Source organism: Apteryx mantelli, chromosome 3 (assembly GCF_036417845.1).
Source record: "Apteryx mantelli isolate bAptMan1 chromosome 3, bAptMan1.hap1, whole genome shotgun sequence".
Classification (NCBI taxonomy): Eukaryota; Metazoa; Chordata; class Aves; order Apterygiformes; family Apterygidae; genus Apteryx; species Apteryx mantelli.
In genome coordinates, this window is record NC_089980.1 from 68,493,518 (window position 1) to 68,565,606 (window position 72,089).

Consider the following 72,089-nt stretch of genomic DNA (forward strand, 5'->3'; position numbering starts at 1 on the left):
TACACAAATACCATTTACCCTAAGTATCTCTAAGTGAAGCACACAGTTGTCAAAGTTTCTCCAGCTGATGTGGTTCACCGCTGCATCCACTAGCTGTAGCTGTCTGCTTACACAAGGTCCATTCTCTGATTGTGCCTTCAACTGCTTTCATTGCTGTGTAGCCCCTTGCGATGAATCCAGCATCAGGTGAAAGCTGTCATATTAATTAGCAATGTTGGGGGGGGGGGAAATTCCTGTTTTAATGCCATTTCCAGTTCACATTACCCAGGTTTTCCATTTGTTTTGAGTCTAAAAAGTAGCTGAAGAAAAAGGAGATAGACTGCCAGTACTACACTCACAGAAAAAGAATACATTTGTTTTCTCAAACACGCATGAATTTGCTGAGATAACTGCCTTCAAGCAACCCTGTTCAAGAATTCTCTGTTCTTTCCTGAGAGGGGTGATATGACCCATCCTCAGCAGGTTTACCAAGAGTCAGTATTTCAACAGTAATAGCCCATTGAGCTGAAAGAGAGCAATTCAAAAACTATTTCAGGCTACACAATGTCGACAAAAGCAATAGTAGAGTTTGGACAACCCAAGGACATTTCTCTCTCTCTGGCAAAACTGTTCCCACAGTTGTATATGCTAATATAAGCACGGTGTGTAAAAGAGCCTATACAGTGTGTACAGGCCACACAAGTGCGCTCCTTTGTAAAACGCACATTTACTTCAGCAAAGGGAGTTGACAAGGATTTGCTCAGAACTGCAAGGCACTGTCTAGTCTGGCCCTATTCAACAGATCATTTAAGCATGTGCTTGTTTTTTAAGATCTAAGCAGAGAAGATGCTTTTTAAAAATAATTGTTTATATGCTTTGTTTCATGAGAAACAGAATGGTCTGTGCTTGTAAGAGAAAAAACAGAGTGTGCATACAATTAGACCTCCATTATTTATCAGTTATTTAGCACCACCTACTTAAAATTGAGATGGACAAAGCAGATTCATCCCGACAGTCATATCTTTTAATGTGTGCTGAGCAGTAATCAACATGCCAAATTCACAGGCGATTCCTCTCCACCCCCCGCAGCTGCTTTGAAGAATTTGATGCAGAAGATGGACACTTGCAGACACCTGTGTCCAGTGGGGCTTCTGGGAATGGTGGAAGATAAAACACCTTCAGACAGGTTCAATTTTTTAACAAGGCATTACTGAAAACCAAATTCCACCAGCTCTTGAGCCTTCTTAATTTCCATCAACTTCTAATTAGAATTAATGAAATTATGAATTCACCACACATATGACGATTTCCTGGAAACATTAGCTTTTTAACCAACTTGAGTTTTTTGTCTGCTTCTCCATTTAGTCATTGTCCCCCACTTTCAAGTCTCAGCCAGCTTTTGTTCCCCACCAGCAGACTAACCCCATAACCCAGTATTAGTCCTGGCCCTGACACTCCTAATCCCTCTTATACCTGAGGCAGTGATGATATTGCTAGCACAGCCATGCTTCTGCATTCAACCAACCCCCATCCCCTGTGTCCCTTCCCCCTTCCAAATTAAAGCTTGTATCAAAGAAGCCTACGTTCTTCCTTCTATGTCCCCTTCCTTATAGCTTACCACCTACATCCCAGTTCCTACACTCAACCCAGCCCTAGCTGGCATTTTTGGATGTATCAGGACATAATTCCATGTCTCTGTTTGAAAGGGCAAGTTGCTGAGTGTTAAAAATGCAATATCCAAATCAGACTTATTGCGAAGCAGGAGGAAAAGATTCATCTGTTCCTAAAAAAACTATTAACATTTGCTTTCTTAATCAAAATTATAATAAAACATACAGTGCTTAAAGGCAAGTGAATATGGTTGTGTGTATATTGTGTATTTTGCTTTAAAAGGTAAGATGTATTATAAAGTAATGACAAAGCATATCTTTAGGAAATAGCCAACAGAAGTGCAACTTCCCACAGTTACGGTAATGGCATTAATTTGAGAATGGTGGGCTAATTCTTGTTTTTTCAAAATTCAGAACTCCGCAAAGTTCCTTGTACTTGAACACATGCTCAAGATGTGAAGGCAAAAACAAACCTTGTGCTGAGGACAGTGAGGTCAAAAAATTATAAGCCTGTAGCAAAATTTCTTAACATACTTATTTTTGTTTGTCCACTGTGGGACTATGACATTTTCTAGAAAACATATTTTCCTACCAGAAATTATACAGATATTCTTCAAATCTCAAGCTAGACTGAAAGAAACAAGAAAAAGTTACAGTAAAAGTCCCAGTGCAGTCTCAGTTATAGAGCCATTACTGTGATTCATACTTAAAAGAATAATAGTACAAAGAACAAGGAGGCATTTCACTTCAAGTCAACATGTAAGCACTCTCATCTGGGTGAGTGTGGTCCATGTGTTCCTATCTACATTAGGAAATTCAGCATATATAAATATATAAATAGAACATATATACAGTACATGGTCACATTCATATAAGCCATAAAATGACATATATGTACAAAAATATTTGCAACTATATTTTACACTTTCAGTTCTGCAGCAGGAATCTAAGGATTTAGCTTTTGCTTAGGGGACTTTATCACTTTGCTCATTAGGAATTTGGGATGAACTTGTACCTTATATATTCAGTATTGTCAAAAATATGTAAGAAGCAAATAGTCCTCAGGGAAGTTCTGCCACGTCCGTGAGAAAAGTTGAAACTTGTTGAAACATCATTTGCCTCATTAAAGAGTAATTTGTATGTCACCAAATATACTGAGAGACATTCTCCTCTTGATGTAGAAAGACAGTACTTTGGTCCGGTCCATAAATAAATGTGAAACTTTTAAGATGTCAGGCAGGGCACAGACTGGGTGCCTGACAGTTGTCTGTAATACAGACTCATGCATAATTGCTATTCTATTTGTCTCCATTTAAACCGGTAAATCAGTCAAAGTGAATGAATGTGGGGATGAAAATACTTATTTCAGGTTACCTTGCAGGCAGGGTCAAAAAGTAGAGTAGATTATATCCTTTTGGCATTATTGTAACTTCCTTCGTGGTTACCATGTTTAACCATGTAAGTTACATGGTTAAAATGATCCCAAGGATCTGACATCTATGCTGTTCATAGACACCTCTGTGAATTCCAGGAGCTGCACACATTCAATTTACTTCTCCCAAGATGGAAAAACATTTCTTCTCTGCCTCAGATAACATTCTTCTTAGATATATGGCTCAGATACAGACATGCTTTTTTTAATTTGGGGAATTCACTCTTCTGATATGAAGTAAGTTGTGCAAGAGGAATTAAAGCTTGGAGAAGGGGTTGTTTTTCTTATGAAGAACACTTGGAAAAACAAACTTCAGAATGCAGCAGTTTAAAGTGCCTGTATGTGAAGATCAGTGGAGGAAAATCTCACTGTGTCCCACAGATCCACAGTCTCAGATAGCACTTTCATCAACAGACAGTGCAGTCATCTCTTGCTCCTCACTGTTCTCCGTGGACACATCCTGGGTGTCCTGCTGGTGATAGATATCTTGAACCAGCATGATGTTTGTGTTCTTCCACTCTCTATATTTCATTGCCGTCAACTTTGGGTCCTCCAGCAACTGGTTAATTGTGGCCAGGTCATGTTCTTTACACTAGGAAGAGAACGAGTGGTTACTTCTCACAGAAAACTGCCAGGTCCCTTGTCTGTAATGAAAACACTTTGTGAACATTACAGAACCATGACACATGGAGATGGCATGGTTCTCCATGGTTATCCATCCTGGCAACTCGTTCCCATTTTTATAACAGGCATTATGAAAAATAAGTCCATGGCAGAAATTTCTCCCAACTGAAGGCAAGATTATGATTTCACATAGATTTTAAGATTCTTTGCAAAACTTTGTGAAAGAAAAGTCATGTGAAAATTAGATATTGTTATGCTATCTCACAAAAAGTTAGCACTCACATGAAACTGGACATAAAAGCATCTATTATTGTACTTCAGCCCACTCCTGACTTTCTCAAAAAGTACCTATTCCCTGGGCAAATTATAAATGTCTCTTCTCCAGGAGTTGGACAGAAAATAATTTTGGACATAATCCATGCCCTGGCAGTATAGCTCACTGGTCATTAGAGCTCATGTGGATGTTAATAAGTCTACCACCAGCTTCTATTAATAAATCTAGTTTCAACTCTCAGAGAGGAGCAGCTCAGATCATGGACAGTCACTGACAGAGACTGAGAACTTTGATATCCTTGCATTTTCTGTCACAATGCACCATTTTGCTTTTCCAGGCATTATTGCCTATCCACACAGTAGATCACAGGATAGAGAAGCCCCACTTAGCTGATAAAATTTGTTAACTGCATGTTAACTGCATAAATCTCTACTGATTCTGCCTGGCTCCATCTCCCCACTTTCTGCAGAAAAGCAATGGAATAGTTCTTGCCATCTTCTCCTACTGCCACCAGATTCGCTGAGCCTAAGGACACTCTGTGCTAGTAGCTGCCTTGAAAACACTCCCACAAATCCAAGACACTTCCTGCTAGTAGCAATAGGCTGCTCTCACATCCATATCCCAACCCACATCAGGGAAATTTAACAAAAGGGAGTGAGAAAAAGTAGTAAATAAGATTAGTAGACAGTAGAACTTGCAAAGTCAGCTGTTCCCTTTAACCAATATTTCAACTACCCTAATCCCTGTGATGCCTGAGCCACTTCTGAAACAGGAAAAGTTGGTTTACATATACCCTACCCCAAGACTTAGTGCCAGCCTTTGTAAGAGGGCTTCTGGCATAGGTGCAGAGATATCTGCTGTTAGCTTAAGAGTGGAAGACAAGATGGGGAAGGAAGGGAAGGGAAGAGTATTTGAAATGGGCAAACTTGGTGGCAAAAAGCCAGGCTATGAATTTTTCTGTAGCACTAAAGCTATTTCCCACATTCACTAAATCTCTGTTGCATTTGCGCACAGCCTCCCTCTCTTCCAAACCATTCAAAGTATGTTTTGTTAATGATATATTGTGGCAGCAACATTAATCTGTTACTAAAGCTGTGGAGTCAGAAGTCCAAAATAAGAATTGCACCGAATCTTGAATAAATTACATCTCTTAGACTAAGAGAGTTTTAATCAAAGCAAAGTAAATATGGATCAGGCGAAAAACTTTTGATTTCAAAATTTCCAAAAGATGATTTTCAGTTATCTCCTGTCTCATGTTGTATGTTAAAAGCATATAATCCCACTGATGCAAAGAATATGCAACTTCCCCACTCCAAGCATCTGCCTTTCAGACAGGCTAACTAAACACCGCTGTGCACAGAATTCCTTTTGTGTCTGTGAGAAAATGTCTGTGCTATATTTGTCTTGTCAATACTCCAATTTCTTAGTTTGAAAAGAGCAAAAAACCAACACATTTTCTGTTTTATGAATACTCCAAAAATGATTTTTCCATATTAAATACAAGCATTAGACAAGCCTAAGCTTATAAACACTGCTAATCACAATTCATACAATACTCCTGTGTTAAATCAATGCAAAGCTCTCCTTCTTGCTCATATGCAGCAGTAAGGCTTTTAGGCTTCCATTCAGCATTATACTAATGAAATTGATTATCCCGCAAGATCCTACTCTGTTTTGTACTAACTGGCTCTTAGATTTATTAGGGAGGCTCCTATTGGGGAAAACCTTGCAGTATGCTTCTACATTTAGCTTCCTATCCCATAAAATAGGAATACTACTTAACTAACCTCCCGCTATATGATGGGCTTACTTTATTGCTGATATATAAGAGTAATGCTATAGTTGGTAATGTTTCACTTCAGACTCATCAACACTGAGGAAATTTATGGAGACATTTCACCCACTTCTCATACCAAGCCAGGAAGCCCTACAATAGGCAGAATTCTTATGGTCCAACTTGGTTTTTCAGGTGTATCTTCAGTAAGTTTAACACAGGCCTGAGTGCCAAAGCCAAGCCTTCCATTGCAACTAATAACCAAATCAATGACTGGGCTGATAGAAAAAGGTTTTACATGTATTTCTCCAGAGTAGGATGCCTGAAGCCAGATGCACTCTTTTGAAATAAGTTAATCAAGTTCTGCTTCTAGTGAACAAGAAAAGAAATAAGTGAAGTCCCAACTTTGCACTTATTCTTTCTTCTATTTACAATTTAAATGCTATGGTTAAGTTTTCTGTTTCCCTCAGTACTATTCAGAAGCAGGATTTGTAATCCCATGACAGCCAAAACAATGCTGGCAAGTAAACAGCCTCATTAATCCCCACATTCCAGCTAGATTTATTGGCCCTTTCATGAAACCTTCCATGAACCCCTCCCTCCTCCCCTCCAGTTCATGATACATTTCCAACATTAAAAGCAGGATGCTTTTGTTATTAAAAATATTTTAGTTACAGGAGATCTTTACAATAGCTTTGGCACATCCTGTGCATTCTCCAATAATCACATAAGGAAAACTTTTTTGGCTCAGGGTCATTTTCTTGTCCTTTATCATTAACGTACTTTTTCTGCTCTTCCTTTTTTAAGGCTCCCCTATTTAGTGCATTCAGCTGAGCTTGCAGATTTTCCAGCTAAATAAAAGGAGCTTTCTTTATTAAAATTTCCAAATGGGCTGCAACTTCTGCAAAGAGTCACTTCTGAACTATTGCCTCTGCTTCCAGTTCAAATTTAACAGCAAAATACAGATTGCTGTTCAGAATAAAGTAGAAAACAATTTCAAAAACTGAATCAAATTCTCTGGAGCTTTAAACAAATATGTAATTAGAGTTTGGCTGAAGTCTAGGCTTGCCTCTTTTCTCAGCCAAAGTGTTTGTTTCTCTCAGGAAGGAAACCTTGGCCCCACTCTGTGACCTCACCTTTAATGTGCTATTCAGCATTCGAATTTTGTGGAGTTTCTCGTTAATGGAAGGATTTTTGCTACGTTTGATAAATGACTTCCTAAGCTCTTTCTTGGTTGAAGGCCGACGATCACCAATGGGAGACAAGCTTGCTTGTTCTAATGACTTATAAAGTCGCTCCATCTCATCATCAGGGCATTTTCCCTGATCTGCAAAGAAAAGAATAAATTTAGCATGTAAATGTGAATATGGCAGCATATAGTAGAATCATTAAGTTCAGCCATCAGAAAGGATCTTAGCCAAGTTAAAAAGTAACAGTATTAGAGTCAAAAACAAGGGCAATTTTTAATGAAATTTTTAGGGTCATAATGCATATAAGAAAAATATACTACCAAACTCAAATAATTTTAAGAATCAGCTTACCATCCAAACAGATACAAGCATAAACATCTGCTGGTCAAGTACTGTTTTAATGCTCTGAATCTATCATAGACTTTGAACAACTGTTAATAATGCTACATCTGATGAAAACAACTTTGACAGCATCTGCACCTATTTACCTTTTTCCTTCACTCTGCACACAGTTGATTGCCCCGAACACATTTCTACCTGGCAATTTACAGATCAAATTCTACTTGATGTACCTACTCATCATGAGGTTTTGACAATTATTAAAAATAGAATCAAAAAAAAAAAAAAAAAAAAAGAGCAAGGAGATGAAGCACTGGGACATTTCAGGGACCCCAAAAAAAGGTCCCTAGAAAACAGATTAATATAGAAACCTTTGGGGTACCTATTGATAACTAACTCCTGAGATTTGCAGATTGCAACACAATTTCTCTGTGGTCCCCCACAATGAAGCCTTCATTATCTTGATTTTAATTATTCCTTTCAATCTGATGGCTCCCAAGCTGTGGCACCATCTTCCATGACAGAAAGAACATGAGAGGAAAGGCTAGCAAGCAGCTGAGAATTAAGTAGGATAAAATAAGATACAAACTGAAGCAAAGTCATTAAAAAAAAAAAAAGCTTAAAAATGAATAGTCCAGAGCTAAAAAAGTACCAGGCATAGATGGGCACATATGAACAGAAGGCCATTTTCAGTGACAGACTGTGCAACTCATTTAGATGATAGGACCAGATACTGTTATCCCTCAGTCCACACTGCAAGTTTTTCTATTTCAATATTTACTAAAGGAAAATCTTAAAATTACTGGTGTTCTCAGTGTGCTAATGAGTCCCTTAATTCCCCACTGGGATAACATTCACTTTTATTTCACTGAGGATAGTGGTGATGGTTCTTCTTTAATGCGGTCCTCCATGTGCCAACAGAACTGTCTGTGCTTTTTTTTTTTTTTTTAATAAAAGTTAAATATCAGCTCTTCTAAATTATCTTCATTCAGCAAACATTTTCTGAACAAAAGGAAGAAATTCCTTTGCTCTCTCATGCTGCAGCAAGAAGTCCTTCTGGAGAAGGATTCCAAGAGCATCCCCCAGAGCCATCCAGGGTCAGTAAATGCCTTCAGGACTGAAAACCACTGTTATGCTACCGTCACTTTGCTCATGCCAAGCTACGTCCAAGGATGGCTGCAATTGAAAAGTGATGTACTGGGGGGGGGGGGGGGGGGGCAGGGGCGGGGGGGGAAGTATTAAGGAGTAGGCCAAGAGCAAAAATTTGGTCCTTTCTACATTACCCTTGCCAGAGCATTTAAGATCTTGACCCTGCACCAGCTGAAGCAAATAAGAAAGCTTTGATTTGCCTATGTGAGCTGGGATCAGGCCTGAAATGCTGTAGCTGAATAGCTGACCAGCATGTCAGCACACTCAGGAGTCTGCTTCTTATCTTTTCCATGTTTTAAGAAGTACAGCATCCTCCTACACCCCCAATCTTTTAAATATTTAGGTTACAGGAAAGGTTTATATGTTACAAATATTTGTCTTCAGTCTGTTGCTGGCCTTCTTTCACTACTCTGCGATTATAAAGAGGCTGCTGTAACATGACAAGAACTAAATATAGCTTCCATCACTGGTACAGTGCTGGGGGAGTAGAAGGAGAACTGTTGTATATTTAACAGGCTGAGGGAAATAGAAAAAAATGCACATGTAAGGCATAATACATGGCAGTAGTATTTCCTGAAAACTGTCAGCTCATGCCATGAGGCTCGTAATTATAACCAGTTTCCTGTCTACTTACTTGGGATGAAGCAGCTGTTTGTTTCATTAACCAGCTCCTGCATAGGACTGGCTCAGATGTGCTGCAGACATCACCCATCGGGACTGTACACAGAGGTAAATTGAGCTATATCAGATCCACTTGACAGATATCCAAGAAAAAGTGTGTGTATATATATATATATATATTAAAAAAAATGCATTGACTCTGTTCAGCAAGTTAAAAAATAGGGGTGGTAGGGGGGCAAGAGGACTGTAAGTGCCTGCTCTGGACATTTTTTGAAGCCAGCTCATGATGCTCTTCAAGGTCCTAAAAGTGTAAGAAAATAGCAAGCATGATAAAACACCCTCTCTGAACATGCTTCTTCCATTCTACATACTCTGATATCTCTTAAGCATTTGTGGATGGAGGTAGGCAGGACAGAAGTACTTGGCATATAAAGAGAAGTAGTAGTTCAGGCCAGAAAACCCCAGCAGAAGGCTCCCTCCACATGATCGGCACTCTGAACTCAGCTTCTGAATTCTTTCAAGCTTGTAACCGTGAAAATCCCCCCCCCCCCAATGTCTTATTCTTTCCCCACTCCAACTACTGAAAGGATGGAGCAGGTCAGTTAACTTCACAGGGACAGGAACGTGCTAGATTCTGGAGATCAGATGCATAAAGAACGTGACAGAGAAGAGGCTGAACAGGATTTCAGGAAACAAAGGGCGAGTGAAACCTACAGGCTATGTAGAGCCAAACGCAAGTACTTTTGTCTACCTTTTTGCTTATGCTGATAAGCAATGAGCTTCTCTCACAACAGTTTAAAAAACTAGTATCTTAATATTTTGTTTATGTATATAAGCAAATACTGTTATTGTTTTGTATGTAAGCAAATACCATTATTGACAGAGAGTAAATCTGCCAATAAACCTCCCTAAATTGAGACCAGAATATTTGATACTCATCTGGACTTTTACCCTAAATATCCTGAGTTCCTCTGAGCCAAGCTCAAAAAGCAAAACCCAGTGCTTTGCAGGCTTGAAACTGTCACTAAACATACTAGATTCAGCGCTATGAATCTGTAAATGGGAGAGGTCATGGAAACAGGGAAGAGGCATTATGTCAGTAAATCAATTAACAAGCTCAGTAAAATGATCTGTGATAAGAAAACATTTCTCATCACTCACACATTCTTTAATGGTCTATTACAGTATTTCACAAGCCTCCTAATGCTAGGAAAGTAAATGAAGAAAGTACTACCTGTAGTGTGTTTTGTGCTTTTTTCCCCACAAAAACATCCAAAGAAAATTAAGGTTGAATGATGGGGATAAACTAACATGATTCAAGTCTTAATCACAGACTAGACGTTTTCTCCAGATTCAAACATTTATAGCACTTTTGCCCAGAACTTTGTACTCCTTAGTCTGCTTTGTGCCTGGAAACAAAGCACTGACCTAGCACACGAGCAATTTTCAGTATAACAGAAGCACGAATAGTGAACAATTCTGTTTGTTTAGGCTTCAGTGACTTGGATTCCTGCTATGAAACCTGCCCCATGTAGGCCATATAATTGAATCATCACAAAATATTTGTTTTGCATCAGAAAGTAAAAAAAAAAAAAAAAAAAAAAAAAAAAAGTATGCAGAAAACACATAATACTCAAGATCAGCGTAAAAATGAAGACGTTGTCTGTGTTGGACTCCCAAACATAAATGAATCACCCTTTCTCTGCGCTTTGTTAACCTCAGAAGATTTATATGAGGAATATATTCTGCTGGCAAAAATTTTAAAGAGCAGAGACAGGTCAGGCCACCCTAGCACTTCTCTGACGTGAGTCTTCCCAGCCTGGTCACACAGCTAACAGCAGGCATATTCAGAATCATTTCAAAATATAATATTGCAAGTTACCTCTTCCAGATGGACTTATCAAGCTAAACACTTTCTGTCTTAGACATGCAATTTAAGAAACTTAACAGCACTTCTTTATCTCATCCTATTTTAAAGACAAAATAAGTACATTTTCCTTTCAGGACCTGCAGAAAGTTTAGGGGTAGGAAACAAACAGCAACAGTGGAAGGATATGACATATTGCATGTATTTATGAATGTGTACCTGCACACAAGCGAACACATGCACGGCCACTTATTGTATGCTTTTCCACACCCTTGGCAATATTAACTATTAGCAATTCTGTTGAGTAATGCCACTGGAAGGATCAGCCTTACTGGGCTCTTGCCCAGTGCCCTTCATCTACGAGTCTCCCAGCCTGCTAAGCCTCTAAGTACTCCTTGAAAAATTATACAGCATGGCTCTTTTAACTTTGTCAGACTCCACGGTGGGGAAAGTGGAACAGAACCAGAGCTGTGCCGACAAAAGGAAAGTCTTTCCCTAACATATTTCAACATTCCAGAGAAGGAGATATTCCAGTGTGGCGTGAGGAAAATAAAGTTATTTTAGGCTGGTGAGAACTTCTGACTAGTTCTGTTTCAGGAGAAGTGAAACAGAATTTTGAGGTTTGGTGCCACTTATCAGGAATTTCCATCTTACTAAACAGGAGATATCACAGATGAGAGCAAGCTGCCAGAGGCTGAGCACACCAGTTCTTCATCTCCTCAGTTTTCAGCCTCCACCTTCCCTTCAGTCAACTTGCCACAAGCGGGAGAGAGCAAGGTATTCAGACTCCCCACTTTTCAGCAGCAACACAGGAGTCTGCCTGAAAATTCATAACTTTTAAATGCTTTCCAAGAAGCAGCTGTGAAAAATCAAGCTTATTGCTTCCCAGCAGTAAAGAAATAGAAATTGGCAGTGTTTTGCAGAAAAAAACATTTTGCATTGAAAATTACCTCCAACAGAACATATCTTACTAACTCTAAACTGAACCCAAGAAATTTAAATACTTGTTCTCCCACCCTCTAACACTGAGATCTCACAGTTCTCCAACTGGGGATTAATTCTAGGAAAAAATTTGCTTCTTCTCCCTGTCTTTGCTACTTGTATGAGCCTCTTGTGGCTGTGGTAACACCCCTATTTCTGATTCTGCCAAACCTTTTGATGCCAATGCAACTAGACCCAGACTGGGGAAAAGAGAGGAGAAAAATGTAACTGCTTTCCTCCCTCACCTCACACATACACACATGCACACAGTGTCTACTCTGCACAGTAGTAGTGGACTTTTCAATGGGAATATGATGAACATCATGGGGAAATCACATTTCCCATAGAACTATAGAACAGAAAAGATAAGAAATACTCAATTTAAGAGAGCAGAGCTTAGGCAAACTCCTCACTGGCAAATGCAGAACTTCTAAACTATGAGGTAGGAGAAAGCAGGAGAAAAGAACAGGAAAAATATGTTACCACCAATAGTAAGATGCTCTTAGCTACCACAGTATACTCTTGTATACTGTATTCTTCCGCAGTGAGGGATACCATTTTTAATAAACTGTGACCCAACTGGAAACAACACAATTAAGTATATTTTTCCAAGTTCTGAAAACTGCAGCATATAATTTTCTCTGTGATTTCTAAAGCCTTTCTGATGAGAAGCAAAATAATCATTCAAATACCATTGTTTGTCCATACAATTATCATCACTATAGGCAAATCTCTTGGTCTACACTGCCACAATCTAGCCCTTTTTTTGAAATTTTTGCAGCAGGAACCAAGAGGCCAGAGCACACCAGAAGATCTGTTCTAGCTATTATTGGCACAAGCAAACTCAAGAGGGGAAGAGGATGTCAATTCTGAAAAAAGGGAGGAATTGATTGCATCCAGCTCCTATTTAACCACTTGCTTCCCACAAAATCAACCGAGATAAATTTCAAATGGTTTGTGAAAATTTTTTGAGGTTTCCCAGAATATCAGCACATGCCAGCTCTTCTACAAGCTACTGTGAGCTAAAATATGGCACCATAAGAATTTCTTGCCAAGATCCATTAACTTCACATGATCACGAACATAAATTCTTAAGGAAATGAAAGGAAGAAGGATGTTATTGCTATAGTAAAAGATCCTTAAATACAAACAAACACATATTCCTGTTCTCTTGTAGTAACCTTTCAGTTTCTGCAGCTTCCTTTTGTTATTGTTTTCTGACGATGATGGTGGTGGGTCATAATCAGATTAATTTTTCTTACAGCAGTTGCCAGAAGAAATACAAAAGATGAAGTTTGGCTGTAGAGAGTGTCTAGCTATCCTGGATGGGGCAAGGCCAGCTTCTGGCCACAGTGCACATAGTCAGATACTTGTTTATATTCTTAACTGTTGCTTGTTTGCCTTTCAGTTTCTTTGTGTCATAGGGAGTTTTGAATCCTTTGTCTCTGTACATGTAGCAGGCCACAATACTGAAATAGTATTTTTCCCATGAAGTAAATCGAAATATAATACTGATTTCCTTTCAAAAGAAAATACTGTTAAATTCTGTCTTTTCTTGTACTTTGTGTTAATCGCTGGTATATAAGCCTTCCTCAAAAATCAGAGCAGTGAATAAGGCTGAAAATAGTCATAGAACCAGGAAGAGTAAGGCTGGAAAGGCCTTCAAAATATCATCTGGTACATCTCCTTCTACATGACACAGTTGCTTAGAAGATTTCATTTAATAGTTTTCATTCAAAAATAATCCACGATCATTTAGTTGAATCTTTCATTTTTCTCACAGAGATTTGGGTCATTTGATATTCTTTCTGAAACTTTTCTGTCATTGTTTAATTTATAGCTAATATTTCTGTACTCTTCTGGTATTTTCATGACAAGCTTTTCCCACAAAGTCACAGCTGCTCTTCCTCCTAGCTAACAACTTTTCTCGTGTTGGTCTCCATTTCTGGCTTTTGCCAATAAAAATGCTTTTCAGTTCTTGAAAACTTTCACCTCAGCTCTCAGCTGCTATCAGCTGCAAATAATTCCACATGGGGCATTTGCTAAGCAGAACGTCACCATCAAGTAGACCATGTGACAGGTTATTTCTTTCCTCATAAGGAGAAGGAGAGAGTGTGCGCTTGAACTTTCTGGGGTGAGAGTGTTCAAAGAATGCATAGCTGTTGTGAAAACAGTACAGACTTTACGCAACACAGGACACGTGCTTTCAGAACACATACCAATGCAAGATGGTCCCATCTCCTTTTGGACACAGTCCAGTTACTCTAAAACAGGAAAAGCTGTGAGAAATGCACTATTGAGAAACATCATAAAGCACATAATACTGATTGCACTAGTAAATGATTGAGGTATGCATTCTTCTTTTTTCACAGCAGATCACTCTACGGTGTTCTTATTGCTTATGGTAAATAATATCCTTTGGCAGCTAGCTTTTACCCCATATTTGAAATACATCTCACAGGATTCATGCATATCCTTATCAACTAGCTGGAGACAGAAATTCTTGGGGGATAAGCCACAGAACCAGAATTACATCCTTTCTGATAACTTTCATTTTGAACTGAATCGCTACTTTACATTAGTCCTTTTTTCCGCCTCATATTCTCAAATTGAGGTAGCTTAGTTAATCTCCTTGCAAATTTTTTCATTTATTTTTCCAGGGGCCATTGCAAGAAAAAGTCGCAAACACTCTCCATCCCCTCCATATACCATGCAGACTTGATAAAGAAAAATGCATGTACAGTGCACCTCTTCCTGGCTCAACAACAGGTTATGATGCAGACAGTAACTAGTGAGGTTATACAGTTTCCATAGTGACTATCTCATCGCAATGATCTATTTCTGGAATTCCATCACAGATCACCAGAGTGGTTAGATTGGAAGTGTTCCGCAATCAGGGAAAGCTGCCTGCTAAGGAGTGAGCAGATGGAAACATTAATTTCCCCAAAAATATTTTTCAGACAATTAAATCACCTTCCAAATGGCAGGAATATACCAAAATGTGCCTGGATTTACATTTTAATCCTGATTTTATGGGTAAGTATTTCTGTATCATTGTATGATTTCAGCCTATAAAACATGCTTTAAATGATTACAAATGTGTCATGCTAAATCTATGACTGTCCATAAAAGTACCTGTCAGTACCCTTACAGTTACTATGGTAAGCATCAACCTGAGCATTATTGCAGGATTTCTGAGAATGCCTCAGTAACATATTCTAAGCAAAAGGTGAAGTTCACACTTCTGAAGAGCAACCATTGAACCTTGCTTAATGAGATCTTTAAGCCACTATGTCATATATAGCCTACACTCCAACAGTCCACCTGAATGTACCTAAATACAGGCTCATATGTAACCTGGGAATCCCTCAGTTCACCCAGAGAATGTTTCCCAAAGACATTACATGTTTAAATTTAATCCAGAAAGTCAAATTACAGAAGACACTGAATTTACTATGTATTTCTTTAGGGACACCATTTCTGCCAGGCCCAGCCATTTCACTACTTGCAATGCCACAAAGCTCAAAAGGCAAGGCACATTGCCTTACCACAACTTTCTTAAAATTTAGATTCAATTCTAACCAATAATAGACAGACATATTAAAATACAGAAAGCCAATAAAAATATGTCTATATTAGGAATTTATACAGAGGTTATGATTTTAACATCTAGGTAAAATTTGAGAAAAAGTCTACAGGTACTTATCATTTAGATACTAGGTTATATATTTGAAGCACAGTAAACCAGATGCTTGTTATAAATGATGTGCCACTGGAAAACTCTTCAGTATAGTATATAATGGAAGGAAGGGGGGGGAAACACCTTTCACATTGTACGGCCCTGCAAACAAAATCTCTTCACTCACCTTTGGCTAGTGATTTCTGTCCTGTTGCATCTAGCACAGCTAGGCAATGCATATCTTGAGTTAACAAAGAATTTTGGGATCCACCACTGGGCTGGACCTCCTGGCTTTCTGCCACTTCTCCACAGTCCACTTCTGGCTGCTCCTCAGAGTGAATCTGGACGCAGAAGGTTAAAGGCTGATCATCCTCTTCTACGGCAGAGCTGTTAACTAGGTCAAGCCAGGACTGCCTCTCGGGATAAACCACTTTGGACATCAAGGAAGAAGATGACTCTTGGGAGTTGAAAGTGCTTTCAGGAGAGGAGAGAGAACAAGATGCTTCACTTGATAGAGTTGAGGTCAAGGAGGACTTCTGCTGATCCTGTTTTCCAGAAACAAAAAAACAAAACAAAACCAAAAAAAAGTTACTCCAAGTCATTCCTGTTCCTAGGCTCTATGCATTGTAGATATGCAGCTGAAATGCTAACTGACCAAAACCAGATATAATCTGATCAAATATGCATCCAAACAAGCCTGAGGTATGAAAGCCAGTCTCTCATATAGTAGTACTTTCAAAAACTGAGTGATGAGGTGAGAGGTAAAACAGATACAAACCTGGCAAAGCCTTGAAACAAAAGAGCAAGAAAAAAAATGTCAAGTTTTGAATGCAACATTCCATGTTAGGTTGCACATTCACTTTCACTCGTTACTGTCTATTCACTCCGTTGATCTAATTAAGAGTGCAGAAGAGAAGCCATGAATTAGTCTTTGACCCTGGAGTTGTCTTGTGTAAATCCATCAATGCCATAACCAGAGACAGCCAGGAATGAGCCTGAGCAGTGAACTACCTTGACTTTCTCAGCACACAGCTACTTCACCTGGTTCATTCAAGGGACTAATCATTCACCAAGCCAAGAAGGCTTGGTAATACAATGGCAAGTCAATGGTAAAAAGGAAAGGCAGGCAACCATGAGGTAAAGGGCACACAAAAGGGGAATGGTACAAGATTTGTGCTGCTCATTCGCCTGCCAAAATTCTCCCTTGAGCACATGAATCTGGGAACAGACCCAAGCTTCACTACAGACACATCAGAAATAGTCAGCACATCCTAGGGCCCTCTATGTCATATTGGTATCAGCAAGAGTTCATACAACCACAAGGGGATCAGAGACATCTACAAACCATCATTAGGAGCTAGGAGATGAATGACAGAGGATTTAATAGGCGCATAATACCATGTAAAGAAAGGTTGAGAAGAAGAAGAAAGTTCTGAAAGATATGTAGCTACCAAGACAGGCAGATAGCTGCTCAGGTCTTTTTCTACAGGAGTCATTTACGCTGGTTGTCTTGTACTACCACCTGGTCACCAAAAGCAACTTTTCTCACACAAGAACTGGCACTAGTCTGCTTCTTAATGACCAACCACGACTGAAAAGACGAGCCAAGAAAGAGAGTCAAATACCCAAATAAAAGGACACTCCACTAAACTGAGAGGCACATATTCAAAACTATTAACAAGAACGACTCTACACAAAATATACTTGTGTGGAGGGGACATTTCTACACAGTTAATTGTGGCATTGCCAAATCAAAGTTGAATTAAGCAAAGCTTAAGAATTAAGCAAAGCTTCAAAGGAGGCCAAAAAGTTACTACATAGGTACACAGAAACGCACAGATACACGCACAAATACACAGAAGCAGATTAATTAACAATAATAAAGCAATGGAAGGGAGACAAAGCCTCATATTACAGCCATTAGCAGAAACTACTAGAAATATGAAAGCCAGATTCCTCATATCTGCTACTGCAAAAATTTTAGTCCTTCTTGCAAATCAGCTGCTACTGACCACTGTCAAAATCAGAATACCAGACTTGATAGACCACAAGTCTGGTAAGTTTATGTACATGTGTAGAATAGATCTCTAAGGATTAAAACAGATGATAACTAAACTAGCAGTACTGAAAATTACTGAAATGGTGTTGCTAGGAAACCTGGACAAGATGAAAACACAATAAAGGGACTAGCCTGGAATATCTATTAATAATCACCTGGTAAACTAGAAACAAGAAGTATTCATATAAATGAAGTGTGACAACATTTTTGGATTATGCTATGTAAACTTCTGCAACTCAGTGTTGCTATAGCATATACTACTTCCTTTTCACATTAAAAAATGCAAATGAGAATGTCTTCCTATAGTTTTGATCTAGCTGTTTCATGTAGCTACTAATCAATACAGAAAATAAGGAGGACCGACATCAGATTGTGGTCACCATTTGTTTGCACCACTTTCTTCATTTTTGTAAATTTTCAAAGCCATTCCTCCAAGACTATCCCAAATGCTATGGGAACATACCTTATTTATGAAAAGTACTAAACTTTGTTTCAGGTAGCTATTTGTTTTTAAAAAGAAAACCTTCGCAAATGCACCATAAAGGAAAGGACAAGGAGGTACTGTCATAAACTACGTCTACCAGGGACAAAAGTGCCCTTGGGAGCATGGGTGACCTGAAGCATTTCATCTGTCTCAGAATAAACTGAGAAGACAAGCTGTTGAAGTGCTTGTACAGCCAAGCAGAACAACTGAAAAGTAAATGCTCATGCACACATGGTGTTGATGGTCTAATTTCAATTGTTCAAAAGCAGAAAAGGAATATGTTAGATCTCACCTACATTTTTCTGGCATTTTTCCATGCAATAGAAAGTGCCATAGAAATGAAAATGGTGTCTCATTGAATGGAATGTATTTTTGTTTTCATTTTCATTTTGTGTTAAAGAAAAGATTTGGGTGAGAGTAAAGAAGACTGCCAGAACATGTTTCTCTTTCTCTACATATGTGAATATATATAACTATATTTTATTTTTCTTGGCATGACCAATGTTTACCTAAGCTACTTAAATGGTTCCTTCGGAAGACTTGCAATCATCCATGTAAAAATAAATCTCCAGTTGAGGACATTTTAAAAAGCAGATGTTCAAGCCAGCAGATTGTAAGGATCCCACTGGAGATAAAGGACTCTCTAGGCATTTTTTTTAGAGAAAAATTATCTCCATGAAACATGTCAACAACTCTTTCAGAATTGCTGCAGTCTATTGGCTCAACATGGCTGCTGGTTTTGAGCATTAAATCCATTCACATGCAGCAAAATTAATGCAAATGGTCAGTAAAACTTTTGTCCTACAGATGCTGAAATGTATTTGGTTTTCACTTGCTTTTCTCTTCAACAGTACCCAGAAGCACTCATAAACATAGAAGGCTCATGCTCACTGCTGTTTGTTTTTCAATGGTCAAAATGCTTTGAATTAGCAGAGAACAGAACAGCAACTAAAACTTCATGCTATAAGTACAGCAAAATGTTTGTTGCTCTAACAGATAACAGAGCCTGCACCTGGATGACTATTAGTTTCAAGATTAATAGTTCCCAGTCTGGAGTCGATCTCAAGAAGTTTGGAGGCCTTTCTAATTGAGACAACAGGTGTTTAATTTTCAAAAGTGTCCATAGCTTCTAAATACTATTTTGCAAAATGCCCTTGGCACTTGGGAGGCAAAAGGACAACACTTAGAAGAAAGACACAAAAAAAAAAAAGTGAAATAAGTCCCAGTCAAGAGCCTATAATATTCTTGATGCTGGTCTGAGTTTCTAGGATAAGTCTCTTCCAGTAGCAACCTGAAAAGATGCGAGTAGACATCCCAAATGATGTGTACCCACATAATATCATCCCAAATCTATCAAATGTTCAGGATCTCGTAGCTTGATACAAAAACACCGCAGTGAATGAACAGGCAGCAAGCAGTGTTTAACCAGCCTTCTGCAAACCAACCAAGAGCTCCATCCCTAGAATTTACTTCCCAGTAAAAGCTGTGCTTTCCCAATCTTTCCAGCGGTTTTCTTGCGCCAGTAGCTGTCAGGAGTAAGGGGGGTGATATCCAAAATTTAAAAGAGGACTCTGATTTGTAGTCAAATGTGGCTCTTTTGGTACCTAAGTGTTCCCTACCCACCACATCAGCAATCTGAGCATAGGGCAGAGCAGTGGCAGCTGAAGCTTATCTCAGTGGCCTCCTCTGGGAGGAGAAGACAACTAATATGCTTAGCAGACGCTAACTTTTGTCCATGGCGGAATTTACATTAAGATGGGGATGAGGAGAAGGAAAAGCAGCTCAGAAAGGAAAAGGCTGGAGGGAAGATAAGCCTTATGAGGAAAGACTGAGGAAGCAGGATCCCTCAGCACCTGCCTCCCCTACTAAAATCTTGAAGCCAGCCTTGTCTCCTACCATACCCTTCCAGAAGAGCATATGGGTAGGAAGCAACCGGAGATTGTATCTGCAGCAACAGACTGACATGCAGCAGGAAGCCAGAAAAACAGAAAACTACAAAATAACACCTGTTTAAACTCATCATCTGGAAAAATGCAGGCATTCACTTAGGGGTGAGCAGAAGGGAAAGACATCTACAGCCACTTAAAGGCAAGCCAGTGAGGTATAAAATTCAAAATGCTTCATTATCAGACTTTGGCCCAAAATAACTCTTGGAGTCACATTGCCAAGGTTCCTATTTTCTCCAATATTTATAGCCACTCGGCCACATTTAACTTTCAGTTAATACAGCCAGTAGAGAATCATATTTTGTACAGCAGTGAACACCACACATCCCCTGAGTGCCAGGTGGATTGTTTTACAGCGATTAACATTAAACAACTGTTCTCAGAGAGGAAGTGAACACTGACTTAGCTGACTGAAACAGAAGGGGTCAAATAGGTGATAGTGTAACATACAGTCCCAGCTTTATGAGAGCTAATTAAAGAATACCAGACAGGCAGCTCTGTGCCATCACATATCCTTTTATTACTGACTATGATCATGCAAGCTTCTATGGCTGATCCATATTTTTCAAATTTGTTCTTGCTTCACTGTCTCTGTGAGCACCTCAGCTACTGTCGTTTCAGTGTGCCAGTAGAGGAACCTGTACTAGACCAATGAGGTAGTGGGCACTTCCCCTTTATGAGATGCAATAATATAATTTTATATCAAGTATATTACTGTGTACCCCTCAATGTTAACTTTCAACAGGGGAAGGAAATGCTTGAACTAAGGATCCTTATTTCAGGTGCACTACCGTCCCTAACCGGATTAATCATTTCTAAACACACAATAAGTAAAGCTCATATTTTAAAAGGTATATAAAGCAAGATGAGAACATTGGGGAAAGCAACAATATAGAAACAAGATTAATAGGTCAGTAACGGGCTAATAACTAGGTAAGTCAATTTGATTAGATGCATGAGGGTGCATACTGCTTATTTTAATTCATGAAACGAAGCTAAGCAGGAAGGAATATTCCGGACAAATGCTCCACAGAAAGAGAGAAAAACAGCACAGATTTTGGGAGGATGCCTGTTTTCTTTGTTTATAATCTCTTTTTCAGAGGTAAAGAACAATTTTATCACTGTGAGCAGAGACCACTTTCCTTTCACTTCCCTTTACTTTCCTGCCACAAGCACAGCTTCAAATTCAGCAGTTTTAAGAGTAGCTCACTCAAATAAATAAATACAAATCTGTTGGATGACACCATCAGAGGTCACCAAAAAACCCCCCACCGATTTGGGATCGGATTAGAAAAGAATAGTATGAAAAATTAGGTTACGGTAGCGTGTTAGAAACCTTGTAAAGGAAAGACACACTGTGTACATGAGGTTGAATGACACCTTCCTTTCTAAAACAGGTATGTCTTCATCTGAAGGAGCTTGTTCTTTCAAGTATGAGGCTCTCAGCGGAGGAGGCTAGAATAACTGCAAGCTCTGTCATAGGGTAGGTGGGAGTTAGCTTATCCACATTTCACAGGCAAAAAGTGAACATTTACAGCCCCTACTTTAGGTTATTAGGTGAACGTACACCTTCTGAGGAGAGATTTGTTCCAATTGGTTAGCAACTAGAAACAAGCTAATTACTGTAAGACTTACCAAATGAGGAGGTGGTGGCTGGGCTGCGTAGGGGGGAGGTGGTGTATCTGTTATTTCTGGATCATCATGTTCACTTTCACTGTAACATTCTGGGGCAGACATGGAAAAATGAACAAAAACAAACTGTTAGACTGACACTCATGTATTCCCCGCAGCACTATGGTAACCAGATATCACTAAATAGCACTTTCTGGTCTGAGGACCACACTGTAACATATCAGTGTCTCCTACGGTGAAAATTAACCCACCCGTGGTAATGCTCCACTACTTCATGGCAACTTTTTTTTTTTTTTTTTTAACGCAAACATAATCGCTATGGCAGGAAACACTAGGTGGCACTGCTATAGATAGCTTTAAAGGGGGGGTGTTTTGCTGGGGGGGAGAGGTTTTTTTTTTTTTTTTTCAGCCTTTAAAAGAAAGGCTGCACGGTTTGTTGTATAATTTAGGGAGACCTGTTGGAAGTAGCAGGTTCTGTCCCTTAATCTCTGTAACCAGTAAACTGTCCTGAACAGGCAACAGGCACTGGTATTTTGGCTGAGATTTTGGAAAACAGATTGCTTGCATGGTACTTAGGAAAGCAATAAAGTACCCTCATCAGAAATTTCTGCCACCACACAGTAACTCACATAGGCACACCATGTGGAACAGTGGTACATTTGTAGAGCTAGTAATAAAAGTAAACACATTAGTATTATAAACCTCTTTTTTTTTTTTTTTTAATGAAAAGCAAGCTGATAGAGCCCCAGTATCGTTTGACATGTGGCAGAGTGGCAGTCATGTTGTTATTTAACACATAAGTGCTTTTTAACACTGGATTAAATAAAGCGATAACCAGACAGTTGATAAAATGAGACACAGACAAAAACGGGAGGCCGTAATTGCTGGTTCCTACTTCCAGAGACTGGCTGTAACCACTGGGCAAAATCACTTCCCCTCCACTAAATCTCCCAGTGCACATCGCCCCTTCAGATCAAACTTTTATAGGAGCAAGTGTTTGTATGCTTTGCTGTACCATATGTCAAGCTCACACCTACCCCAGTGAGCTGGGGACTGAGCTGGGGACTTGTGTGGTAACAAGCAGTTAAGAGTTTAATGAGGACAACATCAGCAAGTGCTAAGTGTTGGACGTGCAAAGACTGCCCCTGCGGTTTCCACTGGAGCCAGCGCTCTTCACTTCCTCTCCCTCAGTGCTAGTTGCATAAAGTCAGTTTGTGCTCTTAAAGAGCAACTGCATCTCTCCGGTGGAAATAATTCTCCAACCCTCTCTCTCCGAGTTAGTAAGGGCTGTTTATATTAAGAGAGCATTTTGTAAGAGTTGGACTTCATGGGTTTGAATCAGTAGAAAGCAATGTTAGCATAGTCTGTGGGTAAACACTTGTGCTTATCACATCTTTTAGCTAAATTAATACCTGCACACTTTCTTTTTGTGCTGGGGTTCTAATAACCACACTGTGAGGGGAAAAAAGGTTTTAAAAGATAACAATTTCATAGAAGAGAGAGAGGTTTCCAAGATGTTAGCAAAGTGAAACTTAAGGAGATTCGTTACTTTTTGAATAATTTATACACGTTTCCTCCCAATACTATTATTTGCAGAACTATAGAGTTTTTAATAGCATAACTGCTGTTTGGTTTAGTGAAAATATGTGCTGGCACATCTTAGAATAAATGACCGAGACTGGCTACAGTAAGGCCTATATCAAATTCTAGGGCTCTATTAACACATTCTTGAATAACTCTGCATAAAGAACTTATTGTTTCTATAGCTCCCCTTTTTTCAGACCAAAGAACTGAAAAAGAATCAACAGCTGTTTCTGACACTCTAAATAGGCTAACAGGAGGGCTGAAGGCAGAGAAAGCAAATGAATATACAAGAACTGCCATAACGAGAGCCAAGACCTTCCTGGAGAGTTATGGTGTTTGATGCAGAGGGGAGAATTGGGTCACTAGAAACAGAAATGACTATGGGTAATGGTAACATTTCTCTGAAGTGTAACAATGCCCCTGTAAGGCATGTCCATGTGAGCATGCTAATAGGGTACTGAACCCGTGCTCAAGAGAGCTGCTGGAGCACCTGTGACAAAACAGGAGTGGAAAGATGAGTAGGTGTTTGGCACCAGAATCAGAGGGCTTTTCCTGAAGGGGGGACAGGCAGCCAGCTTCAGAAGTTGAAGAAATCTTGCTTGTGTTATGTTTATTGCTGGGTAATTAGATAACCGGCTGCAAAGGTTGCTCGAGTGCATTATTTTGTCTTTCTTTGTCTCTGTCTCTCTCATATTTTTCTTTTTCTGAAGCTTAGTTGGCTCTTATTTTTAATCAAATTTTTAAGCTCTTGACTCAGCCAAGCCAACCAACATGCTACATTTTCTGAATTTTTTTTTAAAATAATTTGTTTCTATGTATAGTATTTTGACAATCATTACCTTCAGTCAATCTTCTCCTTTGTGTAAACATGGAAAACATGTTTGGACACTTCTTTGCCAAGTATAATTATCATGCAGTTCTTGCTACACAGCCTAGTATTCTGTAAAGCCCTCCACACTAATTATCTCAGATTGTTCTGATACAATTGGGTTGCAAGAGGACACAGGCATTTTGAAGAAATTTAGGGAAATGGGAATTAACAGGTTTCTTGACAAGAAATGAAGAGGAATGATGAAATGAAGAAAAAAAAAAAAGTGAGACCTGCTGAATCTCCAGAAATCAGTGATATCTGTGTTATTCAGCGAAAGCTGCTTTTAATGGCAGAGTATATATGGAGCCAGATCAGACAAATCAATAATGGCATCACATGTCCAAAGTTGGACATGAACCACATTCTTATTCTGCAAAGTTGCAGAAAAGATATGGAGAAGAGCCTTCCAGTGCTTAGACAAAACAGGCTGCATCACTTAAGTGTTCATATCAGGCTAAACACCAGTTTCTTCTTCATAATGCCTGTTTCTTCAAAATCTGAGCAGTTCTAAAAAAGGCACTGAACCAGTACTCCAGAAATGGAGAGTCAAAAGCCCATAAAAAGATACGTATTCCTCAGGTCAAAGTTCATCCCAGGTTTGCTAAGGGGCAGTTCATAAAACTAACCGTAGTGCTTTTAGCTCTAAACTAGTTCTAAACATGCACATCTTCACTAGCAGCTCTACCAAGCACTGTGACAAATGACTCTGTCCTCAACCGATATTTGTGATTTGGGTGCAGGTATTGACCTCCAAAAAAGTTCTATTATGTCAGTGTGCAAATTAGGAAATCTCTTTTAGGAGACTAGGCTTTTAAAATTAGTCATTCCACAGTTAACTCTTGGGCTTGGCTGGAAAGGAAATTGTACACTTCAGCAGCCCTGCAGGCATTGCTGCTCTTGGAATCCCCAAAATTGGAGGGGACATTTAGGGACACATCTACATTGCACAAGATGTTCCCAGGCTAGCAAGCTCCCAGCTCATAACACAACTCCTGTAATATAACTTACAAACTCAAAACCCAAGTAGCACAGCTGTTTCTCTTTGTACTTTGTGGGTTAGCCAGCCAGCAAACTGCCAGATGGTAGTTACACATCCATCAGAAGGATCGGAGCATCTCTATAAGCTGCTCACCAGTGTTTCTTTAACTATGGTTAGCCTGTACTGAGTCAGTGTGGTGCCTCTGAGCTCAGTAGGTAGACTCAAGTTTACTATTTAAAACAAAGAAAATGGGTGACAAAAATTCAGCGCAGCAAAAACCTTGCCATGCAAAAAACATTACGTAGATACATACTAAAACCATGGTCCGAAACATACCTTCTTCATTCTTCCCATTGGATGCCTGAGGGTCTACAGCCATCCCCAGCTTACTTAGCCACCTGTGTTAGAGGGAATACATTGTTAGAGATATTTACATTCTGTACTGAAACAGTTTTGCTCCTTTCAGATGTGTTCCATATTACCATATCTATTTTGGTTAACCTGAAGTCTAAATGTCAGCGTTTCTTTCTATTTCTTAGAGCACCTTCTAAAGAGACACCAGTTACCTGAATGCTAATATTCCCATTCCTCATACAAACTGTGGATGGCACAGCTGCCCTTAGAAGCAGAAATGCACTAAGCAGCTCACAGGTCCATCTTTTAATAGGTAATAGACAGTTTGTAAGACTACCTAGAATTTTCTTTTTCTAAACTGCTTCTATACATTGATTTCTGAACCAGTGACATAATCAAGTACTACAGCAAACTATTCATACTTCTCAGTTATATAGCCCTTGTGTTCTTCTCAGGCTTCATGTGGTAAGCCACGACTAGCTGACTAGGATGTCATCTTTTCCTAATCCTCAGAAAAGCAGTACTAATAACCAAGGATCCACATTTGTGGAAGCTAAAGGAAAAGTATCTGTGCTATAACAAAATGTCACTGGCTTAGTCGTGCTGTTAAGGTGTCATCTCTCAGATGAGATGAAGCAAAAGCAATAAGAGCCATTAAACATGATGTCAGTTGTCCTGGCCAAAGCTATTATAGGACAATATAAGAAGAGCCATATAAACCCAACTTTCTGACCATTATGCATGGCTTTCTTCAAATCCCTGTGCACTTCTGGTTTTAGTAAGTCTTACTTCCTGTGTTGCTTTTGAGCTATTAACAATTTTTCATTTCTCTTCCTAGGTGGCTACATTTGTCTAATGCTTGAAACAATCCCTGGATATACTTTTTGTATATTGTGTTTGCTTATAGGTCATTCAGATCTATCCAGGTTTTAAGAAACTAACAACTAAAAAAGCTCTAGACCTTCAAATTAAAACTCAAGGCCTAAATAGTGAACACAGGAAGAAGGCCAGGAGTTAAGATTCATAACTCTGAGAAACTGTTGCATCTGATCTTGTTCCTACTGAAGCAATGGGAAATTTGCCAGTTAGATCAGTGGCAATATAACTGGATTTTTAGTCTGCAATATGAACAATAGAAGCACATAATAATTCAAGAAATCAAAGCGTCATTCCTGTAAGAGTGGATTTATTATTGACTTTTTTTAAACAGAATTTGAACAGAAGATATTTTTAATCAAAAATAAAAATAAAAATAAACAAAAGAAAAGGGTTGCTAAGAAACCCAGGACTTCTTTAAGCACAAGGTCAGACAGCTCACTAGTAAAGGCATGCAACTGGCCAGGTAAATGCATGCAGCTAGCCAGCACGCATTTGCTTTTCATATGTGCATGACTATGGCAAATACATGCTAAATTAACGAAACAAATGACTGTATTAATAAGCCCACTGTTGATTTAATAGATATATGCATGAAGAGTTACAAAAGGTCATGACCTATCAAACATTTATGCACACAAGTAACTTGACACACATGAATGCCCCAGTGAGTTCAGTGGAACCACTCACATGCATAAGTATTTGCAGGACTGGAGCCAAAAGAACAGATGTCTTTTAGTCTGTTTTGACATATGCGTGAGTATGTGTGTACTTTATGTATTAAATGTACGTATTTTATATTTTGCCAAGTAAAACATCATCGGTTACAATGCTGAGGAATTAGTACTAGTGCAGTATAGTGCAAGATGCTCTAACGCTAGGCTACCTAGCTTTAAACCCGAATGAAATTTACTTGAAAAGTGGAGTTTAAAGAAAATCGTTCTCAGGGTGTAAGGGCTGGGACACCTGCATAGATTTCAATCACTCACTCACATGAGACTAAACATTTCAAAAGTGTCATTAAGACTCTGAAGATCTCCAGCTGGGCTCCAAACTGGCTGTTAACACTCGCGTGTCCTCCATTAGATCTACTTTTTCCTTTTCCTTGTGCTTATATCCTTCCCTCTCATGTCTCAACAATGGTTGCTTTCTCTACAGAAATATTTCTGCCCAGTGGTCGCTCGGTCTTGGTGTTCCTCAGCCCATCTGCTTTAAGGACTTCCCACTCTACTCAGGAGCCCTGGGAAGAAACACAGCTATACAGAAAAGGATGGTTATTTCCCCATCAACAAGCTCTACACTTCTCCAAGTTGCAAAGGGCAACATATTGCTACATGTATGTATCTACAGAATATAGATTTATAAATATATACCCATATTTGTACAGTATTGTAGATCTATCTATAATATAAGTACTTTTCTACATCCATAGCTATTTCAGAAGGTCACACACATTCTCCTCACCTCTCTCCTTTTCCTTTGTGGTAAATGTGTGTCAAGTCTCGTATTTATAGATGGAAAGAAGACTAAAAGGTCTATGAAGGTTCTCATAGAGGTGACCAACTGAGTCAGTCTCTTCCCTTTTAAATTATGCTGCTTTGTATTTGAGTTTTGGCCATTTAATGCACTGTGAACAGCCTACAATTTGAATCAGTAAAGACAAAGAAGATATCAGATGCATATAAATCAGCCAAAACTAGCAAGTAAAATCTGTTTCTGATAGCTCAGTGGTTTCTAAAATGGCAAAACTCATACCCAGTTTTACTTTCTTTCATTAACAACCACATGAATAAGTTGTTGTTCCTATGGACATTTGTGAAAAGAAGAATGATCCTGGCACAAGGATCATTTAATTGCAATATAGTTTGGCAGAGAAATAAATGCTTATTTACATTAAAGAAGCAGCTCTTTATATCTAACTACCTTGTTAACTGACATAGTCCTAGGTCATTTCTGGAATAAAAGTATATTATACTTTTCCCTCTCTCCTTTCTTCCCTTACTCCTCCCAAGGTGCTGAAATTGCTATCAAGTCTTGACACCTCTTTAATGGAAAGAGATTTATACCTGCAAATTTGGAGAAGACTAATATCAAAATTAGGCTAATAACAAGATTCTGATTTCAACTTTAATTAGTGAACAAATATTCCATTTCTAATATCTTACAGAAAAATCTTCAAGTTACCAGAACATACAGCAATAGAATAAGATGTTCAACTTGAATTAGAAGTAGTTACCTTCTATATAATAACTAGAAAACAAAAAAAGATTTAGTAACTTCTAGAATAACTTTGTCAACAACTGCTTGACAGTGAGAGTATGAACTTTCAAAGAGTGAGTGTTCTAAGATGTGAGACAGGATGAAACATGGTCATTCGCTTTTACTTACGTGTTCATTTCCAGAACATTTTCTGCTGCAAAATAAAATGTCTTGATCTGTGGGTGGCTGATCTTAATAGCACTTTAAGAAAAGAAAAATAAAAGATGTATGAAGAAAACTAGTTTACATAAGAAAAAAATAGCTAAATGAATTATTTAAAATATTTATTCACTCCATCATACTAATCTGGATCAGCTTATCCATCCAAATAGTTCTTTCCTTAAAACTCAAGTCCATTTTAAACTCATTTCATAGACCAAACATTATACAAAGGGTATAAAGTACAGAAACAAAAAAGGAAGGAATAAAGAATAAAACAAAGACCTTCATTATGCCATTATATAAATCCACTGTGTAACCACATCTTGAATACTGTGTGCAGTTTTGCTTCCCTCATCTCAGAAAGGATAAAGTAAATCTGAAAAAGGTTCAGAGAAAACAACAGGGATGGTCCAAGATACGGAACAGCTCCCATGAGTGATTAATCAGATTAAGACCCTACAGCATGAAAAACTGATGGTTGAGGGAAGGGAGAGATAAAATCATGAATGGCATGCAGAAGGTGATTAGGGACTGGCTCTTCCCTGTCTTTTCTGATGTAAGTTTTAGGATGCAAAGAGGCAATTAAGTGGCAGGTTTGAAACAAACAAAACGGAGGTACTCCACACACCAAAAGTTATGTCCCACAGCTCCAACTCAGGACATTCTGGATGCTGTTAAGAGACGCTTAATCTATTGAAATTGGTGGAAAAGAAGTCCACCAGAAGTTAATAAATACACAGGCCTACTTATGGCTCAGGAAGCTTCTGATCAGTAAATTGTTCAAAGCTTAGAGGAGCAGTTTAAGGAAATAACCAAATATGTTTTATCTACTCTTTTACTCTTTGCTAAACATCTGCTTTTGGCCACTTTGGAAGGAAGGATACTAGGCAAGATGGACCTGGTCTGATCCAGTGTGCTTGTTCTTAACACTGCCTTGAGAGTGGAGCACCAACTTTGAAAGAACATTTTCAGCTTAAATATCAACTGACATAAGAAACCACATTTCTTATATGCAGTTCTACCATACTAACATTGTTTTGAAGCTGCTCCTTCCAGTGGCAAAGGGGAAAGAAAAGGGGAAATTTACTTATGCTCTCCGAATGATACCAACTGCTTTCTAGCTTGCCAGCAACTGATCGTGCTTGGAAGTGCACAACATAGAAGACATGTCAGGAAAAAAAAGGCAGGTTGAGCTCCTTTAGGAACCAAACTTCTCACATCCCAGGAATCCACCCTTGGTCCTTGTATCCTTTTGCCACAATACCCAGCCTTCTACCAAAGCACAGCAGAGGCTCTCTTGAGTGAAAGACAATAGGGTCCATAGAGATGGGGGCTGTTGTAAGCAGTTGAAAAGTTAATACCATCAATTCCAACTATTAATTGGAATATGTAAAATTAATTGATCTCTGACTCCCTACTGTTTCCATATTTTAAAAAGTCATCAACAACAATGAATGACAGAAACTGAAACTAGCCAATTGAAATATTCTGGCATTGCATAACAGAAGAAAAGGTTTCAAGTTTTCCTGTACTGACTGGCAGATTTCCCATGATGCCTGATCAGTTCTGATGGTAGGTATGTCACTTCAATAATAAGACATCATACACTGCTTTTGAATTAAATATTTTCCCTGCATTGATATGAGTTTTCTTTATATTGAAAATAAAGCCAAAAAAGATCCTCAATCTATAATGATTATAACCAGAAAAATACCCTTTCCAGTTTATCAACATCTATCTTGAACTGCAGACCCTAAAACCAAATATTTTATTATGATAATAATCACATTTCTGGTGATTTATAGCCATACATTAACCTGTTAGTCTCAGCATCACACTATGCTTTAGTTGAATATCTATCAGTAAGACTTTTCAGAGTCTTTAAAATGTAGTCTCCAGTCCTGAGATTGTGTGGCTTCTCTTTTTTATTCCTTGTTGTATGAATTTACATTTGTCCTGTGGAAGCATACAGTATTTGACTGGGACCCAGCTAATCAAGAAGCCCAGATCGGTCCTTGCAAGTCTCCTGATTTACTCAACCCCAAGTAAGTGATGATCATGTGTTTTCTTCCCGGTCACTGGCAGCCAACAGCTACAGAAGTCAATGGCAACATTTGCTTCTGGTTTTGTGTTGTGACTCAACAGCATTTCCTCTGAGAAAACCAAATGGACCTCCCCATATTCAAAGCATCTGGGCCCTTTTCTTTGAGAACTCAAGCCCACAGTTAATCTCAAGAATGCCTACAGCTAACCTCAGCATGAGGACAGAGCAGAAGAAAGAAGGCTTTCTCTTAGGGCCAGAATAAAAATGATGTCGAGCTTTGTAACTTGGAACACCAGCAATACCCCTCCAAACCCTTGAAGTGTACTCAGAAGCAGCTGGAAGCCGATGATACATATGGAGTTTGGAGAGAATATTTTGAAATGTTTACGCTGCTAAACAAAGTTGTCATTCCCTGCACAACTGGAGGTTTCAAGTACAGCCCAAAGTCAGTTGCACCACAGCAGTCTAAAGAATAATCCCAGCTCAGAGGGAAGCAGCATCATTTGCCTCACTTGACCTCCCTACTAAGAGAAGGCATCTAAGATAGACTATTTCCTATTTGTCAACGGTGAACAAAGAAAAAGCTTTTGGCTTAATAATTTTTTTTTTGAATTGTCATTTTAGCAGACTATAAGAACATATCTGGTACAGAATTTTCAAAAATATTTTTGCAATAGGTTTTTCCTTCAGTAGCTCAATTAATATCTCATTATTCATACATGAGAAAAGCTCCCCACAGCCTCATTGTCAGGCACTACTAAGAATCAAGTCTTTGCAACCTTGCAGAAATCTGTTCATTCAAAACTGGGGCCAAAAGACAAACTTACTGCTTTTTCTTGCATTCAGTTGCTCGGTCCACACTGAAGTCTGGAAGTCTGATAAATCCTTCTGCTTTTTCAGCCTGCAATTAAAAAAAAATCCCCACATTAACCAATTGTTAAGCACTACAGTTTTCTAGTTTACTAGTGTTTAACATGTGAGTATTTGTTTTTGACAGCTTTTTATACTGTGTAAATATATTCTCAGCACCATGGAGGCAGATTAACACACAATTTTTTGGCTGATATTGGGGAACAAGAAATATTCCTACACCAGCTACTATTTATGCAGGTACTGGACACTAGAAAGCCACCACTTCTGTCTGTGCAAATGGTGGGATGTAAGCACAGGATTTGCTGTACACCTCCAAATATCAAAAAGCTTAGAAGAGGAAGGATCCTCACCTCATAAAGAGCATTGAGGTAGATTCCCCCTCCTGCCCACCCCAAAGCATGTGCATCAGAGTACCCTTATCTAGGATTCATGATTAGTCAAAAGTCTAGTCCAGAGTCTGAAATTGTCAAGGGCAAAATTTAAATTTGGGTCAAACCAGGACTAAAAGCAGCAAGGAGGTGGAGGAACCCAGTTCCTGTGTTGCAATCACTGATCACACAACATACTTCAACCTGCCTGGATGCGATCCTGTGCAGCGTGCTCTAGGTGACCCTGCTTGAGCAGGGGGGTTGGACAAGATGATCTCCAGAGGTCCCTTCTAACCTCAACCATTCTGTGATTCTGTGAAAGAGATCAGCCAGGCTTTCTGTGCATACCATGGAAAATGACACTATTAAACTCTCTAAAAACAGAAGCCTCCCAAAAGAGATAAACAATATAAGATCAGAAACAATAAGGATTATGTCATCCTTTCAGGTCTGGCTTTCACACACAAGCTCAGAGGAGCAAGTATTTAATCCAAGACATTATATACTATGCGTACGTATTATACAGATGCATAACAACAACACAGAAAATTATGTTCTGTGTATATTTGAAAAATACATGTCTGTTTTCCCAGGCTGCTGGTGCCAGCAACTGTAGGTACCTGATTTGTGGGCAGAATTAGATCAAGGAAAAATGTCTTGTAAGAGCCCTGTATTATCCAAATGGAATTCATAAATTCTTCTCTTGAGAGAGGCTGGACAAGTGAATTGGTAAAGCAATAGCAAGTGGACTTCTGTGCTGGACTAGCAGCTATCCCATGCTATTCCATTTAACAAATACAGCATTTGAGAACTGAAAGACAAAGGAGTTTGCTTTCTGCAGTCAGTACCCAGACACATAGGGAAAAAAAAGAGATTTCATGGCAGGAAGCTCTATCAGTTTGCTTGTGAAGAGTGGTGAGTGATATACACCCTCAGTGCAGCAAAGTGAATTCAAAAGTGCACTAAATCCAAGAGAGAGGTGGAGGAAGGTCTCCCCTGGATAACAACTAACACAGAACACCTCATAGGCTTGCTTATATACGCCTATATGTAAGTGAGGCTGAGGAGACAAAGGCTGCCTCCACCCCACTACTTGAAAAGTTGCCACTGCCAAGGGACAGTCCTGGACAGCTGAGCTCCCTTGTTAAACAGTACCAACCTACCCCAGATGGCTTTGGCCACCCAAATTATCATTCCCCCTCAAAATTTGCAGACATGGTTCAGTAGATAACAAAAGCTAGAAGGCCATTTCAAGTGGACTGTTTAGATGTGAGATTAAATGCAGATTTAGCTCCTTTTTTTGGAGGGGAGAGAGATTCATGCGTATTGACATCGCTGTTCTGTGTTAGCTGGACTCTGATAAAAAGTGGTACCAGAAATACTAAAGTTACTAGTTAGCCTCACATCCCTGCTGTCTGTAGCTGAAATCTTTTCCATACTGTATCTGTTTTCATTCACCTGGACCTCCTGATCAGACACAACAGACTCCTAAGAGGAGCAATAATGTAGCATATAATATGATGAAAAACTGTGCTTTCCAAAATATGGAAATTTTTCATTCCTGAATTGCTTCTTTATTGCTCCCAGACCCTACCCCTAGCTACATTAAAATTCTGAAAATGTACATTCAGTTAAAGCAGGTAAAATATACAAAACAATTACAAAGAGTGAGGCTAAATGAAGATGACTGACAGCATCTCAAGTCACGTTATGCATGAATACGAACATCTATAAAAAGATGCTCATCGAGTCAAGTCTTAGAGATTTATACTTTCACACATTAAAGCTCAGAAAATTGAAATATGGATAGAGGATGGATATTTCAATGGGTGGCTTCCCAGCACCTCTGCATATCTGTTCTTTGGTATACAGTAAATCACAGTGTAACCATCATTCCTCCAGTTTACATGCATTAAATATTCATATGAGTAGTTTATATTTTGCATGTTCACCAGTACCAGTTTTGGTAGCTCCAGGACAAAAAAAGTCGTGGAATTTTTTTGATTTTTTTTCTTTCAATACAGAAGAAACAGTGATGTTCACCAGCATCTGAACTGAAAAAAACTTTGATTTTACAACCTGTCTTCATTTGTACAGAAAGCTACCTATTTGCTATTGTGGATTTTAACGTTCTCTGATTATATTTGTACCTGTCAAACATTTTTTGAGACTGGCTTGAGGGCACTTTTGTTTCCATTCTACAAATCAGAATTTAGTAAGTCTAAACAGAGACAACATACCAATTGTCTAAAGAAAAGAGAAAAGTAACAAGCTAAAATTTCAAAAACTCTTACATATATAAAATATTTCAATCAATTAGATCTTAAGCTAATATTTCCATCCCAGATCCATAGTACAACAAATATATAGGTGTGAATAAATAGGTAGGGGGAAGTAAATGAGAAGTTCTGTTCATGGGCTGCTTATTGTACTAGAGATAGAGAATGTACTATTGTGGATTTCTGTACCAAAAAGGGTGGTCATGTCCTGGGCTGAGTACTGTAAGCAGACTGGAATTATTGTTTGGTTCCCAAGATGAGTCTACAAACACCAGAGACCAACCTTAAAAAAGCAGTTCATGTGGTATCAAAGCCATTATTATACACACTACTGGATGAGAAATATATACAATGCCATTGTTTCTCTACAATATCAATATGTCCAACATAAAAAAAAAAAAAAAAAAGAGAGAGATTCAGAAGACCTCTTGGAAAAGAATATACCTGGGCACCTTCTCGCCCACATACCAGTGAACGCATGCCTTAGATATGTAAGCCATCAGGTGGATAACAATTTTTTTTTATTTTGGGGGGGGGGGGAGAGGAGAGAGGGGAGGACCTTATATGTTACGATTACAATAACAGTTCAGATAGATAGTCAGTTTTATCTATTGGAGCATTAGCCATTGATCTCGACTGCACCCTTTAAACTGTTTAGGATGCTGCACAGACACTTACAAGGAGATAAGTCCATAAAACACCATCTCTCTCTGCTGTCAATGCAGTTTCACTTTATACAACTACCTGAATATTCATTGGGTTCCTGAATCATTAGGACCCAATAACCCAGTGTAGGGACACTCACCTGGGATAGTCCCACCAATGTGGAGGTGGGAACTTGGACCTGAATCACTGACATCGCCAATGTGCATCTAAATTTGAGGACTACTCTTTAATTTGCTCATGGAAATAGATCTATAGGCATTGATTTCAGTAATTTACATTTACCAATTGAAAATGTTTTACTGTAGAGAACTCTCCAGAGTTTTTATGCAGTAACCTGGCACATTCAAGTTGGTAAAAGGTGTTGCTGAATGCATCACTCTCAGGCTTTATATTAATTCTATCAGTGATTACCCCCTCCATGTTAATTTATAAGTAAAGTTTAATGTTTCTTTTTATATACGAAAGAAAGGAGGGATGTTAATGGTGTGAATTTTAGGAACCATGCCTCCTTTAAAAAAAAAAAAAGCATCATTAGTATGCACCCCAAATGTGCTATCTATATAACAGAAAGCAGGATTTTGATGGATATGTAGTTCCCTAAGTATCAGACAAAAGGAAGGAGGAAAAAAAAGGAAAAGAAAAGCATAACAGTAAAACCTTACAAGTGTCATTGCAGTCAAAAAATGGAATTCCAAAATAAACACTATGAACAGAACATGTGGAAGTCATCTTCACAGTCATTCTTGAGGTAAAAATGGCATTTAAGACACTGAAAGTGTATAGAAGTCCTAAATATTTTCTCTTCTCTGAAATATTATCTTTAATGCAATGTTCAATATGCTATTATTTAACTCATGCATTTCAGTCAAGCTTCCTTCAGATTTCGTTGCAATGTCATAAAATAGCCCTAAAAATTAGATTAAAAGAACTTTGAACTGGTTCCTATTTAGTCATAATATTTAAAAGAATAAACTGTTACATCTTGTGGTTTTTATGCAGGTTAGCCTAACATATAAATCTGTACTTTTTGCTTTGCCGACTGTAAGAAAATAATTTCAATAATAACAACTGTCTCTGCAAATACTTGGGGCACAGAAAACTAACCACTTTTTGACAAAAGATTTTTCACATAAAAAAAATCAAAGATATTTATGAAATAAAATGGAGGAAATCAATGAAAAAGGTTAATGACTTTTTTTTTTTAGCTTGCCTCAATACACTGTATAAATTTTGTGGCTTTTGGAGTTTTATTAAATCATTTAATAATTATTTTTCAATGTTTAAAGTGACTGTAATGATACAGAAAGATTTAAAAAAAAATTAGCGCTGTAAAGTGAAAATCTCCAGATACTGTGGAACAGCTCCAATCTGCAATTCAAGGTATTCCTGATAGTTTCATCACACTGTTTCGGCACTGCCCCCAGAAGACCCTGTGAATGTTGGAGGAGCAGTTCAGTGCTCAAACCTATTTAGTCTTTTTTCTCTCTGACAAGTACACCAGTGAGGCAATCCAAAGAACTGTGGATAATCTGTGTAACATGTTGGACCAGAGGTCCCTGAAGCCCTCAGCAAAGTCAGCAGACATCAGTGACTTTTTATCACTCATGCAGCCAGTTACTAAAGTCAAAGGTGAAAGGTTTTTGTTCTAAAAGACTGCAATTATCATACAGCTTCTGGCAAAGACGATGGAGTGAGAAACACAATTTAAATGCAGTGAATGAGAATAAAAAAACAACAAAGATAAATAGTGACAGTAGATCACAGCCTGCATCCCTTTAATTTTATATTTCTTTTTAGCTGAATCCCCATGACAACCATCATTAACATATCCTGCAAAACTATAGGATTCCAACCGTACTGGTAAAACACAGCCAAGTTATCCAACAAAAGAATAAAGATCCACAAGTCAGAGCAGACTAGTGCTTTGCCCCTTTCCAACCAACACTATTCACATTTTTGCAACAAGCATGAAATGAGAGGCTCAAGAGTGGTGCATCCCTATGAGTAGGAAGTCAAGCAAAGGAGGTAGGAGACCTGCATGGATGAGCAAGGAGCTCCTGGCAAAACTCAACCAGAAGAAGGAAGTATACAGAAAGTGGAAAGGGGGACAGGCCACTTGGGAGGAATATAGGAACGTTGTCAGAGTATGCAGGGATGCAACAAGGAAGGCTAAGGCCCGTTTGGAATTAAATCTGGCTAGAGATGTCAAGGACAACAAGAAGGGCTTCTTCAAATACATCAGTAGCAAGAGGAAGGCTAGGGAAAATGTGGGGCCTTTGCTGAATGGGGTGGGTGCCCTGGTGACGAAGGATGCAAAGAAGGCAGAGTTACTGAATGCCGCCTTTGCCTCAGTCTTTACTGCTCAGGCCAGCCCTCAGGAACCCCAGACCCTGGAGGCAAGAGAGAAAGTCTGGAGAAAGGAAGACTTTCCCTTGGTGGAGGAGGATTGGGCTTGAGACCATTTAGGCAAACTTGACACCCACAAATCCATGGGTCCCGATGGGATGCACCCATGAGTGCTGAGGGAGCTGGTGGATGTTATTGCTAAGCCACTCTCCATCATCTTGGAAAGGTCATGGAGAACAGGAGAGGTGCCTGAAGACTGGAAGAAAGCCAGTGTCACCCCAGTCTTCAAAAAGGGCAAGAAGGAGGACTCAGGGAACTACAGGCCAGTCAGCCTCACCTGCATCCCTGGAAAGGTGATGGAGCAGCTCATCCTGGAGGCCATCTCCAAGCATGTGGAGGACAAGAAGGTGATCGGGAGTAGTCAGCATGGCTTCACCAAGGGGAAATCATGCTTAACCAATCTGATAGCCTTCTGTGATGGAATGACTGGCTGGGTAGATGAGGGGAGAGCAGTGGATGTTGTCTACCTCGACTTCAGCAAGCCTGAAGGGGTCAGTACTGGGTCCAGTCTTGTTCAACTTCTTCATCAATGACCTGGATGAAGGCACAGAGTGCACCCTCAGCAAGTTTGCTGATGATACAAAACTGGGAAGATACCCCAGAGGGCTGTGCTGCCATTCAGAGAGACCTGGCCAGGTGGGAGAGGTGGGCAGAGAGGAACCTCATGAAGTTCAACAAAGGCAAGTGCAGGGTCCTGCACCTGGGGAGGAATAACCCCCTGCACCAGTACAGGTTGGGGGTTGACCTGCTGGAAAGCAGCTCTGCGGAGAAGGACCTGGGAGTGCTGGTGGACACCAAGTTAAGCATGAGGCAGCGATGTGCCCTTGTGGCCAAGAAGGCCAATGGTATCCTGGGGTGCATCAGGAAGAGTGTTGCCAGCAGGTCGAGGGAGGTGATTCTCCCCCTCTACTCAGCCCTGGTGAGGCCCCATCTGGAGTACTGCGTCCAGTTCTGGGCTCCCCAGTACAAGAGGGATGTGGCACTACTGGAGCAAGTACAGCGAAGGGCTACAAAGATGATTAGGGGACTGGAGCATCTCTCTTATGAGGAAAGACTGAGAGAGCTGGGCCTGTTTAGCCTGGAGAAGAGAAGGCTGAGAGGAGATCTTATCAATGTGTACAAGTATCTGAAGGGAGGGTGTCAAGAGGATGGAGCCAGACTCTTTTTAGTGATGCCGAGCAACAGGATGCGAGGCAACGGGCACAAACTGAAACACAGACGCTTCCATCTGAACATGAGGAAAAACTTTTTCACTGTGAGGGTGACAGAGCACTGGAACAGGTTGCCCAGAGAGGTGGTGGAGTCTCCTTCTCTGGAGATATTCAAAACATGCCTGGACGCAATCCTGTGCAATGTGCTCTAGGTGACCCTGCTTGAGCAGGGGGGTTGGACTAGATGATCTCCCGAGGTCCCTTCCAACCTCAGCTATTCTGTGATTCTGTGAGAGAGTAGTCCAGTGTTACACATGCTGATCTTCCCCCTCCACCCCTCTTCGCATGCAGAAGTACTGATTCACTCAAGGGTTTCAGTATGAGTGGTCCAGCATCAGTCTCCTCTTTAAACGCTTGTTTTCAAGACAGCTGTCTATATAGAACAGTACTAAAAAGAGGAAAACAGACACTAACAAAGAGCAATTCTCCAAGGAGTCTAGTGTTCCTGAATGCACCCCAAAAAGTCTGACAGTTTGAATTTATTTCCTAAAAGTTTTTGTGTTTCCATTGCAAAACCAACCCTTCTTTGTTTCCATCTAGCCCAAATGGTTTCCCTTCCCCAGACTGGGGGTATGTCTATGTTTCAATAAAACTTTCCCTGTCCCATTTGTAAGCATACCCATGTTTTACAGAAAGAGCAAGTATACATGGAGAAAAGCTTCAGAGTAGTCTATCGAAGCCCACTGACACTGCCCTGGCTTCACTACTCTCAGGACCTCAGCTAGCTAGTTTAAAGCTCTTCTGCATTTACCTGTCTGCCCTGGTTTGCTTTCAGTATATGAGAAGCTTGACTCTCAGGTTGTCTGCTATTAATGATCCTTCTCAGCATTTTATTATTTTTTTCACAATGTATTTTGTGTTAAGTTGAAGGAACTATTGTCTGTAAGTGTCACCAGAAGTATCCTATATTGCTTCCTCCAATCTGCCTGGTGTGAAAGATCCAGAACCGGAGTGATCTGAAGGCAAATTAAATCAGAGCAACAGAAACTTCCAGAGCTTTAGAGGCCTTAAGACAGACTTCATCAAGAACATGATGTCAGTTGAGGTTACCTACCGAAATCTGGAATAATGCATGTTCAGTTACAAATTCCACCCACTTCCTATTTTCCTCCAGCTCCATTAGAAAAAAAAGGTTAGGTCCAGCACCCTGCTGTTGCTATGCTACAGTTGCCAGTGTCTGGCTGACTGCGTTTCTACACCATGGTTAACAAAACATTCTTGTTTCTTACAATAGTGAAACTGGTCAGACAGATCTACAAGTGTAAACTGACTTGATACATTCACCTGACCTCAGCCCAAGTCCACCATTACCAACCTTCACTTCAATATCTAAGAGGGCCTGTCATAGGACTCCTCCTCTGAAGGCAACGGAACAGCAGACAGTATTAAAACCAGGCTTATATAGAAGTAAAAACAAGTATCAAGCAAGCCAGTGAATATATCACTGCTATATCTGCTTCATAAATCTGGAGGCAAAAATATTTGTGAAAATACATGGGTCAAATTCATCTCAAATATAACTCCATGAGCTGTACTAAACATGGTTGTGGGCTAATCAATTTAAGTGAGTGTATCTTAACAAAGAACACCTCCCCTTCTTTCAACACCCCATAGTTACTGTGATTCTGCAAACTGCCTGAATCTAGGTTTATGCAGAGGCTGCACTTTAAGTTGTCCAAAGAAACCTCAGTTTTGTTATATAAAATTGTGCATGAGTCTGCAGAAGTTGAAAGCAAAAAAGTGCTACCAGCTAGTTTGTTTAAAAAGAAGTACTGCAATAGGTGAAAAGTCAGGGGCTGACACAAGCCGAGTGTCTTGAAGTTGGATGAGCTCTTTAGAGCCAAGTGTATGAAATAAATCGGAATGAGGCTGCTGCCCATTCTTCAACCCTGTTTATCATGGGGTACTCAGGGACAACAGGAGAGCGGGTATGGACTAAAAGAATGAGTTCACCTGACTGGCAAATGCTGTCTAGGAGCACTGGGACCTGCCATGACCAGGACTTCTCTGGATCTTGAGAGAGGAATTTAGCCAGACCACAAAAAGCAAGGGAAGGAGAAGACTTTGCATATCCCCCTGGTCCCAGCCTTCTCCTCCTGTAATGCAAATTTGCCTAATCTTGCCTCATTTTTTCCCAGCCTGATTACTCCTCAGAACAATTTCTTTCTGACACTTTTCATCTCTAAAAGGCCTGATTAGCCAGCCAGCTTACCTTTCATAACACTGCTTGGCCAGACTGGCAACTTCAAGCAGAGATTTAAAACAGCCAATGCTAATACAAGTTTGCAAGCTATTAGTGTGACTGACAAGTATCTGTCAGTCCATGTCTTTCAAGCAGAAATATTGCAAGCATTGGAAAAACAAGGCTTTCTCTCTCTCTCTCTCTCTCCTTTTTCTATTTCTTTTCTTTCTCTTCACGTGTGTATTTGACTTGGTCTTGAAAGGAAGCTTCATCAGACTACCACAACACCACAAAAAAACAGCCCAAGACCAGCGGAGTTAATATTTTCACTTTTCCCCCAAAAGAACGGTACTGTCTTTAAATGTCATCTAAGAAAAGTCAGTTAAAGTTTTTATCCTGTTAAAAATAAACTCTACCCACAACTGAAAGGAACACAGTGGATACTGCATACCTGACAAGTTTTATTTCATATTTTATATTTTTTATGATTTTAACTATTTTATTTGGATCTTGAATGAAAAGGCTAGTAAGAAATTTTATGGGCATTATTGGAATAGACATAAACCAGTGGAAAAAATTCAGATTCCATTTAATTTGTTAAAATGTTGGAAGAGTGAATAAAGGTTTCATTAATCTTTCATTCTGAGCTGGGCCTGGGACACTCTGATATCCAAAGCAGCCTATTGCATTTAGAAAACCTGATAACCATTCACAATTCCACACTGAAGCTGCTGGTTGTTAGTATCCCCTAATCCTCTGAAATCCCCAGTTCTGGGCTCTGTCAATCCATCATTAAAATATGATAGGAGCTTTTGTGCTAGATTACTGGGATGTAGCAGTGCAAGCAAGGGAAGTGAATAATTATGTCTGAATCTTCCTAGCATGTGCGAGGCACCGTCTCTGCCCCATCAAGCAGAGCCATAGCAAACAGCCCGGAACACATTCAGCTGTTCCCTAGGACCCACTATTACTTTGCACTCAGCCATAACCTTTCATTAAAAATCCAGGTAGAACGTCTGCAGTGCCCTAGATGACAGTCTGAGTGAGGATTGTCAGCTGTGGAGATAGTCATCTGGAAAGGGGATTAAAGAGTTACCCTGGATTCCATTTCTGCTTTCTCACCACATCGGTTTTTTTTTCCCCTTTTTGGTTCTTAATTCCTAGTTTCTTCAGCTGATTACAGAAATTCAGGGACTGCTGCTCTTTATCTTGGACTATTTGCCACTCACACATTAAGTGGTTATGTATGCCAGCTGTCCTGGGGAAAGCTCATCTTCTGAACAGAAAACTGGACCTTGAATTGAAAACAGTGTCCTTCTGCAAATTTGACTTTTAGCCCCGATTCATCACAGCAGGAAGTTAAAAATCAGCAGAATGCAAGAACCTTTAATTAAAATGCCCTGGAGGAGACATCAGTAAGACCAAGAGTGAAATAATCACAAACTGCCAAAACTGCAATGTTCATACTTGCAACCCTATCAGTTCAAATGGTAACAAACAAACAAACAAACAAATAAATGAAATTAAAATCAAAATTAAAAAAAAAAAGAAAACAGATGAAGCTGAAGGTGGAAGGCTTGGAGGGAGAGAGACTTCTGAAAATTAATTGCATTAGAAGTGAAGAAGTGTTCCTATTTTGAATCTTGATAGCAAGTGTCTGTAGACTGCCCAACCCAGGAAAACCTTTCCCAGATTCAAATGCCAAAAGAGCAGTTGAAACGCTCTGAACTGAATGCTCTGAATGCCTGAGAAGAGCAGCTCTTCAAACAGCAGAACAGACAAGTTAACATTTTACAAGTACTTACTGAACTAGAAAACAGTTTTCTGCATGTTTCACATTCACACAGACAGTTCTCAGATCATAAGATATATCAGGGCTGAGAAATAAATCCAGACATTTGTACTTCTCTAGGGTATATTTAAATTGTGCCCCCAACTCCTTTTTTCTCAGTGCCAGCAGATCCCGTTTAATCAGCCACCCAGAGCCGGATGGACACTGTACTCACCAGCTGACTGCTGTACCAATACAGCGATGACTCCTTCAGCACACACCAGAACTTTTTCCATTTGTTGCCAATGAAAGCTCCTTTTTCCTTCTTTTTGTAGAGCCATCCTTGGCAATCGGCTTGTCCCAGCTCTTTACATGATATCCTCCGTCGGCTCATTATAAAGAACCCTGTGCCATTTAAAATACAGTGTTTTGCTTGTTTAAAAGTACATTACCAGAAAAGATTTTACTGCCAATTAAAGATATCAACCTTAGCTAGCGATCTTAAGAGTCACCCAAGCATATCTTAAAATATACTTAGAAGTCACGCAGTTTTATAATGCTGTAAATTCATTTGAGAAGGCATTCTGATGCATAAAAACAAAAGTAAGCTATAGATAATGCAGATACTGATTAATGCTAAGATAACCACGGATAGAGATGATATGACTTTTTGTAAATTAAAAATATATCCTCTGATCCTTTTAAGAGAAGCATGCATACATTGCCCTTCACACAGCTGCACTGAAAAAACAATACATCTATTTAAGTCACAGCTAGAGAAAACTATTATGCCAAGTACATGAAAACCACTAACGTGTGTGTGTGTATGTGCATGTATCTGTCTGATTCTACTTCACTGATTTCCAGCTTTGAATCAATTAACATACCACAAGGATTTAGTCCAAAGGAACAGCACGTTGTCATTTTTTTTCAGAACTGGTGCAAAAATCAGCGGAGTTTAAAAGCAATCTTCCACCAGCTAAGAAGCATTTTAAAACCCTCACCCTCCCAAGAACAAGACACACTAAGAAAATAACAAAAGAGGAACCCAGAAAAGAAAAGAAAAAAAAAAAAATCACTCATTACCTTGACTTTTCTTTTTTGCCTTCTGACGCAAGGGAACCTGTAAGAAATGCAGGAAGGAAAGAAAAGAGGAAATTTCAGATTGTGTTGCAACATTTGTGTAGAAAGGGGAGGGGGAAGCTAGAGAAGGACGTGGTGGTGATGTTGGTGGTATATGCAGGATGGAAACGCATAACGCACTCACAGCTGAAAGGACGTTTGTAGCTGAAGCATAAAATGTGTTAATTAAAATTGATGTATATGTAGTTGAACAAGAGCAAACGTAACTCTATTATACGTGTGTCTATCCACTAGTGCTTCCTGTTTCACACCCACGAGCAGCTTCTACGCTATGTTTGCCTGAATTGTATTCTGTGTTTAGAAGTTAAAAAAAATAAAAGTTAGGACTCCAATATTTTAATTTTCATTACACTCCATGAGGGGGAATTACAAACGTGGAGAGATTAAAAGCTCACATCAGGCATTTTATTGTCCTTTAGCACATTCTAAGCACTCCTAAAAAAGGAAATAAATTGTATTTTCCACTTGTTTTCAAATTAGTACAGAGAGTGTATTTCCCCCTACATGAGTAAGAGTTTCATAACGTTTGTAAAAGAAAAGTAACCAAAAAAAATGCAAACTTGGCAGATTATCCTAACAGTAATACATAAATATGCCAGAAGATTGCCATGCAATATATATGAATTTTAATTACTGTAAAAATAACATACTTGAATTATATTTACTCATTTGCAGTATACATAGAAAATATTTCATCCCACATAAATGTATAGAAAATGAAACTAAAACAGAAGACCAGGGACCAAAAAAGAGGGCATTAGATATCTAACGTCTGGGTTTTAGGCTAAACTCTCCCTAGACAAGCTGGCTAGTTGCATGATTGTGGACCAAATACTTTACCTCTCCTTGCCTCAGCCTTTCCATCTCTAGCATGGGAACAATATCATTTACCTTTTTTATTTTTAGGAAGATTTTGAGACCTCCGGATGACATATACTGGATACAGAGGACTTATAATTTAATGTGCTTGGCCACAATGTTGCTATGCAAAGCTGGTAGCTACCCGATTCACTGCAGAGCTACGTTATGAACATCCCTAATGTATTTTCTCTACATGACCAGCCAGCTTTTAAGGAAAACATAAACTTATTTCATAATATTTTTTGAAGGATTTGGTGGCTCTTTTCACAGGTGAATTAAAGGTGAATAAAGCTACACCATCTGGAAACAATAATAAAAGAAACCACTATCATCAATATTTACAAAAGCTAGAACATTCTCTATCTAGTTATCTTTGTAGCATGTATCAGAGTGCAGAACTGTGTATCACAAAGACTTGTGCTTATCTGGTGCTTATTTGAGATGACCTGCACAACACACTTGTGGGAGGCTTTACCAGGAATGAATAATCCCAAACTCCTGCTTAATCATCATGTATTCGTTCTTTCATTTGCTCTTTTTTTTTTTTTTTTTAATTCTGTCACGGCCTGTCTCTCTCAGTCTATTCTCCATGACAACAGACAAAGAAAAGCAATGAGAAAACAGATCAGTTATACTGGAGTCTCTGATATTTCCCCATCAAAAAAGCCTCTCTTTTTCTTCATTCAATTAAAGTAATGCCTTATTTAGGACCCATGGAAAGAAAATACAGCTTTCATGAATCAATGGGTCATGCTGTCACTAATCACTTTTGTCTAGAGCTGCCAAGGTGGCATTAAGAAACACAAATATGAATCAACTCTCCTTGCACAGAAACTACATAGTGGGATGGATGTTGCATCTTTGCCATGATACTGCAGTGGGGACACTTCATCATCTTTACCCAACATAACAAAATTGTACAATGATAAGAGCAACACTGGGACAGGATGTGGCTCTCTAAACAACTGAGGAAGAAGCAGTTCTTCCCACTAACTTTATTGATGACCTAGATCAAAGTAGTATAGTCTGTGGCCCATCTCTTAAGGAAGAATTGAAATCCATATTACAGAAATCATCAGTTTGGGCCTGCCTTAAATATAGGCTGAAGAGGAAACTGATTACCTAGTAAGATGTTGGAGCAGCAGAAAAGAAAATTATAAATGTGCATTTATTCTTCAGCAGCAATTACTGTTCTCTGCAGCAGGTTGGCAGGGGTGATGGATCTCCATCTCTTCACATTTCATTGGACAAGTTGGGAAAGCAATGGGGGAAGGGCAGCTCCCCAAGCCAGCAATGCATTTAGTTTGCCTGGATAAAATCAGTGACAAATATGTGATAAAGTCATTGCTGAGTGAGATGTTGTCAATTAAGCTACATTTCTGGTTTTCATTTCCAGGATTCCAGAAAGCTGAAGTAAAAAACACACCTTTGAGCCTCTCTATCAAGGGAAAAACAAAAGGTCTAATGTTAGAGAGCTCTTTAACAAATTAATTCTAAACTAGAAATTCAGCAACTTTAATGATTTTATTGCTGTTCAGAGCCATACCAAAAAAAAAAAAAAGTCACATCCTCATCTTAGAAAAAATATCCAGTTTGTTCTTCATAAGAGCGATCTCTAATCCCAGACTGCAGCAATGGAATATACCAAGAAATCTGGTGCTGTTGACAAAACTGCTTTCCCAAATTTTGGCAATCTTTGAAGAAACACAAGCAATGCCTTTTCCCAAAGCACCAGTGTTTGTAATCAGATAGATATTTTATAAAATAAAGAAACAATTTTCAGTAAAACTCTGTTCATCTTAACCCAATGGAAGACCTATTTTTAAATGCATCTACCACCAAATTCATATAATGCCTCACCAGCAGGATTTGAGGTCTGTTTTCCACAAGAACACACAACTTTAGAAAGTTTCTATTGGCAAATCTTTTCTCAAAAATCAAATTAAAGTTTCCCCTTCTGAAAACTGTCTTATGCGAGTCAGGAATCTTTCATTTCATGAACCTAGGTGATGATTCGTTAAGAGACACTTTTAAATTTCACTCCTAATAGGAGATATTAACAGCAGTGCAGAACAACGAGAAAATACTGACTGTGGAATACAGAGCTCTCACCAGTAAAACCAGTGGTACCGATCAGGGGTGTAACAGAAGTTTCATAAGTTAACATACTGTGACTATTAGACATAGTCACTGGAGTGACCTGAAACAGAACCAAATGTCATGATTTTACCAAGACTCTGACAATGGTGGATGTTTTTCTATATAGCTCTATTTCCTGATGGCGAGTAATTTTTTTCATTATCACAGCTTCAACTGAAAAAGTTAGATCTATTTCTAGCTCTTCTTGTTACCAGGGAAAATCTGAGAACAATAATGCTCAGAAAGCTCTAAAATAAATGCAAAACATTAAAGTTACTTCCAATTTTAGGAGGCTAGGGTCCTAGTTTTTGTGCAGGACTGGCAATACAGGGTAGTTTTTATCTTTTTTTTGGTAGGTTTTGGCTTACACATCAGTATACTAAGGTCTGGGGAGCTGAGCAGGACGGGATGGTTATCCTGCACGTAAATGCAGGCTGCACAGTTGCTGTCCAATGCTCCTCCACTCTGCAAATATATCCACAGACTACTTGCAAAGGGAGCTGTATGACTTAGCACTGTTAGCAGTCACTGGTGTGTCAGGCTGGCTCCAAGGATAAGCAAGAGTGTACTGGAGAGGAGACATCTTCAGTGAGAGGCTTCTGTCAGCACAGAGTTTTCATTCCCGAAATGCAAATACGTAGCATGGATGCTACCTATTTTCAGCCTCCCTTCCAAACAGGTGGCCTGGAGTACTCGTCCTGTAGCTGGAAACCAACAGCAGGCAGGCAGGATCTCTCTGGGAAGCTGTCAGGAAGCAGTCAAGGACTACCCCTAGGGAATGCTTCTGCCAGAAGCAGCAGATGCTCTGCCTAAATACTGAGGGGACTGCAGTCTGCAAACTCCCCAAGAGAAAAAAGTGGGGTAAAAAAGGTGTACGAGGTTGTTTTAGGTGAAAGAAAAATATTTTATACAAGCAAAAACAGGGTCATTGCACTAATACTGAAGGCCAGACTTCATGCCTCATGAAGTTTGACTCCCAACTCATGAGTCTGAGAAGGCACCAAAGGCAACGATGATCATCAGTTCATTTTTTACAGCTTCACAAGAGTAAAACATGTATCTAAGAAAACCCTTTGTTAAGCTTGTGTGTCCTAAGTCATTGCTGTCTCATCCGTTGAAGGGTAGGACTTGGAAATGATGGGACCCCTGGAGTCAGGCCCATACAATAGATTTCATGTCACTCAAAGAGCAGAACTGGGGCAGGCTGTAACAGTCTCACCAGTTGGTCCAACCCATAAGCAAGATCTTGTTAGGATATTGATGTTGTCTTCAGTGATTACAAGGACACAAACCCAAACATACACTCCCTTCAAATTATCCAGTGACTCACTATTTCTGCTATAACTTCAGATGTACTTACGAGAGCACTGCCATCAGCTTCCATGAATGGTTTCAAACTCAGTAGGAAAGCTGTAAAAGAAGAAAGTTTTGTTTCCTAAAGTTCTGTATTATGCTTTCATAACATTAGTCTTGGCAGTAGAGCAAAATCTGTTAAAATGCATTGACTTGTCAACTTTACCCTCCCCTCTCCCAACCCACCCCCTCAAAAAAAGATCGTTTTCAAAGATAATGCTATATTATGTGAACTGATTATACTAGCACAGAAGTCCACCAGTCCACTGGTGATGAGGAGCTCTAATATGAAGCTACCAAGTTTTTCTACGGAATGAACATAAAACTAATGGACATGTTTTGTTTTAGACAATGAAAAGAATGAATAGGTAAAGCTGGTTTGTTTGTTTTTTTTCAGTTTTGAAAGAAATATAGAGAACTTTGATTTCCACTTAGGCTGAGCTATTCCCAGTGATTTCTGGGAGTTCTAATTCACTAATCTGCCTGATTTCCTAAATGAGATGGGATCTCTTACTGAACTACCTATTCTACAGTGAATTGCAGTTTTCCTTTTTGGAGAGCAAAATCTGCACACTCCAGCAGCATACACTAGATTTGTGGTTTTTGTTGTTTTTTTTTCCTCCCAAAGATATGCAAAGTTTGAAGTTATCAGTTTAGGCAAAAGTGTAGGCAATCTCATTTGGTATACACAACCAAGAGCCACCTGCCTAAGTGATTTTCTTTTGTTTGGTAGAGCGCACATGTGAAGAAAAATACATGCAATTTAGAAGATGAAGAAAAATATGCCAACTTTTTAGTGCTAGCAAAGTTGCTATAAAACCAAATCCTGTGTATAAAAGAATCATTCAATGAAATGGGAGAGGGTATAAGACTATTTAAGTGAGCAAGAAAGGACTTCCAGAAATAGAGCCACACTTCAGAAGAATTTTTAACAAGAACATTTTCCTGTTACTAAAAGCAATAGTTTAGGGAATACAACATTCTTAATACATAGTATTTGCTTTAGTTTGAAAATAAGATCTTGAAACAGAAAATGAAAACCACCTACTTGCTTCCAACAGTTTCAAACCAAAAATAGAAAGGCAAACAAATACATATTTTTCTGGCTCCCAACTCTTTCTATTCAAAAATAGAAAGAAGCACTTTCTAAAAGTGGCTCAAACTGAAGTAATAAAAAGATGAGGAGAGATGTTGTAGCAAGTGATTTCAAGGATGTTTAGAAATCAGTGTAAACAAGCAGAGGAAACACCTTTAGTTATACAGGCAAATAACACAGGTGCCTCAAATGCTGAGCCAAAAAGCCATGGAATAACAGACCAAATTATAGTAATTATTGTGACATGTGGCCTTTTCCCTGTCATTTCTTCATTTTCTGTGCACTTTTGGTTTGGGAGGTGGTGGTGGGGAGGGGTAATTATAAGAATTGTACAGATTTGAATCAGCACGATACCAGGAATGAGAGTAGAGTCAGTTAACTGGTAAGGAAATTTTCCGCCTGTGTTATTTGTGCCAACATAGTTGCAATGGACTTCAGCAGAATCTTCTCAGTCACTTTAACTCTAACTTTTGTTTAGCTTCCAAAAACTGGCTAACCAGTCTTTGAACCAATTTTCCAAAGTAGCAATGACTTCTAACTCATTCTAGTTAAGACTATTATTCCATGCGTAAAGAAAGGCACAGAAATTATATGTTCACTGCAGTAATAACTCTAATATAGATAACCTGAGATTATTTCTCCTAAGCAAACCTAACCTGAGTGAGGGTAGTTGCATTGTGAAATAGTGCTAGGGTTTTTATGTCTACTCAGGTGTACTCAGCTGTTGCAAAGTTAACATTTCAGAAGGCCATAACCTTTTGTTCTTTGCACTACAGTGAAAAAAAGTGATTCCTTTCAATTCTTTGCAGGTGCACTGTGGGACAACTGTCTATCCTTTCTGAACAGACATGGGAATTATGAGAAGGAACTGGAATAATATGACAACTCAAGTAGAGCTAGTCTATGTCCATCTTGTTGGCTGGTCCAGCATGAATATACAGGGGTTGACTCTGGGAAATGTAGCCCTCCTCCTCCCCAGTATTGCTCTCCCACACACTGCAGTGAGTAACCCCTGCCAAGCTGTGTAAGCCCCAAGCTGCGTCTGTGTGTGACATTACGTGGTCACACCGCTGCACAGACTCCACAGCAACGCTGGTGCGTGTCCAGCGCTGGTGGTTGTGCTCGTGGGACAGCTTCCCAGGCTACCACAAGTACGCCTGAACTTGGGAGTTTTGCAAGTCAGCAAGAGGTTAGTGAGAGACAACACTTCAGTTCATACCTCAAGGTGAGTGTCCTAAAAGGAAACACTCCTTCTGTTTCCTAACTAAAGTAGCTGCATCAGGAGAAGACTTGGCCCAGACCATCTGAGAGCATAGCACTCAGGGCACTATACTAAAGATACACACCCATTTGTGAATCCTTGCCCTGCTCAGGCTGACATTGAATTTGAAGCTGGGTCTCACCTCCAAAGGGGTACACTAGGCACCGAGGCCAGAATGTGGGCTTCCAACCCTCTCCCTAAGCATCTTGGTTTGCAATAGTTTGAGATACGGGAAACGGAGGGGAGGATGAGCCTCCAGCCTACAATTAAGGCAACCACATGGGCAAGTGCACCAGGATTGCAGTCTGCTGCAACGGGTGTTCAGTCCACTAAAACTGGAAAGTGGAACAAACCAAAGAGAGAAAGAAAACAAAACATAACAAAATGAATCCTCTCTCACTTCAGGTGGCTTTAAAATATACTGTCCACAGCACCTTTTTAGGAGCAAGTCAATATAGTCACAGATTCCTTCAGTTTAAGGAGAAAAACAAACCTGTATCTCCCACATCCTGGAAAATCTTTTTTTTTTTAAACTCTTGAGCTATTAGATGAAAGCGAGAGGGATAGTTTTAGTTTGTAAACCATACCTACGTTTCTTTGGCTTTTCTTGAAACAGGAACTCACAACAGACAGACAACTCATTTAATTTTCATCACTCATTTAATTTTCATCAGAACAGATAACTCGGTTTCAGACTGAACTGAGTACTTGAAGTGAAAAGTGATTTCAGCTAGAAGACTTCTAATTCAAGTTTTCAAAGGTTTTTTCAGTTCAACAACTGAACTATAAATACCAGTTTGCATAGCTGTATTTATTAGTACCACTTTACTCCTCCTCTTTCAAGAACAGCAATAAACAAGTAGGTACATGAGTAATAGCTGATGCAACAAATGTGGAAACACAGCAAGTGACTTATCAGAAATAATTTGCAATCATTTCCATTTGACTACAGCATCTCTTCTGAAATAAACAAATATCTCTGTTAAAGATCAAAGATAGTGTTAAGTGGGGGGGGGGAGAAAGAAAAGCACATAAGTTCTAATGATTCTGATTTTAAAAAGCAGTCCTAATCTGTTAATAGTATTCATCTTGTGAAAGTTAAAATCTACAAGGCCTGACACTGTGTCTTACCAGTTACAAACTACAGTGAGCATGTTGATCTGCAATGATTTTGGTGCAAGCCTGCCAAACATGCCTTCCAAGCATCCCCCAGATGACATCCAGAGTAGGCATATGCCTTCCTGCTTCTGAGCAAAATATTTGAGAAATGTAACATGACTCAAATTATTTGTATTGCAGAAGCACCCAAAATGCGCATAGCTCAGTTCCTGTTCAGATGGTGTTGACATAGACTAGGCAAAAAAAAAATCCATTTTACCAAGCATTAAGTCAAGGCTGTAAAACAACCTGGAAAATAAGCTTTTTACCTTTCTTCTCTTTCCATTTCTTTTACATTGGTCACCAGCTTTAACTTCTCTGTTTGCTTTCTGTTTATTTGGCTGCCTGCAACAATCTGCACTTCGATGGGCAATGAATTGACAGGTGATAGGAAATTAGCAATAGCACTACAAAAATTTCCCTAAAAATCAATGATTACTTAATCACAGATCTCACTTACCAAACACTAAGAATAGCATTGCCCCAAATTATAGCAGCTCCTGAAGCACTGTCCTGTGTGAAGGAGAGAGGCTTATGTAATAGTCCTAAATCATCACATTACCACTGAGGTTCTTACAACAATGGAGGGGAAAAAAATAATCACAGTAATTGTAAGCTCGTAATTGTACTTCTGGTTACTAGAGATCAGCTTAATCTGACAGAATCTTACTACTAGCTACTAATTAATGATCTAGTCAGTTAGTTAACTGGTTAATTAACTATGCAAATCAACTATCTTAATTGTACAAGGAGATTCTTTGTCCGCAGAGTCTCTCTCACATACTGTCTTGCCAGGAAGGGCAGATATTAAGCTAGAGCTGTCACACAGGGCACTGACAAACATACACACAAAGGTAGTTTTCACATTTACCTAAGATTGTCCCACCCTGATGAAGTTACATGCCACCAATCTTGGTCCCTGTGACTTTGTGTTTCAAAATGCAGATGAAACTACAGATTTACCATTAATTTTACAAACAGCAAGTACATTAAAGTGTAATTGTAAGTCATAATTGTGAGTGTATACCTTCAGCCTGGGCCACAATGGATACATTTGAGAATGTTAAAAAACAAAAACATGAAAAAAGAACACTGCCCCCAACCCCCAAAACGGCATTTGAAAAGCCACAAGAATTCTTTTAGCAGGCCTAGCAGCAAGAAAACGTATTTGTCACATTATAATACTATCAGTTATGACCTTATTTTCAAATGAATTTAAAACAATTCAATCCCCTCACCTGCAAGCAATTCAAAAAGAAGACTTTTGACTCTGTTTGGGAAAAGGCCATGAATGACTGGAACAAAGTTCGCTGCTCCTGTCTCCAAGACAGAAAGGACCTGAAGACATCGCCCTGGCTGGATTACAGCCAGGTCATGTTGATCCAGCGGGGAAGCCCAGAGAGTGGCAGGTTACAGGTGTTGACAGCCCTGAGAGAGCAGTTACAGGAGCCCAGATTTGCTGCCTTCCAAAGGAGGCAGGCTGGAAAGAAGGAATAGGTTCAGTAGAAGAGAGATGCTACACAGCTCCCTCTCAGGTCTCCCAGACCAAAGAAAAGAAATCAAAATGGTATGCCTAGTGCAGTGCTTCTGCCCCAAAAGTGAATCTGCTTGCAGACTCCTATGGTGTTGAGCTGAGTCCCAGTCCTGCTCTGTTGCTAGAGGCCCTTGGAAGTCCACAGCTGAAGCCCAGGAAGTGGGGAGAGTTTGTGGGAAAGGTAAGTGTAATACAGAAGTTACTACCGCCTCCTAGCTGGCTCTTCGGCTGTGGTCGAAACTACTGCACAATAAAAGCAGGCAGTGTTAAGAAAATGGCTGCTGAAGTGGATGAACAGTTAGCAAAAGTAAGCAGTAAGGGAACACTCCAGGTCTTAGGGAGCACTCCCCAGGAGCCTTGCTCTGTTCCAGACATGCACAGTTCTTGTTAGCCCAGAAGATGAAACACAGAGGTGAGGCGGGGAGGGAGGGGAAGGCCTGGGTCTATAGCCCCTCCCAAGACCATGGTCTGAGGTGTTTCTCTCAAAGCAAGTCCCTTGCAAAAAAGATACAGAGGTGTGGGCAGGGGAGCATCCCTCTTCTGCTTTTTCAGATCAGCCATTTAGTAAATGCAGCTTTGAGGGAACACTGCAAGCTCCGCCATCAGAAGAGAGAACAAGAGGAATGTTTCCTCCCCAGCAGAAAGGAGCAGAACTGCTCCACTAATTTGAACTAAAATATTAGCAGTGTCATAGAAGAAGGCTCGTAGCTTTTTGCAGTGGCAGAAATCAGGCATTTTTTTGAAACACTGCAACCGTGGATCACTGTAGTGACAGGAACCTGAAGCATCCTCACTGCAATTCAGTTCTGACCAACATTTGCTGTTAAAGCATTGCACAATGTTTTAGGCACCCAAGGCAAAATAAAAATTGAAGGAATCACAGCAATAGGCTGTTGTGAAACATTTTGTACATTTGGAGGACAGGGTTCAGAGGAAAACCAGCCTGAAGGGGGCAGGGAGATACTTTCATCAGAATGAACCTGATTTACTAGATGGAGATGGAGATCAAGATGGAGCATCACCAGCTGATAGGGCTCCCTCAGACAGCTGGCATCCCTCAGGATCCTTCCACAAGAGGCCACTTGCTAGGCCAAGAGACTGAAAACTTCAGCTCTCTCACTCCATGCAGACACGTGGGGAGGCTGCCTGGAAAGAAGCACGGACACTTTCATGCCTGAGCATCAGGACCTCTGCCTGGCCTAGCATGCTCCAGGCTTCCAGCTCTGCCCCTTGGGATTTGAAGGACAAACTGGCTTTGCAGTTTCCTCCTCCCTGCACATTGATATTTTCCTTTTGGAGAATTTTTACACTTTGTTTTCTATCCACTTTGGAATGAAAAACAGCTTCAGAGGCTCAAAATCCCCTGTGAGATGGAACTGCCATTTCCCATATACTCTTGCTCAGTGCTGTTTTGCTCAAGCCAGGGCCCTAATGAGAGGCTGAACCTATAACTACATATGTATTGGCAGAGCCATCTAGTGGTCAGAAATAATTTGCTTTAAGGAAGCCGAACTAAGAGCACAGCAGAAGCCAACCAATGCCTCCTATGTTTACAGTTGCCCTGCAGAGCACTATGGGTAGAGTTTTTGTCTATGTCAAAAAAACTAGAGTTACTTGAGCAGTATTGTCAGCTGCTGCCCTGACAAGAGATGCCATAAGGATGTTGAATTCCATTAAGTCATGATATTAGGCAGGTCACAACCTTCAGTGCAATATGTCAGGCTAATAGAAGCATCCTTTTGGCACATGATTTGTGAACAAAAAGCAGCAAAACTTGGTACTATTTGTGCTTTATTATTTTCTCTCTGTAGCTTAGATATGAATCTTATCCTCCCTTCTTCCACCCAGGCAATATTCATTATACTGGCAGCTCTACAAAAGAGGCTAGCACTCAGACTTGCAGAGAAATGCCAAGAGAACAGCTTTTAAAAAGTAAAGCAAAATCATTATGCTGATTATGAGGATGAAACAAGGAAGAAATATCTGGGAGACTTGCCTCTTATTCCTTCAAAGACTTCCACTCCATGTTCAAAAAGTTCATGAGAAACAGAAGGCTTGAGAGTCCTGTTTGATTCTTCATTAAATGACTAGGAGTGTTAACAAAATTTATCTTCCTGTATGAAGTACATACATAGTACTCAAATGTCTCTGTAATAGAGCATCTTTAGGAGAGGTAAAGTAATGTCAATCTGTCTTGACAGGTTGCACTTGAGGACAGTGAAACCGCTCCTACACTACAATGAAGTCCATTAAGCCACAAAGATTTGCACGTGTCTTCTTTTCTTCATGGTGAAAGGCATTTCTCCAGCAAAAAGAGAATGGAGAAAACTGGACTCCCCAAATCAGAGCTTTTGCAGAGCAATTTAACTGGTACCATTCCATAATTTAATATCCAAGTCCACATATCAACATATCGTACAATGTTTCTCCAAGGTCCATGAGAGGCAGGCAAGCAAGCTGCTTGGGAGATTGGGAGCCAAGTGCTGTTCTGAGTACTTATGAATCAGATCAGATGTGAATGGCTGAGAGGAAAAAAGACACCTCTAAGATATGATGAGAAAATGCTCTTAGAAAGCCATGGGTTTGCCCTGAGAATCCAATTTAATCAGCAGTTAATTCCCCACTTCTAGACTATTGATTTCAATCGTAGGTTTCATTTTCTTTTAATTACATCTAATTGAGATAATAAAATTTCACTTCATTTTCAGTATGTGTGATTTACTAGAAGAAAGAGATATGGCAAGTATTTGGTACACATGCAGCTTTAAGCAACTTCTCATTAGTGGCAAAGACATTTTTCCCCTACCACGGCGCTTGTTGAGTACTATGTTAATAACATAGTTTCTTTATAATATTAACTTGCAGCTTCACAGACTTGGGGAGAAAATTAGACCATGACAATCTTGATAGAAAGGTACAGAGAAAGACAAGCAAAAATCTTATTGCTTCCTCGTCTCTTCAGTGTCATCCAGGCAGAGTAAATCAGAGGGTTTGTCCTATTTGTTCAGCAGTTTTTATTATTGATAGAGCACTGAGTGAGTACAGCTCCTGAAGATGGAATCAGCTGGGTTTCAACAAGAGAAAAATGTCAAAGATTATCTGAAGCGCTGAACAGTCTTTAAAAATTTGGTTCCTTTTCAGACATGTCCCTTTCCCAGGCAGCATCCAAAATCACCAGCCACTTGTACAATTTTGACTGGTAGCTTTCCAACTGTAAAGTTAATGAATGAATGGAAGAAGAAAGGGAATTTTTCTTTTTCCCCCTCCTGAAACTGCAAATTGTCATAACTTTTTTCACCAGTGCTTGTGGTGAAATTTTTAAATTGTCATTTCTTATGTCATCTTTGCATGAAGATTTCAGTTTTCACTGGAAAATAATACTGAAGGCCCCATATTTGCCAAGAAAAAAAAATTATAATCCAGAAGGAGTCTGAAGATGAGCTCTAAAAATTTTAAGGGCCAGGAGTCGGCTTGTGCTTCCCTTAGACCTTAGATTTTGGGAGCGCAAGGCTCACAGGTGGTACATGGTTATGGTAAGCAGTGTTCATGTAAGTAGGAGATTTACAATCAAAATTCAGTTGCTGTATTACCAGGTGGTCATTAATCCCTATTCTCTGTCCAAATTGCAACTAGCCTTTTTCATTTTTACTTGTTTGCAATGAGCAAGAGAAGAAAGCCTACTACACCTCTTAATTACAAAAAGAGCATAGTAAGAAATAACTGTTAGAAGTTCCTTAACCTCCCATCAGCATGAAAAAGGGGTCATGTCCAAGATGAGTAGGGTAACAAGACGGTAGACCCTGGGAGCGGAAAAAAAAAACTAGAAAAAATTATTACTGATTGCAAAAGATGACTGTAATACTTCTCTGCAGCCATCAGCACCTCTGAACATTCAGAATTTACTATGATTCTTTCTTCTTAAACCACTATAGCCTTCGTCAGAACAACTGCACAAAAAAACCCCCAAAACACATTAATATGACTGCAAATGCAGATCTAACTACATTAAACATTTGCTTCTTGAATCTTATTATGCAAATGAACACTTTCCCTTACTCCTTTTCTGTGGGGTTGCCCTCATTGTAGTAAAATCAGAAAGTAAAGCAGTGAGCGTCTTTATAAATTAGAAGGTAAAGTATGGAAACTATTTGCAGTAAACAAACTAAAATTGTTCTTTCACAAGAACAATTTCCAGCTTTTCTGAGAAGATCTGGCTTTTCTGATGTCATGAGCCATACCTCAAACTTTTTTTTCCCTTAAATTCCACCATATTATGGCACTCCCCACAGTTAATACTGCACACTTGATTTTGTCTCTCTCTCCCTCTCCCCCTCTCCTTTTTTCTCCTCTAATCTCAGGTGTTTATGTGCTTTTATATTTAGTTCAGTGTGTTCTGATACAGAGCACCTCAACTTTTTTTAAACCTATTCTTATACAAATATCTTTGAGTTTTATGTAAGAAAAATAAATAACCTTGATACTGTTTAGACTACCCAGTGATAACAAATATCAACAAATACACAATAAAATCAATATTATCAACTATTTAACGGCAGTGCATAGCTCACAGGAATCACAACCAGCGTAATTAGTCCTATTTTGATGATCTTTAAAATAAAATAGCACAAATCCATTTTAATTGTTTCTTCAATCTTCCTTCTCATGTTGTGTGCCATTCTTGCAACAAAAACAACATGATAGTACAAGTAACTAATAAGCAGTAAGTGCCTGGAGAAAAGCTACCACACGCTCAGGATTTCTCATTGTGGCACAGCTGTAATTTATACCAGCTAAGAGTCTAAAGCTAATTAATATAAGGACTTGACATACCCATAATTTAAATTGTCTCAGTTTAAGTCAACTCACTTGATGACACAACTTTCAACACACACTTTTTCTAATATGCGAAACAGGGTATTTGTCCTTGTAGCTGATCTCTCCTGCTTTCCTCAGATGAGTGGCACAGTGCATTGTGTTTCTGTTGGCATTTATACAGCTTCTCGCATCTTCTGACTAGCTATTACAGTTTAGCACATCTGCTTTGCAAGCATTATTGAGCACAATAAGGTTATAATAGTCATGTCTTGTTAAAGTACAGGGTCATTGAAAGATCTGGATACAACTCATCTAAGCACATCAGTGACTAAATACAACTGAATTACTATCTCATGATGAGTAATGATGCTTTTCAGGCATACAGGCATGACTACAAACACCTAAATGACAACAAAGCTCTGGGGGAACATCTGAAAGCAAAAATCCTGCCCAACACCAGCAAACTGCTCTTTCTGGATGTGAGCTGTTACTATATATGCCCTAAAATCTAGAAGTACTCTTAATTTTTCAGTGATGAAGATTTACCTTGAAGAAAATATAAAAGTGAAAATGATAAACATCACACTGAAGTGACTTTTACATGCAAAAATTACAACCTTAAATCCCATCAACTAATGTTAGTGGGAGTTTTATTACAGTAGGAAGTTAACGCCATAATCATGCCCACAGCAAAAATTTCTTATCTTCAAGTCATAATTACTTCTACTTTGTATTTTTCTCTTCCACAGAGACTCTCAAGGAACACAATGTTTTCATTCAAAGAAAATCCCCTCCAAATCCTAGAAATCTTAAAACATGTAAAAAATAACAAAATTTAGTTTAAAAATTCATAGCTTTGAAGGAACTAAAAGTTTTCTTTTCTTACCATGAAAAAATGCAGGGAACTGTTTTATCTAAAAACACAGACAAATCAGACAAAAATAAAATTTCCCAGTTGTATTGTCTAACAATATCATTTCCTTTTTTGCTGCATTAATCTTTCACTTTGCTGAAACCTGCCTCCCAACATGGGTGACAAAAACATTAAGTGGTGTCAAGTCATAATATCATGGATGAAGTTCATTGTGTCCTGATTTAATATTATTTCTACTTGAAATTCTGTGATAGTCTTTAATTTAAAATTATAATAATTTATATATATTTGAACAATAATTTAAACTACAGCCAAATACATAAGAAGCTTGTCACAAGAAACCCACCTCACCTGTACTAGATAGGCTGTAAACGTACTTTTGACCATCAGTCCATGATTTGTTGAAATCAGTGAGGAAGAAGAAACCCAAGCTACTCCAAACAAGAAAAACAAACTGCTTCAAAACTTTTTACATTTGCTATTCCAAAGTTTCAGCCCCAAATCTTAGCAGCAGAGAGCCAGCTGACCACAAATATAGAGAAATATAAAGAGATGCTGAAAGGCTGAATTCAAGGTATCCAAGACTGAAACTCCACAGGGCTTTGTAAGTCAGGTCAGTAGGTTGAACAGCTGTTAAAACTGGATGTCAGTCAAGTTTTTAGCATATTTTTTAGTGTTGCATGTGCAACTAATACGTTCATACTACATCACTTCATCAAAAGTGAAAGAAAGGGAAAGAAGCAGTGGGGAAAAGATAAAGATTTTAACTGAGCACTCTATGTCCCTGCTCATCTGCAGACAGCAATACAGGGCCACTTATGAATGGCCCAAAGTGGGAGCAAAGTAGTTAAACATGCTGAGTAGCTGTCTCTAAAGCTGTACCCCCACTAGAGAACAAACAGGCTAGCACTCAACCACTTTCTGAAAGTTAGTCTCGTAAAAAATCATGGAAGTAGAGGACCTGGAGAAAGCCCCATGTGCTCAGCAATCAATTGATACAGGACTAAGATATGTCTTCTGTGATTGCAGGAATCCATGGACCTGCGTTCAATTGCTGTGAGACAAAAATCACACCTGAAGAGAACCCTTCCATTGCACTAAATTGCTAATGTAGACATACTTTCTGGTTCTCCATTCCCTGCCCCAAATTCCCCTTTTTTTTGCTAATAATGGAAGATATTTCAACAATAAATTTGGGAAGCGCAGCTTCCTATTTACTGCGAGCATCTTCACACTATTGATTTCTGAGAAAATCTGAATATTTGACATCATGTCTGTTCTCCTTGAGCTTTGTGAGATCCACACGAATAATTTAAAACTGTGATAGACAGAAAGCTCAGACACATAAGCAAGTTACTATGTGTCAGCTGAGACATATTAACTATCCATGTAAGAAGTTCTTGGCCTTGGCAAATGCTTGGTAATTCAGCTTATTCTAGCCACAGAGAAAGAGATTTAAGCTAATCTGAATTGCATAGGACTTGCAATTGCTATAGATTAAGAGCAAATATATATAATTAATGCGACTCAGCTGGTATGGTATTTTGATGGTGCTCATACCCAGAAGCTATTCCTGGAAGAAGCTCAGAGTTAGACCTGGATGCACCAAAGAGTAACAGCACCAGTTCTACGGAAACCTTGCAAGAAAGAATAAGAATAACAAAGCAGCTACTCAATGTAACAAAGCAGAGAACTATGTAAAATGATTTATAGCTTTTCCACCCCAAAAAATTTTAAAGAAACTTTTCTGAAGTATTAGTGACATGGACTGCAATGGGCTTATTTCCATTATAACGGACCATGCATCAGGTATTGTAGGAATACAGAACAAAAGAACAACTTCCAGTTTAAGACAGCAGACAACAGAGGAATGTAGACGGGAATAGGAAGGAGTCCAAGCTAACAGTGAGACAACGTTCCCCAGCATCATATGTCAGGTCTCAGCATGCCTGAGAGCAGACATTTTCAAAGTCTGTGTCAGTGCTGTAACAAGTGGCTTAGAAAAATGATAAGATAGTTTTACCAACATTTGAAAGCATTATAAGAGAGGGAGGAAGGTTGACAAGGCATGCAAAATGAGAGCTAAAATTCAGTTTATGTTTGATGCCACCCAGAAGTGTAAACAGGTAGGGAGATGTCAGCAAAGTAGTAGAGTGAGAAAATTATCTTTGTGGTCAGTTTCTGAACTGACATGAGAAGGTGAAGTTGCTTTTATCAAGGCCAGAGAATAGGAGAGTCCAGTAACCAGAATGTGAGAAAACGACAACTCAGATGAGAGTTTAGTTGAATGTATGGGTAGTGAAGACAGTATCCTGAAGTTTGAAAGACTGTGCAAGATTTAGAGATAGCCTGGAAATGAGTCACAGGGAATTGAAGAAGGCACTCAGATAGTACTTTGTATTGTCAATAATGAGCAAGGATATTTTAGGAAAGGCAGAAGTTGATCCTGCTGAGTTCAGCTAAAGGCTGAGCCATGATATATTAGAGAGACAGGCCAAACTACTACTGAAAGAGGCAATGTTGGGTTACAGGAGTAGATCTGCCACAAGATCTTCAGAGGGAAAAGCCAAGCTGATGTTTTTGAATAAGATTACTCAGGCATAGGATGTAGAGGAAAAAAGTCTCAAAGGACAGGATCTCCTAGTAGACCATAGACAGTGTTTTGGGATTTTCCAGGAACTTCTGAAAGGCAATCTGTACAAGTGTCTCAAAAAGTAGGTGGAGAACAATTAGTAGACAGAATCACAGATGGTAAGATTTTTAGAAGAGATTGTCAGATCAAAGCTATCTACCAAATCAAAGAGAAGCCAGGCTGAAATGGTGGAGAGCAGAGTTTTTTGATGCTTGTTTGTTTTTAATGGAAGAAACAGAAACATAGTAGTTGAGCAAAAGGACTAAACCAGAGGAGGTTCTGGAGAAAAGCAAGGTAAGGACTCCGAAGGAAGATGAGCTCCACCCAGATGAAGAAGCAATATCTGCAGGAGGAGAATCAGGTAAAGAAGGCACACTATTAGATAGGCGAGGCCATCATCAGCCTTTTTGTTGATTTTTCCCTCTGGAAGCGACCAGCAAGTTAGAGACCGTGGGGACAAACTGAAGGCATATGCACAGAGCAAGGATGACTCGGCTAAGCTGCAGGCGGGGGATGGAACTGAAGGAGGACAGACACATTCATAGCATAGGAATTCAGTCTATTCATAGGACTTACGCCAGAGATGCCCCATAGCAAAAGCAAAAGAAGCAGACACTGGAGGGCAGCCAGGCTGTAACTTGATGATGGGAAAGAGAAGTGAGCAATTAAAGGGTGGAGGAGAGTGCAGAAGGGAAATGTTTTTAGAAATGCATACCACTAAGGCATAAACGCAGTACACACATATACACACTTTAAGAGTGACAGCTAGATGAGCTCTGACTTTAACTGAATGTATTGCTTTTCTGTCTTTTGAGGATTTTTCTGAAATGTGGTTCTGCTTCAGCAGAGAGAGAAACTGAGATGCAGAAAGGGGTAATAGGTAAAGCTTTACATGTAATATTACCTCGGTGCTCATCTCCCTGCTCAGCAATTGTGTAACCACACTCAGCATGATTTCATTAGCAGTAAGTGATGCAGCAGGCAGGGCTCTTTCTCCAGGCCCATAAATAGTACTATGTACATTAGCAGATGTTTGAGTGATCCCTTGAAGATAGTTCCATGCACAAAATAATGAAACTGTTCAGCCTGTCATTTAGGGACACAGCCCTCTCTGCAAAGTACTCTCTGTTACTGTTCCTACCTTGGGATCCAACAACAACTGAGAATCTAGTAGGACTTCCACACTGCATATGTGATTAGCAACAGCCTGCATATCCCCACCATTTAACAGTCAGTGTGCAATACCTCTTTGCCTGTATACTTTCTTGGCATGCTACCACTTCTTGTTTATCCAGACCAGACCTTATCCTACTCACCCACAACCAAGCCACTATTATTTTAGCTAAATATGGTGGGGATGGAAGGGATAAGGGGTAGAACACTTCACCATCTGGAGGTAAAATTCCAAAATAGAGCAGAGCATCTTCCCCACCATGGAACCCTTCAGCCCATGTCATCTCAGCATCTCCCCCAAGCAGCCTCCCATACACCCTCAGCAGTGACTGCACAGAAGCTGGCAGAGAGCACACTACTGCAGAGCTGACCCTGCAGTTCCCTACTGCTGCTTCCCCTCGGCAAAACACTCAAAAACAGCCCTTAACCAGCAGTAGATGCTGCTTTCTGGCCTCCAAACAGCCCCACAAGAAATCAGATCTCCCAATAGGCATGGGGGCAAGTAGCAAGCTGCTTGCACAAGAAGTCCATATGAACATTAGCAGCCTGGCATAAATGGCGTGGACCCTGCTACAGGGAGTGAAACAGCTTTCTGTTCACCCAACTTCTTCCCAGGCCCAATGCAGATGCAGTTCTGGAGCACACAGTTTGCTGATTGATAACATACATTTCCATGTGTCTTTTCACCTTTCCCTCCTATGAAATCAGTATGACTTTCAAATAGAAATTAGATGTTGGAAGGCAGCATGCAGGTGCCCACTCTTTCCGCTTTGAGTAGGAGACTCTTCTCTCAGAGGCAGAGGTGAGGTAGCAAGCTGGACAAGGTCAAAATGATGACAGCATCTAAAAGCAGAAAGCTTCAGAATCCAAGAACTGAGGCACACAGCCTCAGCCATACTGCAGGACTTCCACTTGATCAAGTTGTGCACAGCCATGCCACCAGCGTGTCAGTGCCAAGAGAGGGGCATGGTGGAAGTCTCTCCTACCCAGAGAGCACCGTTTTGCACCATTTGCCTCTAAAAAGTGTAAAGATTACCCCACTAAGGAAAGCACAGAAAGGACAACATTTCATGGAAAGTTACCCAACAGTTTCTCTCACCTTTAGGAAATGCCACAAAACACTGGTATAACTGGCAGATTAGAAAATCCTATTAAACTGAACTACAGTTCCTAAGCACAGATAGAACCTTCCATAGAACTGATCCCAGTAAAGAAAGATATTATCCTACACTCCAGAAAGAACTTCTTGGGAGCAAGTGGGTAAGCGAATGATTAAACAAGTTGTTAATCTCAGCTTTTTCCAGAAGCACATACTATTTAGGAAAACTTGGGTCCAGCGATGTAGTCAGCATTTTGGGTGTTGTATTTCAGGGGAAAAGAGAGATGATTTTAATTCCAGCTGTCTATTGTTCATGACTTATGTGGGTGAGCCCATTCACATAGTGTTTTCCTGTCTCTTTACTCACACAATTCCATGTCTATGAGAAAAACATTAAAATTAATATGTTCCAAGATTTTTTTCACATTAACAACAGAAATCAATCTACTCAGTGCTGTCATCACAACACATTAAATTCTACCCCTCATATTGCACCTTAAATACTCTTTATATGATGCTACATTTATACATTTTTCTCTAGGAATCTGAAATTGATAAAGGAATTGCTTCTTATTTCCATATTGCACATTTGTCTTCACAAATATCTGATTCAAGTGAAATAGCCAGGGCTAGACTGCCCTTTGCAGGATCTTAAAGATAACTGACTGGAACTTGTTCAAAATAAAAAATAGTTTGCATATGTTCTGTCACCTGTGCTCACCCCACAAACATGAAAATCATTATTTCTAAGTAATATATTTGCATTTTTTAACCAAAAGGGGAAAAAGGGAAGCATAAGATCTTTTACACAGCCATTGTGAACTTCCTTTATTGCACCAAGTAAGCGTCGCTTCTCATCAGCTGAAAAGGTTGTTTTTTTTAAAAAAAAAAAGAAAGCAGCTGTCATTACACAGAAACAAATACATCTGTCACTTAAGAGGAAAGAAATAAACCCATACCTGCTAGGAATTCTGATGAACAGCCACACTTGTCCTGTCAACTCCCATTCCTCAAAGCAGAGGGGAAACTCTTACAGAAATTAGTTGCAATGTCGAAATTGCCCAAGAGGAAACTGGTACGTCTCTTACAAGTCATGACCACGTAAACCAGAAGCCAGGCATCAAAGCAAGTGCTAAAAGCTGTGCCTGACAGAACTGTTAATACTAGAACCAAGATAGCTAGAAATGAGGTGAACAGCTAAAAATTAGAATTATTCATAGATAGCTAATTTTTCAATTTTTGTTTCACAAATGAAAATTTGTTTAAAAATTATGCTATTGAATATTTCTCAGAAGAGGTTCTGAATGCACTGTGGGAGATAGAAGAAAGCATATTACAGGTAGAGAGAGTGATCTGTAAAGAAATGCATTATCCCCGCCTCAACACAGGATTGTGTGTCCCTGCTGCTAACCCATTCCCCTGAGTGCCCCTTCAGTCTCAGTGTCCCAGGGGCCCTCCAAGGCCACCCTGCACTGAGGCATGCTGGAGAAGTCTGGGATATGAGAGTTCAGCCACATTGAGGCCAGGAAGTCCTCAGGGAAAAAAAAAAGGGGGGGGAGGGATAGGGCATGAAGCACTACTGGTTGGGTTTTCCCAGATCACTCAAGATATGTCCCAGGAAGCACAATCTAAGCAGAGCTGGGGTTGACAGCAAGACCTGGAGAAGAGCACAAGGGTCTAAAAGTTTCAAATGAACAGTCTTCATTTATGATTTTTACTTTTTGATCACCTGATGCAATGGCGAGACAAAATTAATAGCCCTATTCAAAGTATGGCACACATGTTTCTATAAGTCACATTTTTTACTGGGTCTGGGGGACAAAGAGAAATAAAAAATGAGGACCTTGTAGTTTTGGATACTTTCCTGGCCTGTATATATTTAACAGTTTCAGTCATAGGTATATGGACTTCAAGAACAAATCAAGATCAAACTATAGAAAGCACAAACATCAAAATATTTTTCATTGCTCTCTTTATACAATTCTTTACTTATTTCACATATCACATTAGTCTAGAGAAAATAGAGCATGCACTCGGTTAAATCTGATCCTTCTTCAAAGTGACAGACACTGCTTAAAATAAGGTAGATCATTGCATGCTTTGAAGCAAATTTTTCCTTTTAGACTCACTGGAATATTATAGACATGTTTCTTCAAAGCAGCATGGAGTTATAGTGCTGTCTAGGAATTCTCATATTTATTTCCTCAGACGTCCCTCCACTGCAGTAGGTAAATTCTAGGGTCCACAGAGAGGTGAACGAACCCTCCAGAGATTTGAATTTTTTACTATTCATGCCACTGAAATTATAGGACCACCTGTAGGACATCCAGGAGAAATTTAATTTGGGCCTTGATGCCATGAATGCCGGTTGTTATAATTATAAGGCTTTCTAGCAGTCTTGGCAGAAGCTTAAGTAAAGAGCACAGAAAATGGATGACTCATGTCAGTATACAGTGAGTAACCTGACACCTTGTTGACACTGAGCAAGTTATATTATTTTGAGTACATCAGTGCACCCAGAGGCAGGTATATTGCTATAAAGATGACTCTTTCACGGGATGGGGATGTACCAGTATAATGCAGTGAGAGACCATGCACCTTAGAGCTTGTGCCAATGTAGCCAGGGCAGAACTGTCACGTCCTCAACCAACACTAACCAAAAAAAGGAGATCACTCTAGAATAGGTTAATCTGAGCAAAGTTTCCATTATTGCAGCACATCTTTTTTAAAAACTTATTTACTTTTAATTTACTTTTTAGCACAAAAAACATGATTGGCTATGTACTTCTTTAAGTGTCACTTCTATGTGTCACATATCAGTGATGGACATTTGCACTGCGTGCATGTAGTACTATGCATCATCTTTGGGAAGCACCAATATATCCTTCAGAATAACAATGTGCCATATGATTGCTTTTTAATCAAGTGTTATTGTACATTACTTTCTCTGTTTGTCTTTTTTTTTTTTTTTAATTATTCTTTGCTAACTACTTTACCTTGGCTTTGGGTTGGAAAAGGTGAAATGTCTGTAGACACTTCTCTCCAAGGTATCACTTGAAAAGACACAGTAAGACAGATAAGTATATGCACCTTTGGTGTTAAATTTCCTTTAATAATATTTGAAGTGGAAAATACTCAACTGATTAACTTAATGGCTCTGTTGCCACAAACATCAACTTAAAAGAGGAGGTGTATGACCTGTTCAAAGACAGCTTCTGCTTAATATGCAGCTGTGGTCAGAAGCAGAACAGAATGTTCAGACAAATGAGAAAGGGAATGGTGAAGAATATAATGGGTTTAAGAATGCATTTCTATAAATCAATGACACAGCCTTATGTTGAATATTACGTTAAATAACCATTACCATCAAACAATGGAAAGCATATTAAAAGACTAAATAGTGAAGAGTAAAAAGAAAGATCAAGAATTACCAGGGGGGAAAAGCACTCTTATATGAAGATAAATTTAAAAACTTAAATGTGCTTTGTAGATTGACATAACTGATAGGGCATTCAATATAAATATTTAAAATTATGATTGATATAGGGAAAATACAGCTCTGTTCTTCAGTCATACCAAAAAAAAAAAAAAAGAAAGAAAGAATGCAGGGCAGGGGACAAGGACAAATAATTAAAGGTGATGAACAAAACGGACGGAAGGAAATTGGGTTTTGCACAATATTTGGAATTCACTGCTGCAGTAATTTGAAGTCAGGAGTGTGGAAGCTGGTGCAGAATTGAAATTATTACCCTACGAAGCAGAGCAAATGGTGATTGACTGTGTAGCGAGAGCAGTAAATAAAGTAATTTCCAGGAACATCAGGATGAAGTATACATGACAAATTTCACAATAAGCAATCGATTCTGTCATTATTACTAGCTTCCTCTCATGGCCGTAGTAGTGACAAAGAGTAAGAGACCTTCGCTAACTTTTGATGCTGCACATCATATTTATGAAAATTTCAGTTGGATGAGTGATGCAGAGTTAGAAAAAAATAATACAGACAGTTGTGCAAATACAGCTTATAGAAATCACTAGACATCCATCCTGAGGTGGGGGGAGAAGTCTGATTTCTGAAAGTCTGGGGAACCACAGAACTCCCAAGTCCTTTACAGCTTGCCAAGCTGTCTACAAGGAGATAGGAAAATTTGAAGAACCAAAAATTTAGTGATTCCCAATTCCTGTTCAGATGGCAAGCTCCCTGTCAGGAAGCAAAGGATTCTGGAAGCAGAATAATCAAAATCATGTACACCTGGAATCTGAAGGCAACTCACAGAGATCACAAGAGTAGGTTTGATGAAAGCAGGCAGGTGGAAAACCAGGTTAACTACTTCTCCGTTTTAAGTTTATGCGCGTCTGTAGCAGGTATCAGGTCCATTGGATCAAGACATTATGCTGGGGAAAACACATCTGTCTGGCTGAAGATTCTAGATGCTGCATTTCAGCAGAACAATGGTTGCTATGGGGATCGGAAAAAAGTGACCCAGGTCACAATTCTTTGCAATGGAATCTCATTAGATTTATTCAAAAATACTCTGTGAGTCTCTTTTTCTTAACCAGACAGGAAAGTAAGGTATCGTTCTAGCTTTCATTTGATTATTCAACCAACTAAGTAACCAAAAGGTATGGGAAAGCCACTGAAAGCAGATTACGTACCACTTATCAACAAATTCTGTTGGTCATGTGATATTTGCCACAGCATGCATAGACCACAAGTGAGATGAGATGAGTCTTTGTCAACCAGTATGATTCATATTTCCCATACTCATCAGCTACATGAAAACCAGTTGTTGCTGGCACTTAACATTTATAACTGAAAGCTACCAACTCCCACTACCATAAAGTTTTTCTTATTAAGCAATAAAGATGTTTCAAGTTCCTCAGTGAGGTTTGTTTTATATTTTAATTTGTTTTTCACATAATGAAATAAATTAGTAACTAAGAAAACAAAACAGCCCTTGAATACTCTAGTAAAAATGAGATAATTGTGGGATTTTATACATATTACTTCAATTTTATATTTTCTTCTTCCTGGAGTCAAGTCAAACTCATGGGAGTATTATTTCCAAAATCAAAGGAGGGGAAACTGCCTGTGTGTATTTACCACTGATTCTTGGCTAAATCCCTGTACGAGACTTTGAAAATAAATCCTCAGGGACTTGACAGGACTGGTTTCCTTTGGTCAGAGCAGGGAGTGAGCATTCAGAAGTTCTAGCCCTGACTCCAGCACTGACTCATCACTTGACTTTGAACTGACCACTTCTACAGCTTTACTTCCACACTGGCAAAGGAGGTACACAGTAATTATCTACATCAGAGGAATGTTACGAAAGTTTGCTAATTAATACCTCTAAAGTGTTTGGAGTTCCCCAGATTAAACATTTCACATGAGGACAGTATACTGAGCTATCTTTATAATGACAACATTAACAGACAAGGAAAACAGAACATTTTTAAAGTGACCAAACAGTTAGTTATGTGTCTTGAAACCAAATGGTTGCCAAATGAAGTTAAACATTAGACATGGGTTTTATTGCAGTACTATACTAATCAAGGAGTTTAACATATGTACAGAACCCTAAATCCCACTGTTTGCTTCAAAATCATTTTTTGCACAACTTTATGCTATTGCTTTCCTTTTATCACTCATAAAAAGCCTTCAGCAGTTCCAGCTGTATGTGTGTATTAACATTACTACTCTCTGTAGCAGCTGTATACATACAAAATGCATTGTCCTACTAGACAGCCTGCAATGGATTGCCCATCATACAAGTATTCACACAGACAATTTAATCGGTGTAAATCCCGTTAACCATGTGACAAACTGAGTTTTCCAGTTACACTGGGATCTTGGTGTGCTTGTGAAAAGGCCAACAGCATCCTGGGTTGTATTAACAGAGGCATAGCCAGGAGATTGAGGGAAGTGATTGCCCCCTTGGCTTGCTTGGTTTGAACTATATCTTGAATACCATGTCCAGTTTTGGGCCTCCCACTACAGGAAAGATACTGGTGGACTGGACTGAGCTCTGCAGAGAGTCACCAAGATGGTTGGGGCTGGAACCCTCACTCCGTGAGGAGAGGTTGAGGGAGCAGGGCTGGTCCAGGCTGGGACAGAGAGGGATGTGGGGGGAGTTCACCACAGCGCCAGCATTGTGGGGAGCTTGGCAAGAAATCAGAGCTGGGCTCTGCATAGCAGTGAGTAGCAGGAGAGTGAGACACACATGGAAGAAGGTGGAACAAGAGAGGTTCAGGCTGGGTTTAATTGGAGTTTTTGACACAAAACTGGGAGGAGTGGCTGATACACCAGAGGGCTGTGCTGCCATTCAGAGAGACCTGGACAGGCTGGAGAGGTGGGCAGAGAGGAACCTCATGAAGTTCAACAAAGGCAAGTGCAGGGTCCTGCACCTGGGGAGGAATAACCCCATGCACCAGTACAGGTTGGGGGTTGACCTGCTGGAAAGCAGCTCTGCGGAGAAGGACCTGGGAGTGCTGGTGGACACCAAGTTAAGCATGAGGCAGCAATGTGCCCTTGTGGCCAAGAAGGCCAATGGGATCCTGGGGTGCATCAGGAAGAGTGTTGCCAGCAGGTCGAGGGAGGTGATTCTCCCCCTCTACTCAGCCCTGGTGAGGCCACATCTGGAGTACTGCGTCCAGTTCTGGGCTCCCCAGTACAAGAGGGATGTGGCACTACTGGAGCAAGTCCAGCGAAGGGCTACAAAGATGATTAGGGGACTGGAGCATCTCTCTTATGAGGAAAGGCTGAGAGAGCTTGGCCTGTTTAGCCTGGAGAAGAGAAGACTTAGAGGGGTCTTATCAATGTATACAAATACCTTAAGGGAGGGTGTCAAGAGGATGGGGCCAGACTCTTTTCAGTGGTGCCTAGCGATAGGACACGAGGCAACGGGCACAAACTGAAACACAGGAAGTTCCATCTGAACATGAGGAAAAAGTTCTTCACTGTGAGGGTGACAGAGCACTGGAACAGGTTGCCCAGAGAGGCTGTGGAGTCTCCTTCTCTGGAGCTTTTCAAAACCCACCTGGGCACGATCCTGTGCAATGTGCTCTAGGTGACCCTGCTTGAGCAGGGGGGCTGGACTAAATGATCTCCAGAGGTCCCTTCCAACCTCAACCATTCTGTGATTCTGTGAAGGGAAAACTTTCTCACCCTGAGGACAGTCAGGCAGATCAGGTTGCCCAGAGAGTTGGTACAGTCTCCATCCTTGGAGGTTTTCAAGACCCGAGTGGACAAAGCCCTGAGTGATTTGGTCTGAGCTCACAGCTGGCCCTGCTTTGAGCAGGGGGTTGGACTGAGACCTCCTAAGCTCCCTTCCTGCCTGGGTGATGCTGTGGTCCTCTGACTCCCAGTTAGAGCCAAATGCATCTCTGACTAGCAGAGTGTTATCAACACAGAGGGCCATCATCTGCAAACCTGTAACAAAGACATTAAAGGTCTTCTCAGGAGTAGAAAGTTGCATGTCTTTTCAATGAGCAGGAGTAAATGGATGAATAAAAATATAAGTTTAGGAGAGCCTGTGTATGTGTGTACTTTTGTGCTAAAATCCAACCGCAGAATATCACAGAAAGGAAGCAAGTAATGAATTGAGACTATACACTTCCCAAAATGTGCTCCTTTAAAAGTCTTCTTTTCTCACTAAACCAACAAAATAAGTCTTCCTCATTCATACATTTCAACTGTTCTACCAAGTCATTTGAACTGAAAAGTTTTTCACAGACCCAAAAAGGAACGAAGACCTTTATACAAGAAAATGACATTTTCCTATTAAAAAAATCCCAAGTTTGGGGGAAGATAGGAACTGCTGGATGCAACTTTTTTTCCTGACAGGCAGAAGAATTATAAGTGGTTAAATGGGAAAATTAAACCAATCACACACTCCACCTTTTTTTTTTTTTTTTTTTTTGCATTCTCACTTGGCAGTCTCTATTCCAAACACAGGATCATTTTGCAAAGTGAAATTAAAACGGAAAAAAAAAATAGGGAACTTCTTGAGAATAAAGGAAAACAGTAGAACTGCAAAGATTTTATATTTTGACAGTTAAAGGAATTGAAAAAAATTTTTTTAAGTTTGAAAACCATTAAAAAAAATGTCATTTTCACACAATGCAGCAATGTTATCTTTTCAAGTAACTTTAAGTAAAGTTGTGCTGTAAGCTTTCTAAGGCTGGCCCATCTAGTTATTTGTGAAGAACCCAAAAGGGGGATGTCCCATCCCAACTGTAAGATAAATAAATAAATAAGACAATGCAGCTATTGATTTGTGCAACACTTCATCAATAAACTATAATCACTTTGGATGTAATTCACATGAAGTGCATTGAATTCAGTTGCCTCTGAAGGTTGCATGAGCTGCATTTAAATTCAAATACTGGTATGATACAGTTATCTGAAATGCAAAGCCCAATTCACT

At 39.5% G+C, this 72,089-nt stretch overlaps 1 protein-coding gene across 1 annotated transcript; it reads right to left on the reverse strand.

The window, feature by feature from the left end:
• Nucleotides 1–3,347: 3,347 nt before the first annotated feature.
• Nucleotides 3,348–44,532, reverse strand: IPCEF1 (interaction protein for cytohesin exchange factors 1). Its single transcript, XM_013943526.2, has 10 exons — nt 44,509–44,532; nt 43,612–43,648; nt 42,761–42,930; nt 31,597–31,670; nt 28,693–28,764; nt 25,411–25,472; nt 21,644–21,732; nt 15,707–16,064; nt 6,830–7,020; nt 3,348–3,613 (listed from the first exon to the last, which is right to left on the reverse strand). Exons 1-10 carry the CDS (start codon nt 44,530–44,532, stop codon nt 3,413–3,415), a joined length of 1,278 nt encoding a protein of 425 aa, XP_013798980.2. The 3' UTR covers nt 3,348–3,412.
• Nucleotides 44,533–72,089: the final 27,557 nt, after the last annotated feature.

Bases quoted from the DNA above. Each gene is read 5' to 3' on its own strand.
- IPCEF1 (XM_013943526.2), bottom strand. From the start codon at position 44,532: ATGGAAAGGCTGAGGCAAGGAGAG. The intron at 42,931-43,611 runs GTAATGAGTGAT...TAAATGGCACAG, and splicing joins GGCAAAAAAGAAAAGTCAAG to GGTTCTTTATAATGAGCCGA. The intron at 21,733-25,410 runs GTATGTTTCGGA...TGTCTGCCCCAG, and splicing joins CAATGGGAAGAATGAAGAAG to AATGTTACAGTGAAAGTGAA.